Source organism: Dreissena polymorpha, chromosome 4, assembly GCF_020536995.1.
Source record: "Dreissena polymorpha isolate Duluth1 chromosome 4, UMN_Dpol_1.0, whole genome shotgun sequence".
NCBI lineage: Eukaryota > Metazoa > Mollusca > Bivalvia > Myida > Dreissenidae > Dreissena > Dreissena polymorpha.
Window position 1 is genome coordinate 39001515 of NC_068358.1, and position 72089 is coordinate 39073603.

General features: G+C 34.4%; 2 protein-coding genes across 2 annotated transcripts; one reads left to right on the forward strand and one right to left on the reverse strand.

The window, feature by feature from the left end:
- The first annotated feature begins 1668 nt into the window (after nt 1-1668).
- LOC127877521 (CCR4-NOT transcription complex subunit 7-like) lies at nt 1669-32499 on the forward strand. Its single transcript, XM_052423456.1, has 8 exons — nt 1669-1798; nt 13261-13421; nt 19404-19597; nt 20700-20861; nt 21796-21973; nt 23367-23444; nt 27813-28278; nt 28365-32499. The coding sequence occupies exons 2-7, from the start codon at nt 13308-13310 to the stop codon at nt 28014-28016; spliced, it is 930 nt and encodes a 309-aa protein (XP_052279416.1). The 5' UTR covers nt 1669-1798; nt 13261-13307; the 3' UTR covers nt 28017-28278; nt 28365-32499.
- A 12596-nt stretch (nt 32500-45095) lies between these two features.
- Nucleotides 45096-49742, reverse strand: LOC127879157 (transforming growth factor-beta-induced protein ig-h3-like). Its single transcript, XM_052425830.1, has 7 exons — nt 49461-49742; nt 48983-49191; nt 48580-48661; nt 48256-48372; nt 47939-48043; nt 47296-47409; nt 45096-45701 (listed from the first exon to the last, which is right to left on the reverse strand). The coding sequence occupies exons 1-7, from the start codon at nt 49618-49620 to the stop codon at nt 45577-45579; spliced, it is 912 nt and encodes a 303-aa protein (XP_052281790.1). The 5' UTR covers nt 49621-49742; the 3' UTR covers nt 45096-45576.
- Between the last annotated feature and the right edge of the window lie 22347 nt (nt 49743-72089).

The following is a 72089-nucleotide window of genomic DNA, read 5'->3' on the forward strand; positions in this document are numbered from 1 at the left end:
TTTAAATCAATTGTCATCGTCCTGTCTCCTCAGGTAACCTTCATAATAACAGTGCATGATTGTACGTTAAATTGTTCTCTATATACCATGTTTTAGTAAAATACCCTACGGAACGACCGATGGATATGAAAAGCAATATCTCCCACATTGTTTTAACTAAAAGTGGTGAAATGAGTCGATAGTGTCTCTTCATATGTTTAACGGTATATACAATGAACTCCGTACGGTTCGATCATTTGAATCAATGCCTTTATAATCATATACGTTCAGGACTGTGTTTGTGCCTTCAAACTTTCTCTGTTTACCCTGTCATTGTCGTTACTTTTAGAAGTATAGTATTAATGAAATCCTGTCTGACAGTGAATACATTTTATTTCAAATAAGTGTCGTGCTGTGTATAATTATGACTTTACCTATGATAATACCACGTGGTTAGCATGTGGCTATGATAATAATTAGTAAAAACATCATTTTGAAATACGCCACACGCTAACCACATGTGGAAATACTATGGCTGTAACGAAGAAAACCATACCGTAGAATATCCAGCAACCCCTGATATGAATATAAGATTTCAATATTCGCGAAATACAGATGAAAATGAATCACTTCGACTTGATAGCATGCTTGTGTTTTCTTATAATCAAAGGTTAAATTGATCAATATTGATTCAAAAAATCAGTGGTAAACAAAAGCAATTGCTGAACACTCATGTGGATTTATATTTACTTTACTTTTTAGACAACCAATCGGGTACACACGGATTGATGGTGAGATCAATTTATGATTGATTCTATTCATCGTCGCCATTTCAATAATAAGTGAAAAATCAAATATATTAAAAAATTTGGCAAGATATTCATATTCATAGATAGATAACTCTAAGAAATGCTATCTCCTCAATTCAAAATTGAAATCTCCCTTCTTCTACACCATTGACAACACAATTCTCAAAAACGTCCAAGAGAATCCATACTTAGGTTTTACTTTCTTCAATGACTTGAAATGGAAAACCCACATCTCAAACTCTCATCTCATGCCGGAAAACCGCATACCAAGCGCTCATGTGCTCTAAACTGGAGTATGGGAGTGTAATGTGGGACCCATACCAGCAAGGCGACATAGACAAGCTAGAACGAGTCCAGCGATGTGCGACACGCTTTATTACTAAGAATTACAAATCCAGACAAGATGGATACGTATTAGCCATGCTGGACAAACTAAGGCCTCCCCACCTAACAAGAGAGGCGACGCCACCAGAGATTGACGTTCCTGTACAAGGTAGTGGATTGGCACGTACCGGCTATCAATATTGATCACTATTTGCATCGATTAAGACCGAAACGCACTATAAGGGCTAAGAAGTTTCAATACTACATCCATCAAAATATTGTGTTAAATTCAGTGAACAATAACTCTCGTTCTTTCCGCGAACCATTCTGGACTGGAATTTACGCAGTGAAAGTACTGTGAACTCAGCATCTTATGAGTGTTTTAAGGCCGCAATGACGGCAAAAGTGGGACATTTGCCTAGCTTATATTGACTTCATGCGCACGCCCCGTTGAATAAAAGTCAATCTTGGTCACTTCAACGAATCCATTCAGATTCAGATTCAGATACATATACATTTATTTCAAAGTGTTGTGTAACCTTAATAAAGCGGCTTAGTTTTCACAATGCTCTGACGTCACTTCCTCTTAAATCCAGATGGCACATTCATTTTGAGAGCTGTCCAATATGAAATGGTCTGCTTGCGTATTGCAATGAAAGTTGCCGCAATTTATCTAAATAAAAAAGGTACCTCCCCCTTTTCAAAAAGTAGGGAAACATTAATAGGCCTTGCATTATGGTTTTAGGGACCGAATTTAACCTATTAAGGCACTTGCATTTTTTTGCAAGTTGATTTTTTTTCACTTGCAAGTTGCAAAATGAAAAACTTACTCGCAATTGGGGATGTTTTATTTAAAACAATACATTTATTGTACCATATTTCTTAAAATTGTGCATTATATGTTGGCTATTTAAAAAGCATAATTTTTGTCGCTGTCGGCAACATAATCTAGATGTTAAATTCAGTATACTCGACATCACTTGACTCGCGGTATCACTTGTCTAGCGGTATTTTGTTGTGCGCCACCTAGCTGATGTTTACGTTGTCTACAAGCTGACCTACTTTCATTTTTCATTGAACAGTGCTCCAGCTAGCAATAAATAGAGGGGCGCTGCGCACCTCTAAAATTGGCCCCCTTAAAAAGCGCCCCTCTATTTTTCTGTCAAATGCCCTATTGGTCTCTAAATTCCTGTTTTCAGGCCGTATAAACCGCCAAAAACATCGACCTGAATACACAGATAACACCCTTACCAGTACATGACTGCGGGGGGGTATTAAGTCAACACATCTTTAACAAACAAGCCCCAAGGGCGTGGTTTGTTATCAGATCACTAATTAGCCTTTTGTTGCAGACGATAGTAACATGCTGTTAAAGATTATCTCTGAGGTCACGCTTGGTTAGGCACAATCACACTCGAATGAAATCAAACTCGGCACTATTGATTTTTTTAAACTTCTTAATTCTTTGGCTATGATTTTTTCTTTGCAAAAATATTGATTTTTAATTGAAAATACCCATTAAAATTTGAAAATTAATCATCTTTTTTTTAATACGAATATGCGGTTCATTTTTAGTCCGAAATTACGGCATGGAAGAACATATTTGTGTTTTGATTTTATTTCTGAACTTTAAAACACTGTCTGTCCTCAATCATGATGAACTTTAACATGAATAGGGGCAGACAGTTGTTATTTCAACAAATAAAGAGCTTGTTTGGAAGGCGGATTTATCACTCTGAGTAAAATGTAATTTTGATATTGTCATATATTTTTGCGACCTAACAAAACTGTCAACGTTGTTGACATTAGTTGAAATAACATGTTGTAAAATAAATACATCCTATTATTAACAATAACAATGTTTCATTTCAACCTCCAGACTGGATGCTACTTCATGGTGACATTGATCATTGTTTAGACTTTAAGTTTGTCAATATAGATTTTGTTTAAATGAATATTATTGTGGACAAACATTGGCTCAAAGTTATTTAAAGCAACGAACTTAAGTGGTGACAGTCAGAACGTTTTTTTGACCCAGTGAAACCCCTGAATTTATTTCATGTTTTCTTTGTTCTTCTAAAAATTCTCTGATGCTGAAACTGGAACCTGAAAGATTAACATGCAGTTCAATGATGATAGGTGATTAAAAACATCAAAATCTTCCCCCCCCCCCCCCCACACACACACCGGAAAGAAATATGATATCTACATATCTCTAATGCGTGTTGTCAGATGCTAGCCCAAGTCGGTTATGAAATTGGCTACGAAGTTGTTTTCCTTAGCGCCAATGTAGATAGAAATATATTTATTATAATTTCATTACACAAAATGAGGAACAGCATACAATTGGTGAAAGCTTCCAATGCACTAATGTTTACAATTCATAAGTATTTAGTATAACCAAAGTATATACATGTACTTAAGTATATTTATAACCAAATGCCTTATTTTCCAAAATTACGCGTGAAATGTGCCCTTTTTGGGGAAGCTCCCCTCTATTTTGAAAAGCTGGCTGGAGCACTGTTGAAATACTATTTTCTGGGTGAAAATGAGTGGAATACTGGTAAGTTTGTTCATTTTCTTTGTTGTGTATATGTTTTTTCATTAAAATGTATTAAAACAAACTAAGAAAATAAGAAAAAATCGGTACTTGTCAAACTTTCCATCAATGTTTACAAGTTCGTCTGCCGTATCAATGTCAGACAACCAGTGTTTTTTTCACTTATAGGGGAATGGTGGCGGGGCCCGTCCAAAGGGGAAAAAATGCGTCGTTTTTTAGGAAAAGGGGAAAATTAAAAATTCACTTGTTTATATGTAATGATATTTATTATATTAATACACATGTTTGTTTGAATATAATATTCACAGCTGAATGTCTTTGTCCTTTTTCTTAAAATTAAAATATATATATCATTGATATTTTCAACATTAGTTTCAGACATTTCAGCCTTCATGCACAGTCTCAGTTTTCTAAGCCATTTTGAGTCTAATTGGGATCTTTTAAATCGATAAAATGGCAAATTTGAGCATGTTTTATCAATAAAAAGGACCAAATTGGAATGATTTTATCAACAAATATTGACACAATATAGATACATCAGGCCTTTTCTTGGCCATTTTTTGAGAAAAATGCAATTAATATGAAAAGTCCACTGATTTGGGAAAAACTATTTAATACAACTCTTTAAAATAATTCAAAATAATATAAATTATAGTTATATACTTTGTTAGTTGTTTATGAAATAAATTTGAGATATATTTATCATGATTATGAGACAGTTCTTTCATTTTTTAGCTCATCTATTTTTTGAAAAAAAATTATGAGCTATTGTCATCACCTTGGCGTCGGCGTTGGCGTTGGCGTCCGGTTAAGTTTTGCGTTTAGGTCCACTTTTCTCAGAAAGTATCAATGCTATTGCATTCAAACTTGGTGCACTTACTTACTATCATGAGGGGACTGGGCAGGCAAAGTTAGATAACTCTGGCGTGCATTTTGACAGAATTATGTGCCCTTTTTATACTTAGAAAATTGAAAATTTTGGTTAAGTTTTGCGTTTAGGTCCACTTTTCTCAGTGAGTATCAATGCTATTGCATTCAAACTTGTTACACTTACTTACTATCATGAGGGGACTGGGCAGGCAAAGTTAGATAACTCTGGCATGCATTTTGACAGAATTATGTGCCCTTTTAATACTTAGAAAATTGAAAATTTTGGTTAAGTTTTGTGTTTAGGTCCATTTTATTCCTTAAGCATCAAAGCTATTGCTTTCATACTTGCAACACTTACTAACTTTCATAAGGGGACTGTGCAGGCAAAGTAATGTAACTCTGACTGGCATTTTGACAGAATTATGTGCCCTTTTTATACTTAGAAAATTGAAAATTTGATTAAGTTTTGTGTTTAGGTCCACTTTATTCCTACAGTATCAAAGCTATTGCTTTCATACTTGCAACACTTATTAACTATCATAAGGGGACCGTGCAGGCAAAGTTATGTAACTCTGACTGGCATTTGGACGGAATTATGGGCCCTTTATACTTAGACAATTGAAAATTTGGTTAAGATTTATGTTTTGGTCCACTTTACCCCTAAAGTATCATAGATATTGCTTTCATACTTGGAACACTCAAAAACTATCATAAGGGTACAGTAAAAGGACAAGTTGCATAACTCTGGTTGTCATTGTTACGGAATTATGGCCCTTTTTTGACTTAGTAACTTTTAACATATGGTTAAATTTTGTGTTTCAATCCACTTTACTTCTTAAGTATCAAGGCTATTGCTTTCAAACTTCAAATACTTTCATGCTATCATGAGGTTACTGTACCTGGCAAGTTGAATTTTACCTTGACCTTTGAATGACCTTGACTCTCAAGGTCAAATTATTAAATTTTGCTAAAATTGCCATAATTTCTTTATTTATGATTAGATTTGATTGATACTTTGACGAAACTACTCTTACCTGACATACCACAATAGACTCCACCCAAACCGTCCCCCGTGCCCTCCCACCTCCCCCCCCCTATTTGTTTTTTTTTTTTTTTTTAAGATCATCTCACAAATGACCACCACACCCTCACACTATACCCCCCACCCCACCCCCCCCCCCCCCCCCCCCCAAGTTTTTTTTTTTAATTTTTTTTTTTTTTTTTTTTTTTTTTAAGATCATCTCACAAATTACCACCACACCCTCACACTATACCCACCCCCCCCCCCCCCCAATTTTTTTTTTTTTAACGGTTATGTTTGAAATACCGTCCAGCCATCGCACCCATAAAATCCCCCCCCCCCCCCCCCCCCCCCCCCATCGCCCTTCCCCCCCCCCACCCCCGCCCCCGATTTTTTTTTTTTTTTTTTTTTCGCTTTTTTGGAAGATAATGTAATAAATGTCCACAACCCCACACTATACACCCCTCTTCACTCCACCCCTCCCTCCTTTGTGATTGAAAATGAGAGTCCCTTCACCTTTAAAAAGAAAATAGATGAGCGGTCTGCACCCGCAAGGCGGTGCTCTTGTTTTTATTTTTTTTAACTTGGAGGGGAATTTTTTACAAAATTTGGGGAAAATATATACTCTTTTTTGAGGGAAATGGGGCCGAATATTGGCCCCGAAATTGCCATAAAAAACACTGCAGACAACACACATTATAAAACGGTTAACATGAACTAATTCCTATCAGTTTTGTTAATAGGTCAGGCACAACACTTTTTTAAATTATGAATATAAAAGTATTGCCAAATTTCATTTAAATTAATTTCAACAATGAAAGATAATTAACCAGATCTGTTTGATTATTTTCAGACATGGAAACCATTGAGAGACAAGAAGCCATATGACAGAAATAATCTGCAAAGGGCATATGCTGCTACATTGTCCGGGATGTCCGTGTATCATGCAGCCAGGGTGTATCAGGCTCCTGAATCAACACTGAGGGACAGAACCAGACAACATGTGTCAATTGACTGTCATCATGGGGCAAACACACTATTTACAGAAGATGAAGAAAGGAAGTTGGCTGACCATATTGTGTACATGGCAGACATTGATTATGGCTACTCTCTAATGGACATCCAGTACATGGCATGGGACTGTGCAATGTCTCTCCACAAGCCTGTAAAGGCAAAAGAACATCTTAGTCAGGGTTGGATGTATTCTTTTCTCTCCAGGTGGGAAGAGCTAAAAGTTGTTAAGCCCCAATGTCTCTCTTTATCAAGGCTCAGTCTGCATCCAAGGAAAACATTGACAAGTACTTCCAAGAGTTAAATTCTATTCTAACTGAACCTGATCTGAAGCAATCTCCTCAAAGCATTTTTAACATTGATGAGTCTGGATTCTCAACTGAACATAAACCACCCAAAATAGTATGCGGCAACAAGACCAAACCTCGAGCAGTAACATCAGCCAGAACGAAAACAGTCACTGTCATTGGGGCTGCAAATGCTCTTGGCAGCACATACCACCTTTTTACATTTTTCCAGGGAAAAGGTGGTGTGATGAATTGCTGGAAGGTGCTGCCCCTGGATCACATGGAGGCATGACTGAAAGTGGGTTCGTGAATAGGGACCTGTTTGAAAGCTACCTGAAAGGTCATTTCACTAGCCATGCGGGACTGGTAAAGGGCACAGACAAGCCAACAACATTGATTCTGTATGACGGTCACAAATCACATGTGTCACTGACCCTGACTGATTGGGCTAAGGAACATTCAGCGGTATTGTTTGTCTTACCACCACATTCCAGCCATCTCACTCAGCCCCTTGATATTGGTGTGTTTGGACCAATGAAACACCATTACAATTATGAGTGCAAAGCATACATGCATGCAAACCCAGGGGTGTCCATCACACGGTATGAAGTGGCTCGGTTGACGGCAAGACCATACGGTAGAGCTTTTTCCCCAGAGAACATCACAAGTGCTTTTAGAAAGGCTGGTATTTACCCCTTCAATCCCGACGTGATCACATCAACAGCTACAGCACCATCGTCCATCTACAAACATCCACCAGGAATGCTAAGAGATGATGCAGAAAATACCAGTGCTGAAAAATCAGAAAACAAGGCCAATACATCAACTTGTAAAACTAGTCAAAATTTCTTTGAAGAGAGAACAATAACAAAAAATGTGACTGTAAAACCAAGAAAAAAATTCACACCACCATATAAATTACAAGGAAGTCTTATGTCTGATGAAAACATGGAACAAATAAATCTCCAACATCAAAAGAAAATTCAGCTGGAAGAAAACGCTAAGAAAAAGGAGAAAATACCTAAATCAAAGCAACCAAATAATCAAACAACATGTAAATCCCCAAAGGCAACAACATCTGGACTGCAAATAAACCGGGTCAACCAGCATGCTGAATCTGAAACTGATGATGATGAGGATCAATCAGATCCATGCTGTGTATGTTCCAGGTTGTCCCCTCCACAGCTGAAGGACATACACACACTTGTAATCATTAAATGGGGCAAGTGTGACAAATGCCAACACTGGGTCCACTTAACATACTGCTGTGATGTGAGGGTCCTGAGAAGAGACAGCACATTTTGTGCATTCACTGTTGTTCTGCTGAAGAATGAATGACAAACACTGTTTAATCAAATAAAACAATAAAATGTGACTAAACTATAACATTTAAACATTGATATCCCTTTGCAATTAATTTTGTAATGATTTTGAAAATTCAGTGTAAAATAACCTCAATTATGTTATGGTAAACATGTTTGACCTAATTACCGTGACTCAAGTGATGTCATAAACAAGGACAAAATGGCTGATAGCCATTCGTATATTTCAGCGTTGTTTCGTTTTCATTGTTTAATTTATACTATTTTTATCATTTCTGTTAAACATTATGATGGAATTAAATGAAAAATATGTCATTTGATTGGTAAGTTGTGTTTGGATGTTTTATTTCCGATTATAAGATTAAGTACCGCAACTCAACAGATGAACAGTATAATCCATTTTTTAACTTGAGAGCTGCTGTCGGCGTTACTTTCTCTGTAGTTTTTGGAGCTTTAAGTTTCTTTGCTATCGCAGCTTCCTCGGACGCCGACCTCTTCAGAAATGTGTCCATGATTGATGAACGTTTTTTTGATCGCGCTTACGGAAAGATTTTTAGAAAGTGGCGATCATCAAGACGCTTATATGCCGCAAGCGCCTATCGAACCATAGTTCGTACCAGAGTAGCTTCCCTTGAATCTTACAACAACAACAATGGCAACCAAATGTGTAAATGCAATTCTTTACAACTTAATTCGTTTTAGCAAGATTTTGATCTTGAAAATGGGAGTCGTGATTATAGAAAGTAATAATCTCCCAATGGCCTAAAGCATAATAAGCTGTTTTTCAGTGAAGCCAGGCTTTGAAGGCATGTTTAAGAAAAGTTTCTTTCTACAATCATATTTCTAATTATGTTTTCTTTTCAATAGGTTTTACTCTTTCTGTGTTGAAAATTTCAGATATATTGGTTTGGAAATTATGAAACTTTAATAAACATGCCTAAACTTGCAAAAAACTGCCATTTTAGAGTGACATTTATTTTTTGGTACATTGTAAATAAGAAATGCATGTAACAGATACATGTATTTGAGTATCATATTAAATTATTTTTGTATTTATACTGTAGCAAGACTATCTACCTTTCTCAGAAAATCATTTTCAAGAGAAAAAACAACCATTTTCTAATTTTACGTGTTTTTTTAAAAATATACTCAATTGAGTATTTTCATACCTTTATTTTATATTGCATGAAATAAACAATACTGGCAGCTTTAATTGTATGTAACCAATCTATTTCCCTAGACATTAGGCACCATCTCTGAGTTTGTTACTAAATAATAACACATGTCCAAATACAATGCTCATCCATTGATGTCCATTGTTTACACATATTAAATATGTATATCCCCATCGGGATTGGACGTTTATTAATGACATATCCCACAGATCACTTAATGATGTCATGTTCACAGTGTACCAGACCTTTGACTACTAAATAACCCTAGTGTTTATTAAATTCCTCTTGACATTTATCATTTAAATTGCACTGATTACAGGCCTTTTCCGCCCTATGCCACGGGTCCGAATTTTGGCCCCATTCCCAATGCAAATCTGGTTGTTTTTTTCCCATTTGAAAAAAAAACTTCCCAATTCCCAAATTTTTTTTTTGTTTTTTAAACCTTTAAATATATAAGTTAACTTGATCCAGTGTACAAAAGAAAAAAATATTGCATAATTAAATTATCTGTTGCCTTGAATTTGTTTAAAAAACAGTAAAATATGTTAATTTGATTATTTAAGACTTTCCTAATTTTCCCCCAAATCCGGCGTTTCGCGCGGTTTTTATCCCCTCAAAAAAGGCCAGGCCCTTTCCCCAAAATCAGAAACCTGCACTTATCACACATGTTAATAATATTTCTGTAAAATTTTAATAATATGTTATCAAAATAGTCGTTATTTACCAGTTAACGGCTTCTTTGAAATATAAGAAACACTATTTACATGCGATTATTTTTCCCAATTGAGCCAGTTTTGCGATTAATTTTTTTCCCAAAATGGGGTTTTTCACGACGCGAAATTCCCAAAATTCCAGTGTGGCGTTTTCCTAAAATGGAGCAGAAAAGGCCTGCATTGATACAATTGATATTATTATCATTTTTTTTTTTCCCACTTTTTGGGAAGATAGCCCATGGCTTTGGAATTGGGAATTTTATCGGCCTTTTTGATGAAATTGGGAAAATAAATTCATTAGCCTTTTTATTCCAAACGAAAAGTCCACTGATTAGCGAAAAACTAAATTTGATGTAACTCTTTATAATCATTCAAATTAAAAGAACAAAATCATATAATACTTTGTTATATGTATTTGAATTAAAATTTAGATAAAATACGCATTTTGTTTTGTTTTTGGAAATTGGGAATTTTTTGCCACATTTTTGGAAGAAAGTATACTTTTTGGGATTGGGAACATAGCCAAATTTCGGCTATAAAATCAGGCCAATAAAACCCCTGATTATGCTCCCCGAAATAAATTTCGGCGGAGCATATACGTGTAGTTGCCAGTTTGTCCTTCCTTACTTCCTTCCATCACACTTTTGTTACCGTTTCTCATAGCGCCTTCATTACTTTACCAATCTCTTTTTATATTCGGCATTTAGGTACCTTGCATGGACCTCTACCTTTTGATGAGGTTTGAGATCACTGGGTTCACGGTCAAGGTCAATAGTAGATTTTCTAATATCTAATAGATATCTAATAATAGATTTTCCTTCACGCTCTTGTTACAGTTTCTAATAGCACCTTCAATACTTTACCGATCTCTTACATATTTGCCATGTAGGTACTATGCATGGACCTCTACCTTTTGATGAGGTTTCATTCGAGGTCACTGGGGTTAAAGTCACCGAGGCTTATAATATATTTTCCGTCACGCTTTTGTTACAGTTTCTCATAGGGCCTTCAATACTTTACCGATCTCGTACATATTTGCAATGTAGGTACCTTGCATGGACCTCTACCTTTTGATGAGGTTTGAGGTCACTGGGGTCAAGGTCACCGAGGCTAATAATAGATTTTACTTTACACTTTTGTTACAGTTTGAGTTTCTAATAGTGCCTTTAATACTTTACCAATCTCTTACATATTTGCAATGTACATGTAGGTACCTTGCATGGACCTCTTCCTTTTGCTGAGGTTTGAGGTCACTGGGTTCAAGGTCACTGAGGCTAATAATATATTTTCCGTCACGCTTTTGTTACAGTTTCTCATAGGGCCTTAAATACTTTACCAATCTCTTTCATATTTGGCATGTAGGTACCTTGCATGGACCTCTACCTTTTGATGAGGTTTGAGGTCACTGGGGTCAAGGTCACCGAGGCTAATACAGTGCTCCAGCTAGCAATAAATAGAGGGGCGCTGCGCCCCTCTAAAATTTGCCCTCTTAAAAAGCGCCCCTCTATTTTTCTGTCAAATGCCCTTTTGGTCTCTTAAGTTTCTGTTTTCAGGCTGTATAAATCGCCAGAAACATCAATACATAGATAACACCTTACCGGTACATGACTGCCTAGGGTATATTAAGTCAACACATTGTGAACAAACAAGCCCCAAGGGCATGGTTTGTTATCAGGTCACTAATTAGCCTTTTGTTGCAGACGATAGTTATATGCTGTGAGAGATTATCTCTGGGGTCACGCTTGGTTAGGCACAATCACACTCTAATGAAATCAAACTCAGCACTATTGATTTTTTTAACTTCTGAATTCTTTGGCTATGATTTTTTTCCCCAAAATAGCGATTTTTAATTCAAAATACCTATTAAAATTTGAAAATTAATCATCTTTTTTTAATGCGAATATTCAGTTAATTTTTAGTCCGAAATTATGGCATGGAAAAACATATTAGTGTTTGGATTTTATTTCTGAGCTTTAAAACACTGTCTGTCCTCAATCATGATGAATTTTAACATGAATAGGGGCAGACAGTTGTTATTTCAACAAATAAAGAGCTTGTTTGGAAGGAGGATTTATCACTCTGCAAGTTAAATGTAATTTTGATATTATATATTTTCGCGACCTAACAAAACTGTCAACGTTGTTGACATTAGTTGAAATAATGTGTTGTAAAATCAATATATAGTATTTTTAACAATAACAATGTTTCATTTTAATCTCCAGACTGGATGCTACTTAATAGTGACATTGATCATTGTTTAGACTTTTAATGTGTCAATATAGATTTTTGTTTTAATTAATATTATTATTGTGGACAAACATTGGCTCAAATTTATTTAAAGCAATGAATTTAAGAGTTGACAGTCACAACGTTTTTTTGACCCAGTGAAACCCCTGAATTTATTTCATGTTTTTTTTGTTTCTCTAATATGTATAGTCGGATGCTAGCCCAAGGCCAATTAAGTTGCTTATGAAATTGGCTACTAAGTTGTTTTCCTTTGCGCCAATGTAAAAAGTAATATATTTATTATAATTTCATTACACAAAATGAGGAACAGCATACAATTGGTGAAATCATTCAATGCACAAATGTTTACAATTCATGAGTATAAAGTATAACCAAAGTATATACTTAAGTATATTTATAACCAAATGCCCTATTTTCCAAAATTACGCGTTTAATGTGCCCTTTTTGGGGAAGCTCCCCTCTATTTTGAAAAGCTGGCTGGAGCACTGCTAATAATATATTTTTCCGTCACACTTTTGTTACAGTTTCTCATAGCGCCTTCAACATTTTACCGATCTCTTAGATATTTGGCATGTAGGTACCTTGCATAGACCTCTACCTTTTGATAACGCTTTATGTCATTTGGAGTCAAGGTCACAGAGGCTAATAATAGATTTTTTTAAGGTGGTTATTAACACATAGATTGACAAAGCGCATCATCGGGGAGCATCCATCGTTTTCAACAATACTTCTTGTTTTTTCCCCAAAAAGGCCAGGAAAGGACCTGTTGTGTCAATATTTGCAACTTTAATTAATTAAAATATCTCAATTTTACCAGACTCCTTTACCAAAAATGGCTGGAAAAACTCCTACCTTTGAAATTTGCACAATATAGCTGTCTTGTCAAGGAAGGTACTAAGCGTGGACAGTTTTTTTGTTATAAATTACTCTTCTGTTTTTCAGTCAATTAGCATCATAGCCATCGCAAAGCCTTGTGTCAACCATTAAAGATGCCGTCTGTTTCTCAAGCTGAGTATGGAATCAAGGATGTTTGGAGCTCAAACTTGGAGGTGGAGTTCAAAAAGATCAGACAGGTTATTCAGCACTACAAATATGTTGCCATGGTATGTATTCTTTTCAAATATGACAAGGTTTGTTTTATTGAAATGCATATTAAAGCTATTCAATGAACAGCCTTTGCAACGAACTTTTACCATTTGATGGGTAACCATCTTTACTTTTTATGCCTCCGGATCAAATGATCGGGGGTATATTGTTTTGGCCCGTCTGTGTCTGTCTGTTATTGTATGTATCTGTCTGTCATCGTATGTGTGTGTCTGTCTCAAAACTTTAACATTGGTGATAACTTTTGCAATATTGCCGATAGCAGCTTGATATTTGGAATGCATGTGTATCTCTTGGAGCTGCACATTTTGAGTGGTGAAAGGTGAAGGTCATTCTTCAAGGTCACAGGTAAAATATATGGCTTCAAAGCGGCACAGTAGGGGGCATTGTGTTCCACAAACTCAGCTCTTGTTTTCTTTTGCGGGGAGAAATGTAAGAGCCAAGAACCAAAACCATGTATTTGTATGCCCACCATCGAAGAAATGGGGGTATATTGTTTTGCTAGATGTCAGTCGGTCTGACCATTGGTCGGTCTGTCTGTTGGTAGACCAGTTTGTTAATGATCAATAACTTGTCAACGAATTGACTGATTGACTTGATTCTTCACATGTGAATTGGCCTTGGATTTGGGAATTGGGGTCACTAGGTCAAAGATCGAGTTCACTGTCCTAATAAGTGTGAAAATCATTTCTGAAAAATAATTCAACAAACTTACCAATTGGCTTGATACTTCACATGTGAATTGTCCAATCTGAAAAATAATTCAACAAATTGACCAATTAGCCTGATACATGTACTTCAAATGTGGACAGTAGATTACCGGTACTCGAATTGAAATTGGTGTCACTAGATAAAAGGTTCAGGTAACTAAAATAACAAAAAGTATGAAAATGGTTTCCAATCATTATCTGTCCAGAAAATGACTGATTGGCTTGATACTTTCAGTGTACATTGGCCTTGGACAGCAGATGACCCCTATTGAAATTGGGGTCACTTGGTCAAAGGTTAAGGTCACTGTAACAATAAGAGTGAATATCATTTCGGATCAATAACTTGTCAATGAAATGACCAATTGCCTTATAACTTCACATGTTCATTGGCCTTTGACAGTAGATGACCACATTTGAAATTTTGGTCACATGGTAAAACATCAAAGTTAATGTGACATGGAGTGTTATATTCGTTTCCGTTAGATATTTCATCAAAGGATCAAGTGATTGGTGTCAAGGCCCTGTTTGGGAGGGGGGGGGAGGGACATCGGTCTCTCATTGTAGAGGTCGTGTTAAAGTTTATACCGGTACATAGTTTTCTCCACCATGAATCTTTGTCCACCCCTTTGTCCATCCCACTATGCTGCCATTCTGGGTTATGACCAATCACATTCATCATTTTCGTTTATTTTTAGCGAGGCTATTTTCCAAGAAAACCCGAGATATTGTCATAGTCAGCTTGTCGTTCGCCGTCCGCCGAAGGCGTCGTGCTAAAACCTTAACATTGGCCATAACTTTTTAAATATTGAAGATAGCACCTTGATATTTGGCATGCGTGTGTATCTCATAGAGCTGCACATTTTGAGTGGTAAAATTTCAAGGTGAACATCATCCTTCAAGGTCTAGGGTCGAAAAAACAAAGTAAAGGGAAGTAATAAGCTTAAAATGGACATAGTTATCTGACCTGCCCACGTATATATTTTTGTTAAATAAATCAAAGGGGCGCATTAGGCGGCATTGTGTTTCTGACAAACACATTGTGGTAAAAGGTCAAGGTCATCCTTTACGGTCTATGGTAAAAAATACAAATTTAAAGGAAGTAATAAGCTTTAAAAAGGGAGATAAGTATTCCATATTGAACATAGCCACTTTATATTTGGCATGCATGTGTATCTCATGGAGCTGCACATTTCGAGTGGTCAATCACAGTCACGGTAGTGGCTTTTAATTATTTGCTACTAAAAATAGAGATTTGTTAGAGACAATTATTTTCAAGGGAAGTAATTTATGTAATTATAAATCTCATATTATACATTTCCTTACCAAGAATTGAAGTTCTTTTCACAGTTACTGTACAGATTTATTATTTTGATTATTTATAACTCAAATGATTGATTTGTCAAAGTTTGTTTTTAAATGATAAAATTATTATTTCTTTGATGTTCATTACATACCTGTGGACTTATGTTCATAGATACATGATCGCCTCTGGCTATGATCTCTTTTAAACCACAGGCCTTGGTTGTCAGTGATGTCTGACATAGTCATAATTGACTGTGAGACCCCCCCCCCCCATCCGGTTCCCCCGATTGAATTGGACAAAATTCAAGGGAAGTAATAAGCTTTAAAGGGAGATGATTTCTATACCTGCCAAATGATAAATAGCAATTTTATTTCAAAGCGGCGCAATAGGGGGCAATGTGTTTCTGACTAACACATCTCTTGATATAATTATCATTTCTTACCTGTTCTAACTCTGGCTATGATCTCTTTGATTAACCACAGGCCTTGGTTGTCAGTGATGTCTGACTTGGTCATTTTTAACCGTCTACAGACCTCCCCCCCCCCCCCCCCCCCGGTTGGATTGGACAAAATCCAAGGGAAGTATTAAAGCTTTAAAGGGAGATGATGTCTTTACCTGCCAAATGATAAATAGAAATTTTATTTCAAAGTGGCTCAGTAGGAGGCATTGTGTTTTTGACAAACACATCTCTTGTTGGGTCACTAGGTCAAAGGTAAAGGTCACTGTGACCTCTAAAAAAAACACATTCTTACAAGCTTTCACAGCCGAGCATGGCACTGGTTATGCGGTGCTCTTGTTAGCTCACCTGAGAACAACGTGCTCATGGTGAGCTTTTGTAATCGCTCTTTGTCCGTAGTGCGTCGTGCGTCATCAACATTTTGCCTTGTGAACACTCTAGAGGCCACATTAATTGTCTGATTTTCATGAAACTTGGTCAGAACATTTGTCCCATTGATACCTCGACTGAGTTCCAAACTGGGTCATGCTGGGTCAAAAACTAGGTCACTAGGTAAAAAAAAGAAAAACCTTGTGAACACTGGAGAAGTCACATTTGATGCCCAATCTTCATGTAACTTTGTCAAAATGTTTGTCTTAATGATATGTTGGTTGAGTTCAAAAATGGTTCTGGTCCGTTGAAAAACATGGCCGCCAAGAGGCGGGGCAGTATTCCTATAGAGAAACCTTGTGAACACTCTAGAAGTCACAATTTTTGCCCAATTATGAAACTTGGTCAAAACACTGGTTGCATTGATATCTCGGACGAGTTCGAAAATGGTCCAGATCGGTGAAAAAACATGGCCGCAAGGGGGCGGGGCAGTTTTCTCTCTCTATATATAGTGAAAACATGTGAACCCTCTAGAAGTCACATTTTTGGTCCAATGTTCATGAAATTTGGTCAGAACATGTGTTTTCTGGATATGACGGTTTAGTTCGAAAATGGTTTGGATCGGTAAAAAAGCATGGCCGCTGGGGGGGGGGGGCATTTTCCTTATATGTATATAGTAAAGCAGCTTGTGAACACTCTAGTTTAGCATGTCAAGGGAAGTAACTGCAAAATGGCTTTTGAAAAATTATGTTGAATTGACAGAGTTGTCTCCCTTTTTATAATATTTTTTTTTAAGCACAAGAAGATTAAGTGGAATTAATTATAAATGATAGTTTTACATTCTGGAAGATAGCAAACTTTTGAATATGTTTTTTATTGCTTGATGATTCTGTACAATATGGCATTCTTTTGTCAAACGATTAAAGCGAGACCATATGATTTTTATATGTGTTAAATTGTAATATATTGATAAATACATGTTACAATAACACAAAATAGGCAAGACATTGAAGACGAATTTCATAAAATGCAGCAAAGACAAATTAGCGCCCCGAGCCGATGGTGACGAAGATATTTCGTACATATTTTCCTACAATAACCGAAGAATTCGTCTTTTTATTAGGATCGGAGTTAGTGTTTGTGTGTCGTATGAATAGACATCGCTGCAGAAATTTAAAAACAACCATTAAACTAAATTAAGATTGACATCATACATGCATGATATACATTCTGGCATATTCAACTTTACAGACATTTTCGATTTCAGAATTAAATATCTGGCTAATTTCGCATTTTTCAACACATGTTCTTCTCAACTTTTATTTTAAATTATATTGAAATGTATGACCTTGTTAACACTCTAGAGGTCACATTTATTTTCCGATCATCATGAAACTTGGTCTGAAGACTTGTCCCAATGATATCTTGGATGAGTTCGAAAATGTTTTTTGTTGCTTTAAAAACATGGCCACCAGGGGTGGGGCATTTTTCCTTAAATGGCTATATATGGCTTTAATAAAACCTTGTTAACACTCTAGAGGCCACATTTATTGTCCAATCTTCATGAAATTTGGTCAGAAGATTGGTCTCAATGATATCTTGGATGGGTTAGAAAATAATTATGTTTGCTTGAAAAAAATGGCTTCAAAGGCGCGGGCATTTTTCCTTATATAGTAAAATCTTGTTAACACTCTAGAGGCCACATTAAATGTCTGATCGTCATGAAACTTGGTCAGAAGATTCATCCTAATAATATCTTGGATGAGTTAAAAAATGATGCCAGTTGGTTGAAAAAACATGGCTGCCAGGGTCGGGGCATTTTTCCTGATATGGCTATAGTAAAACCTTGTTAACACTCTAGAGGCCACATTTATTTTCCGATCTTCGTGAAACTTGGTCAGAAGATTTGTCCCAATAATATCTTGTTATCTCAGGTGAGCAACTTTTGGCCTTTCAAGCCAGGCCCTCTTGTTACAATTGTGAGCGAATTGGTTGTGGCTCAAATGAAGTGTAATTTATCACAAGGGGAAACTTATCTTGCATAGCTTAGATATTGATACAAATCATTCATGATAAAATCATCAAATTGGCTAGTCTTAATTAATCAAAATGTTAGAAAATAGAGCATCATTGATTTGTTCACACACATTAAATGATAATGGAATTAATTCAATGATGATAATTATTAATGATCTGACAAATGCTTAATTTGTCAACAATGCTTACATTACTAAATAAGTTGAAATAGAGTGCTATAAAGTAGATATCTCCTGTTATTAACAATCATAATATTATGTACTTTTTCAATCACATGAATTAAGTAAATGTTACTTCATAGGGACAGTAAATTTTATCTTAGAGCTTGAAACAAATTAAAACAATTAGCATCCTTTTCTTTGATTCTGTGGGTATATGTTTGAATAAATAAATCTGAAATATGTATGCATCCTAGTGTTGCAGTCATGTTAACATTATTGGATTATTTTGGTCACCTGTGTTGATTATCATACGACATTTTTTATGCCCCGGATCGAATTGTTTTTGGCTTGTCTGTTAATGCATGTGTGTGTCTGTCCCAAAACTTTAACCTTGGTCATAACTTTTTCAATATTGAAGATAGCAACTTGATATTTGGCATGCATATGTATCTCATGGAGCTGCACATTTTGAGTGGTGAAAGGTCAAGGTCTCCCTTTAAGGTAAAAGGTCACATATATGGCTTCAAAGCATTAATTTAGATGGCATTGTGTTTCTGATAAACACATCTCTTGTTCATCTATATAAAAATCAAGCATATTAAGACTTATAAAGTTACTTCTTGTAATTTGTGTAATGAAAGTAATAATATAGTCAATGATATTAATTTAGTTGTAAGGCAAAGTCAGATAAACCAACAGTTTTCACTTGGGGAAAGAAGTGGCAACAACTTTGTGTGGGCCAGTGAATCCCCTGGATAAAGATTCCATAGGGCCAACCTAGACCCCATTCTGAATGTTTTTCTCATGTAAGCTGTCTTGCTTTTTAATGGACTACGAGTTCCCAGGAGTGGTAGGCCAGCAAAACCCCTGGATAAAGATTCCATAGGGCCAACCTAGACCCCATTATGAATGTTAGCCTCATGTAAAATGTCTTGCTCTTACAGGACACCGAGTTTCCAGGAGTGGTAGCCAAACCAATTGGTGAGTTTCGGAGTACAGCAGACTACCAATACCAGTTCCTGCGCTGCAATGTGGACTTATTGAAGATCATTCAGATAGGCTTCACATTCATGGATGAGAACGGAAACACTCCTTCACCCATCTCCACGTGGCAGTTCAATTTCAAGTTTGACTTAGGGTAAATATCTACTGAAAATGACAGTTGTTACACTGGATATTTGATCTGATGATTTAAATCATGTTAAGAAAGTAAAAACCAAGAGTTGAGCATTGGGAAAAAATGTGAGCTATAGATCCCATGGTAAATGATACATACCGTAAACAAATTTTGTAAAATTGGCATCGTAGTATTTTAAGTAAAAGAATTTTGAAAAATATATCTTGTTAAGTTCTAAAAGGTGTTAATTTGTATTTAGTTTTAAGAGGTTTGTCATTTCCTTATCCACATCTCTTGTTGATTGTGCAAAAGAGTAGACAGAATTTTTCATCCTTCTGACTTTTGTGTTAATCGCTTCACTTACCGTAGTGAAATCTTCAGATTGGGAAAGGTGTGTATTTCTTTTTTTTTGCTCCCAAATACTATAAAATTGATGACTAAATGTTGTCAAGATATTTTGGACAGCAATTAGGAAATTTGTATTTTTTCTAATTGGGAAAGTGCAATTTACCGGTACTTTATAAAGAAGGAAAAAAATCACCGTCTTCATATGCGACATGTTTCTCCAGGAACAGACATTGTTTTAAGTTGGCTTCTTTCGCAAACAAGTAATTGTTAGCTGTATGGGGAATTCCCATCATTTTACACATGCGCATCCGTTGATTTCTGGTAAACAGTATCATTTTGATTGTTGAGCTCGTAACACATTGACAAATGAAGTTATTTTTTATTGTTTATAACAAAGGCAGTTTTAGAAAAACACGGATCACTTTGGGAAAAGTATGGGACAGAAAAGATTAAATACATCCAGGGGAAGTGGCAGATATATTTGGTGGGGCTTAAGATGGGAAACCCCACGTGCATTTTCTTATTAGTAGATTCTAGTAACTTGAAACTGTATGTTGTATGCAGACATTTCCCCATAGACAAATACAAGTGAAAATCTTGAAATATTGTGTAATGTTTGAAAAAAACTGTTGTGTTAAACATTTCTAGATTTGGTTTACTTTTGAAATGGACAAAATAACATGAAATATTTCATCCTTATCATACAAGACAAATAGCTCAATGGCAATATGTTGCATCAAAACGATCTTAAAATTAGTTTTTTCAAATATTTCAGGGCAGATATGTACGCACAAGAATCCATAGACCTGCTAACAAAATCTGGCATTCAGTTTGACAAGCATGTAGAGCAGGGCATTGATATCTTCACATTTGCAGAGATGCTAATGACATCTGGTATCGTGCTGTCAGACCAAGTGTACTGGCTATCTTTTCACAGGTAAGCCTTGTAAACAGTATTTTTAGGGCTCACAGCTTGTGTGTCAGTGTAACTATGGAAAGATTGAGGCTCACACAAAGGATACTCACTGCTCAGTTGGAGCAGGTTAGATGTTCTTGTGACATTTCTCATAATTTTCTTAATTCAATTAATTTTTAGTGGATAACTTGTATTTAAGGTTACTAGTCATGCAACAAATCCCTAATTACTGTTAATACTCTGTCATAAGTTGAGATTATTTCCTTTAAAATCTCACAAAATTACAATATCCACTGATCACGCCTGATCATTAAAATTTAATAAGAATTTTAAGGAATATTGATTGTAACTGTATTGGTTGGTTGTTATAGTTGAAGTTAAAAACTTGTTTAAAAGATGCCTGAACAAAAATTGATCTATTATACATTCAGGATTACTAATTCTAATGTTAGATTTACAAAGTAAACGATTTCTTTCCAAATGCAGTCATTTCCCTTTGACTGTAGTGAGAATATTTTATATTATTTTATTTTCAATTGTCAAAATTGAAAAGAATGTTTCTTTTGTTTTAGGGATACAGTCAATTGACAACAATATTTACCTGATTTTAGCTTGATGTCACATACAACTGTTGCAGCGTTCAAAACATGCTCTAGAAAAAGATGACAATTGTGCTTGATCACAGACACTATTTAATCAATTGTGGCTTCTAGTAAATACAGTTTGCACTTGAAAACATTAAGATTTTAATACATACCATTAGTAAAATGACCATAAGCTTAACATTTTCAGAGGTTGAAAACTCACAAGCCAGAGTTATTTTATTCTGCATATATTTGTAAAATACATGCAATGAGAACATTAAAATTGTTTTCATTAACAGGTTAGGTAATGCATGAATTTTAATGAATGAAATGTCAGATATAAATGGAGATTGTTTCTTTAATATTGACAGTGGCTACGACTTTGGCTACCTGCTGAAGGTCTTGACTGACTGTCCGCTGCCAGAGGAAGAGGAAGAGTTCTTCACCATGATCAAGCTCTACTTCTACAATATCTATGATGTGAAATACCTCATGAAGAGCTGCAAGAACCTCAAGGGGGGTCTGCAGGAGGTTGCAGAGCAGTTGGAGGTGTGTTTAGGGGCTAAAGCAGCAACAAGAAAGGGTTGAGCTTGCATTGTTATTTGAGAAGTGTACATATATTTTAAACTCTTAACTTAGCATATGTTGTTGCAGATTGTGATAATAACAATTGGACATTTGGAAATTGAAGGATTTGTAAAGTTATTTACTTTATTGAGTTTTGCATTTTTAGCGAGACTGTTTTCGGAGAAAACCCGAGCTATTGTCATAGCCAGCTCGCCGTATGCCGTAGGCGTCAGGCTAAAACAGTAACATTGGCCATAACTTTTTAAATATTGAAGATAGCACCTTGATATTTGGCATGCATGTGTATCTCATGGAGCTGCACATTTTGAGTGGTGAACATCATCCTTCAAGGTCTAGGGTGCAAAAAACAAAGTCGAGGGAAGTAATAAGCTTTAAATGGACATAGTTATCTGACCCGCCCACGTATATATTTTTGTTAAATAAATCAAAGCGGCGCAGTAGGTGGCATCGTGTTTCTGACAAACACATTGTGGTAAAAGGTCAAGGTCAGATTTAAAGGAAGTAATAAGCTTTAAAAATTATTCAATATTGAACATAGCCACTTTATATATTTGGCATGCATGTGTATCTCATGAAGCTGCACATTTTGAGTGGTGAATCTACAGTCACTGTAGTGGCTTTTAATTATTTGCTACTAAAAATAGAGATTTGTTACAGACAATTATTTTCAAGGGAAGTAATTTATATAATTATAAATCTCATATTATACATTACCTTACCAAGAATTGAAGTTCTTTTAACAGTTACTGTACAGATTTATTATTTTGATTATTTATAACCCAAATGATTGATTTGTCAAAGTTTTTTTTAAAATGATATAATTTCTTTGATGTTCATTACATACCTGGGGACTTATGTCCATAGATACATGAGTAACTATGGCTATGATCTCTTTTAAACCACAGGCCTTGGTTGTCAGTGATGTCTGACATGGTCATAATTGACTGTGAGACACCCCCCCCCCCCCCCCCCCCCCCCCCCTGGTTGGTGGATTGGACAAAATTCAAGGGAAGTAATAATAATAATAATAAAGGGAGATGATTTCTATACCTGCCAAATGATAAATATAAATTTCATTTCAATGCGGCCCAGTATGGGGCATTGTGTTTCTGACAAACACATCTCTTGTTAGGTCAAAGGTCAAGGTCACTGTGACCTCTTAAAAAAAATAAAAATCTGACAAGCTTTCGCAGCCGAGCGTGGCACCCGTTATGTCGTGCTCTTGTTATGAAGGTTGTCTTTTTTTAATAAAATCAAGATCTGACAGATTCACTGCATTCACAACTATTACAAGTATGTAATTTGGTAACTTATTGTATTATGTTAAATCAATGTTTAAATGTTTTGTGTTAAGATTGAAAGAATAGGACCTCAGCACCAGGCTGGAAGTGACAGTCTGTTGACTGGGGCAGCATTCTTCAAGATGAGAGAGGTATGGGATACAGTCAGTAAGTTAGCCTCGTTCTGGCCTGAATGCTTGTGATTCGAGGGTCGTTCCAGATAAGCTTGTGCAGGCGGCACAGGCTAATCAGAGACAGCTCTTTCTGCTTTTAATTTGTTGTGTATAGGAAATCACTAGGACTCGAAAATCCAGTTTTGCGGAAAGTGTCTACCGAATGAGCCTGCGCTGACAGGCTAATGTGGGACAACACTTAAGGCACATGCATTAAGCCCAGTTCACTCCTGATGAGGCTCAATTGAAAGTGTGCAAATTAAATAAATAGCAAAACTTCTTATAAGAAAAAAATTCAACATTATTTAGCTCGACTATTATATATGAAATATACATGTATATAGTGGAGCTATCCTACTCACCCCGGAATCGGCGTTAGCGTTCCCGTTAGTGTTAGCGTGCAAATGTTAAAGTTTGCGTACCATCCCAAATATTTTCAATGTCCTTTAACATATTGCTTTAATATTTTGCATACTTCTTTACCAACATGACCTTAACCTATAAACAAGAGCAGACAACTGTATCAAGCATTTTGTAAAAATTATGGCCCATTTTTCACTTAGACTATGCATATTATTGATAAATCTATGTTTAAGTTTGCGTACCACCTAAAATATTTTCATTGTCCCTTGACATATTGCTTTCATATTTTGCAAACTTCTTGACCCCGATCTATAAACAAGAGCAAACAACTGTATCAAGCATTTTGTAAGAATTATGGCCCTTTTTCACTTAGAATATGCATATTACTTTAGTTAACTTGCCATAACTTCTTACTTCTTTATTTATAATCAGATTTTATTAATACTTTGACAAAACAACACCTACCTGACATACCACAATGGACTCCACCCAAACCATCCCCACGCCCCACCCAAGAATCTCCCCCCCCCCCCCCCCCCCCCCCCCCCAATTTTTTTTCTTTTTCTTTTTAGTCCCCTACTGGTATCTGTCACACTTTTCTGGATCCTGCAATAACGTTTATAATATTTTTTCATGAAACTTGAAACATGGATAGATGGCAATATGGACATTATGCACGTCATTTCATTTTGTTCTTACGTCAAAAATTCTGGTTGCTATAGCAACAAATAGACTAGAAATACTGCTGAAAATTGTGGTTTTCTGGATCCTGCGATAACTTTAAAAGTTCTTAATATTTTTTCATGAAACTTAAAACATGGATATATGGCAATATGGACATTATGCACGTCATTTTATTTTGTTCCTATGTCAAAACTTCTGGTTGCTATGGCAACAAATTTTTTTTTTTTTTAATTCTGACAATAGTGGAATTTCTGACAATGGTGGAGCCGGTATGGGACTATATTGCTTGGCAATAGTCTTGTTTTAAATATCATTATTAAATGACCACACACCCACATTATAAAAACCCCGTCTCCATGATGGCTTACGTTATACTGTCAAGCACTCGAATAGTCGAGCGCGCTGTCCTCTGACAGCTCTTGTTTGTTTTCTTTTCTCAATTTGTAGTAGGCCAGCGAGGCTTATGTCATGGTCCTGTGTCCGTCGTGCGTGCGTCCGTGTGTGCGTGCGTGCGTTAACTTTTCCTTAAAACATCTTCTTCTCCTAAACTACTGGTCCAATTCTGATGAAATTTCATAGGAATGTTCCTGGGGTGAACCTCTTTCAAATTTGTTCAAATTATGCCCTTGGGGTCAAATTTGTCCCTGCCCCGGGGGTCACAAAATTGAACATATGCTTATATAAGGCCTATTTTGTGAAAACTTTAAAAATCTTCTCGTCCGTAACCATTGGGCCTAGGGCAATCAAATTTGGTATGTAGAGACATCAAAAAGTCTTCTACCAAATTTCTTCAAAATATGCTCCTGGGGTCAAATTTGACCCTGCCCCGGGGTCACAAAATTGAACATATGCTTATATAAGGCCTATTTTGTGAAAACTTTCAAAATCTTCTCCTCCCTTACCATTGGGCCTAGGTCTATCAAATTTGGTATGTAGAGACATCTAATAGTCCTATACCAAATTTCTTCAAATAATGCCCCTTGGGTCAAACTTGACCCTGCCCCAGGGGTCACAAAATTGAACATATGCTTATATAAGGCCTATTTTGTGAAAACTTTCAAAATCTTCTCGTCCATAACCATTGGGCCTAGGGCTATCAAATTTGGTATGTAGAGACATTTAATAGTCCTCTACCAAATTTCTTCAAATTATGCCCCTGGGTTCAAATTTGACCCTGCCCCGGGGGTCACAAAATTGAACATATGCTTATATAAGGCCTATTTTGTGAAAACTTTAAAAATCTTCTCGTCCGTAACCATTGGGCCTAGGGCTATCAAATTTGGTATGTAGAGACATCAAATAGTCCTCTACCAAATTTCTTCAAATTATGCCCCTGCGGTCAAACTTTACCCTGCCCCGGGGGTCACAAAAATGAACATATGCTTATATAAGGCCTATTTTGTGAAAACTTTCAAAATCTACTTTTCCATAACCATTGGGCCTAGGGCAAATCAATTAAGTATGTAGAAACATCTTATAGTCCTCTACCAAATTTCTTCAAATTATGCCCCTGGGGTCAAATTTGACCGTGCCCCAAGGTCACAGAATTGAACATATGCTTATATAGGGTCTATTTTGTGAAAACTTTTCAAATCTTTCTGTCCATAACCATTGGGCCTAGGGCTACCAAATTTGGTATGTAGTGACATCTTATAGTCCTCTACCAAGTTTTTTCAAATTATGCCCCTGGGGTCAAGTTTGACCCTGCCCCGAGGGTCACAAAATTGAACATATGCTTTTATAAGGCCTATTGTGGGAAAACTTTCAAAATATTCTTGTCCATAACTGTATGGCATAGAGCTACCAAATTTGGTATGTAGTGACATGTAATAGTTCTCTTCTTAGTTTGTTAACATTATGCCCCTGGGGTCAAATTTGAAACTGCCCGGGGGGTCACAAAATTGAATATATATTATAAAGGGCTTATTTTGTGAAAACTTTAAAAACTTCTTTTCCATAACCCTTGGGTCTAGGGCTACCAAATTTGGTATGTAGTGACATCTTATAGTTCTCTTACAAGTTTGTTCAAATTATGCCCCTGGGGTCAAATTTGACCCTGCCCCTGGGGATCACAAAATTGAACATACGCTTATATAAGGCTTTTTTGTGAAAACTTTAAAAATCTTCTTGTCCATAAACATTGGGCCTAGGGCTACCAAATTTGGTATGTAGTGAAATCTTATAGTTCTCTTCCAAGTTTGTTCAAATTTATCCCTAGGGTCAAATTTGAACCTGCCCTGGAGGACATAAAATTGAACATATGCCTATTTTGTGAAAACTTAAAAAAATTCTTTTCCATAACCATTAGGCCAAGGGCTACACAATTTGGTATGTAGTGACATTGTATAGTCCTCTACTTAATTTGTTCAAATTATGCCCCAGGAGTCAAATTTGACCCTGCCCTGGGGGCCACAAAATCGATTATATGCTAATATAGTGCCTATTTTGTGAAAACTTAAAAAATTCTCTTGTCCTCAACCATAAGGCATAGGGCTACCAAATTTGGTATGTAGTGACATCTAACAGTTCTCTACCAAGTTTGTTCAAATTATGCCCCTGGGGTCAAATTTGAACCTGCCCGGGGGTCACAAAACTGAACATACGCTTATATGGGGCCTATTTTGTGAAAACTTTAAAAATCTTCTTGTCAATAACCATTGGGCCTAGGGCTACCAAATCTGGTATGTAGTGACATCTAATAAATCTCTACCAAATTTGTTCAAATAATGCCTCTGGGGTCAACTTTGACCCTGCCCTGGGGGATCACAAAATTGAATAAACGCTTATAAAGCGCCTATTTTGTGAAATCTTTAAAAATCTTCTTGTTGAAAACCATTCAGACTATTGCTACCAAATTTGGTATGCAGTAACATCTTATAGTCCTCTACCAAGTTTGTTCAAATTATGCCCTTTGGGTCAAATTTGACCCTTTCCCGCAGGTCACAAAATTGAACATTATATACGCTTATATCTTGCTTATTTTGTGAAAACTTTAAAAATATTCTTGTCCTTAACTCTAGGAACTAGGGCTACCATATTTTGTATGTACATGTAGTGAGATATAGTAGTCCTCTACAAAGTTTGCTCAAATTATGCCCCTGGGGTTAAATTTGACCAAGCCCAGGGGGTCACAAAAGTGTACATGTGCTTAAATAGGGCCTATATTTAAGTATTTGAACATGCAGAGGATATTTGAATAGCCTTTTTTCAGCAGTGGAGCGATACATGGCCATCATTGCCCTCTTGTTAATGATATGTACATTTCTGTTTGTTCATATATTACTGTTTTTGTTATTACAGATGTTCTTTGAAGATAACATTGATGATGCAAAATACAGCGGCCATCTGTATGGACTGGGAACATCATATGTGCAAAATGGAACTGGCTATGAAACCAATAATTTCTACATAACAAACTCCCATTCCTCCTCCACCCCTACATTCTCCACTGGAAACAATAATTCAAATGACTCTAGTACCCCAGTGCAGGTGTCATCTTCATGATTATATTCTTCATTTGTGTTTTGTTAGAAAAAAATCATTTGTGCTAGGGATCTATGCCTTTTGTAACATTTTTATACATGTATGTCAACAATGGCCGGATCTGAAGGATGTCTCTTGTCTCAGATATGTTAGTTAATGTAGAGAAAATTCTAGCTTAATCAAGCTCATTAAGGAACAAGAGAAGATAAATAAATATGCATAAGTGTTCAGCATGAAATGACAGCCATTGCTGCTAGGATGGTACAAGCACTGAAGCCCTGAGGTAACTTGCCAGCATTGATTGGTACAAGCACTGAAGCCCTGAGGTAACTTGCCAGCATTGATTGGTACAAGCACTGAAGCCCTGAGGTAACTTGCCAGCATTGATTTATGGTAATGGTTAAAATGGGGTAAAATGTTAGAATAATTGAGTGGGTGATGAAAGGTGTGGAGATGTGGGGTAAGAAGGTAACTATATTTGGACATGCCTCGATGACTGTAAGCTGCTCAAAGAAGAGAGGTGGATGTGCTATAAGAAATAAGAGATTTATCTGTGATAAAATTGTCTTTGAATATGTTGAAGTTGTTTTAAATTGACATGGAATTTGAATGATGTTTGATACGAGTCAAGCTTGTGCTGACATGATATCATTTCTTGCAGGGAAATATATATTTTTAGAGACTTTGTGTCAGGGATATTTTTTCACTTCGATGTTTTGTGCCATACTTTTTCATTGATAAGTGTATTTTATCTCTGTGTAAACTAATTTATTTTGTATTCATATAATATAAAATATCATGAACTTTGCAGGTAAACATTCATTTTAATGCCCATTCAAAAGTTAAAAATGAACTATTATATTATATGGATTATTTTCTTTTTTTATTTTTGTATTTAAGATTTAAGAAAGCAATATTAATACAAAAGGTTTACTGCTGTGCTTAATCATTTTAAGCACTGTAATGTAAAAGATTTTTATGTTGTATTACAATCAAATGCCGCCCATTGATTGAAAGAATGCCTTTCAAAATCACTTGCGTTTGCTGAATACAGTTTAGTATTTATTTTTTTTTAATTTCAAGTGCTTTAAGTATGTGTTGCCCTGTTTGAAATGTAAATCTTGTGATATGTTTTCTAAGCGTGCTTGTGATAAACAGTGTCGTTTAAGCAACAATATTTCCATTTTGTTACCAATACTTTGATTATACAATAGCAATGACATTAGTTTCAGACATTGGGTCATTTTAAGAAAGAAATTTTGTTGCTACAACATCACATGTTTGATTTTAACATGTCTTATTTTGAAATTTTAAAACATCTTCACCATTTTCATTGCTGTTGTAAGCATTTTTAAGACAAAATGGTGAAGATATTTTTTTGCAACACATATTATTGATTTTATTTTAAATAAGTTAATACTTTTGCATGACAATTAAAGTTTTTTAAAATAGCGTAGACAAAAAGACTGGAATGTGCTTAAGATATTTGACATAAAGCATGATTTAATTGTGGTCTGATATCTTGATGCGTAAAGTTTCCTACCTATCCGCAAGGCAGTTATATTTGTAATTTAAGAAGATTGAAATGTTTAGAGGTATTGTGCAGAGATCTTTTAATCATACTTATGTGAATGCAATATCAGCTTGGTTATTATTTTTATATATTTTAATTGTAAATAGAAATTGATATTTGAATCTTCATTGTGATTTTGTCTGTGAAATGCTTACAATGTTTTATCACAGTTTCAAAGGGAACTGATGTTTTAAACATTTTTTGTGAAAACCATTCTTTTATTGAACTCCTATTTATTTTATCATTTACCTTTGCACACTCAAGGTTTTGTCAATAATTTGTAATCATATCACACAGGGGGTAATCATGCGACGATCAAGATTTCAACATCTGTGCAGAATCAGGTATTTATTCCAGTTTTATACCCTATGTTCCTTTTGTTTCATGTTAAAATGCCGCTCACTTTCCATCCATATCAGTAAGAAAGTGATAAGTGTTAATTTTGTATTTATATTTGCTTTATATCTCGACTTTGCTGGCTAGGAATTTTTCTAAGCAGGAACTGTAATGTTGTGATCCCACTAAGAAATTTAGTGGCGAGTGAGTCAAGATATAGAGAGAATATTTATATGAAATAAACGCTTATCACTTTCTTGCTGATATGGATGAAAAGTAAGTGGCATTTAAACAATTAAACAAGTAATTAAGGATATGAAAAGGCCAAAAATACAGGGCCATTACCATCTTGATTGTCCCGTGATTACCCTCTCTGATATAAGTCACCTTAGAACATTTCATTTAAAGCTTCTCATTAAGTTGTCCCATTTGTCTAATGGGATTTGCTTTTAACAAGTGCATCTTTTTCTTACTGCCAATAAATCTTGGCCAAATGTTTAACCAGTTATCTAAGGCTCTATATGAGTTTAAATGTTAATATTCTCTTTTTATTCTTCATAATAATAAATGGTTATTATTATGAAAGTACATGTATGTATATTAAAAATGTGTGCAAGTTTCGTACTTTAAACACAACTTTTGTCACTTGAAAATAAAAACACAAAATAAAATTAATGATTATACAGTGCTCAATTCCTATTTGTCTACACACAAACGAAGTTTGTATTCAAGATTTTTATTAAACATATTTAAAAAAACATAAAAAAAAAACAGAAATAGTCCTTATGTGCAATATTTTGATTTTTAAGATTTTTTTTCAATGTGTGCTGATGGCAAACTTTGCACTTGTGCATATTTTTCTATCTTTTAATATCTTTTTATTTTCCTTTCCTGTATGATTGTGATATCAAATACTTGTGCGTGTTTTTCGTAGTTTATTTTCTGCATTAAGCTGATAGTGAAAATAGTGTAATGTTTTACTTAATAACAGTTGAATGTGCCAAGTCATTTGAGTGTTTATTTTTCTTTTGAAATGTTTCTAGATATGGTATAACATTGGACCTTAAGTAATATACCACCATGTTCAAAAATAGTGTGTATAATGTGTGTTGTATTCTCAACAAATAAAGGGAGCATAATGTTGCTGCCCTTTCTGTCAGTCAGAATTCTATTATTCATAGTACTTAGTTTACAAGACTATGAAATGAATTTTGTGATAATTTTTGTTTTCTACTTTATGTCCTTACTTCATTCCTGCCGTCTCTTGGCCCATAGTTTGACAACATTCTCGTCAAAATGTTTTAGGGAGTTATTGCCTTTTGAATGATGATTCATGTCCTTAAAAGATCTCAGAAACTGTTGGTTGCATCTGATGAAACTTTTTTTGCAGTGTTAGATTGGCCTACTAATGTTCAAGTCCAAAGATATGTCCGGAAGTTGAAAAGGTATAATATTTCTTTTAAAATAAGGTAATTTTTGTTTTTATTAAACTTATTAGTCGACTGTATGTCATTTTTGGCAGCTTCTTAACCAAGTAGGTCATGAGCATATTGTTAGGTTTGTCTGGTTTGAGGATCTTTTGTAGAATAATTGACTTACTATCTTGTTTTCATGTCCATAATGCACCCGTATACTGCCAAAGCGCATTATCAAGGATTGGTCAGTTTCATGAATTTACTTATATTATTTAAACAATTTGTATGCCCCCAGTAGGGTGGCATATAGCAGTATATTATATTATTTAAAACGATTATTATGCCCCCAGTAGGGTGGCATATAGCAGTTAAACTGTCCGTTAGTCGGTCTGTCTGTCCATCTGTCTGAAAACTTTTACATTGTTAATAACTTTTGCAACATTAAAGATAGCATCTTGATATTTTGCATGCATGTGTATCTCGTGGGGCCGCACATTTTTAGTGGTGAAAGGTCAAGGTCATCCTTCAAGGTCTAAGGTAAAAAAAAAAATTCCAAAGGAATTAAGTTCAAGTAACACGCTTTAAAGAGAGATAATTTCTATTTATCAGGCAGGTACAGATCATTTTCACAAGGGAAGTAATATTTTTTAAAGGGATATAATCGACAACAAAAAAAATAAATCAAAGCGGCGCAGTAGGAGGCATTGTGTTTCCGACAAACACATCTCTTGTTAGATACTATATGACAAACAGTTTTATAACTAAGCATATTTGAAACTTGTATTTAAGAGTTTGACTAAAAGTATTGCTTGTGGTTATGAAAACAATAGGTAATATCGTGTTTCATTTGTGAGTTAATTACTTGTTTTAAATAATTATATTCATTTTCCCCCCCATTTTCAGAACATACATATAATTGGAAGAACACGTCTCTTTAATTTCACTTCAACATGCTTCAAAAGATTTTTTGTTCTCTTGACTTTGTTAAGTTTCTTAATGTACTCTCTAATTATTTTAATTTTCTCCCATACAATCTGTAGTGTATTATAAGTATAACTGTGTATATGTGAGGCATGAAACCGATGGAAACGGCCATCTTTTAATGCTAACCTTGAATGACTAGTAATGCGTAGTAGTGTTTTATGTCTGTAAATAAAAATTAACACAATTCACAAAACAATTAATGTTGTTTTTGTTTTATCAGGGACCTTCAAAAAGTATATGGATATCAAATAAATGTCCTTAATGTTTTGAGTCGCGTTGTGGGTAAGTGTCCCAGGTTAGCCTATGCAGTCTGCACAGGCTAATCAGGGATTACACTTGTATGAAATTTTTCGTTTACTGATAATCTTTTAAACGAAAATCCAGTTTAGGCGGAAAGTGTTATAGCCTGAGCGATACACGATTTTCCCTATGCTCTCAAATTAACAAAGCTATCCCCAATGTTCTCTATTGAATAAGGCATTTCAGAGTTCTTTCTGATAACAAAATGAACCAGTATTTACTGGTGTCGACAAAAGATTCATCTTACATACACTAACGCCATTGAAAACTATTGTGATTCTTTACAATTGTCATTCATTAAATATATTTAATATACTTATATTTAAGGCATTTATAATTTCATTACCACATTAATCTACTTTAAAAGGAGGCTAACGTTTAAAACGTAAACGGTAATGTGTCATTATTGTCAAGCCCGCATGCGGAAAGCTCGATGTAGAAGTCACAATGGACCATTGTATTTGCGTTACTATGTTTGAGCTTCTGGACCGTATTTTGTACTTAATCAGTTGTAAAGTACTACTAATGTAAGATGACGTGCTGCGTGTGAATACCGTCTCCGTACAACAAAGGTCAAAATAAAAGATTATTTTTTTTAATTGTGCTTATAGCATGTCTGGACTTTAACTTAATTTGTCAATCGTGCTTGTTTAATATTGACAAGCATTATGAACAATGAGCTCGACATACTGTCGACAGGCATCTAGCTAGTATAATAGATCTACAGTTTTGTACTTATTCTCCTGCGCACGATTGATCAAGCAATTACAGCGTTGTTTAAGTTCAACGTTGCTCTGCACTGAAAGCATGTACACTTGTAATATCCATGACACTTGTGTCAATTATTCAAAAAATTAGAAACTTCTAATAATGTTCAAGGATACCGAGAACCATTCCAAACGAACCTTTAAATGTAATATTGTTCTTGATGCAATTTTCGTCTGAGTAATTTGGGGCCAGTTGGGTCCTGTAAATTAGACTCAAAATTAAATAATGGAAAACACTGTCTCCACTGTATAATTCAAATAAGAATGGAGGTATTCAGATCATATTATGAACGTTGGTTGACGGAACCACTCATCACAGTTCGAGAGTCGAGTTAAGGTTACTGTTTCTAAAAAAAATTAAAATGGTTTCCACTAAAGAAATTAAGATTTGAAAGAGATATTGCTCTTACGTTTTGCTCAAGTTGCTTTCGGCCAGGCCTATAAGTTTTGCATTTTGGCAAGATGCATATATTTCATTAAATGTATACTTACAATATACTTAAACATATAGTTAACATTATACTCACTGTAGGCTCGATAGGTTATTATTTGGATTTAACTCTGGTAACATCGTCAAGGGAATTCGCGTTAAAAGTGTCGTTTGTCATATGCCATTCAATACGTGTTAATTTGCACATTCAGGATGCGATTGATTCTAGTATTAGCAATTGACTTAAAACCTTCTGCTTTTCTCTTCAACTTTAGTGGAAATACTTGTACTGTATGTATGAAGCTGAATGCTTTCCTTAATCGAGAGCTTATCGTCGCTTTTGTTGCGCCTGTCGCCAACATACAAATAAATTCATAGATCGGCCGAAATGGCCGAAACGGCATTCCCGATTTCGGTGATATGCGTATCTTGAAGGGAAGAGACTGAGTATACAAAAACGGCGTGATGCAGTTTGAACATCTTACTTCTGCCAGAGACCCTTAGTTCCGGAGTAGGTATTGAGCTCCGTCATCTAGTAACCGATAATGATTTATAAGTTCAAAATCACAGCTGGTGTTTTATACCTGTTGCTGCCATATTTATATTTTGATTATGAAGAAGTGTGACTTACTCTCAATAAGTCATCGTCGTGTCTTCCGAAACCTTTCGCATGTTTGTGTTTGAAGTGCAGTGAGAATCTCTCAGACATGATCATTGTCATTAGAGTACTTTTTAATCTTAGATTTTTTGTACTGAGCACTTGATATATCGCAAGATACAATAGACACACAGTTACAGAAACGACCCTGTGTTTCAACCTATACTAGTATGTGTTATATTTTGTGTATTAAGACGATGCACATTAATCAGCCCGTCCGTTCGTTATTCAAAAATAATATTTTTTGCAATTCCTGCATATTAATTGCACCTATAAATATTAAACTAGAGGTCTGTACTCGTATATTGCAGCCAAAAAAAAAACTGTTTCGGGTATATTTTACGTATCTGGTATTTTATGCTATTTTATTTACAGAATTTCAGTGTCTGAAGATTGTCAAAGTCAGGTATTGCAACTCAGGGCAAAGAAAAGAACTTAATTACGATGTTCATTACTTTTTACAATGGCTTTTGACAAAGATATAAAGAGTCGGGTATAAATTGAAAGCTGAGATTACGAAACACGATTTTGTATAATTCTGCAGCTTTAAGATACAATATATTAATTACATATTTACTTCAACGTTATATTTAACCGTTTCAGCACTCCTGATTTGGTGTTTGATGTTATTCATTCTAGTAACTAACAAACATCTTTTACATCAAATGTTGCCCGGTTGCACAAATATCCAGTTCTTGTAATAAGTTCATTCCTTTCAGTGCATTTCATGTGCAATTACCGAATTTTTGGCATACGTGTCTAGGGGCATTATACCAAATTAGCACATGCTTTTACCTTAAATAACGACGTTACATCCATATAAATATTTTATATGTTGATTCTATTTGAAATCGGTAATTGAATAATTTAGGAAGCACCGATTTATTAACTAATAGAAATAAGAGGGCCACGATGGCCCTAGTTCGCTCAACTGAGAGGAGTCGGTTCATTTAATCTTTACCAAATGTCAAACTTGACCTAGATATTGTCCAGACAAACATCCTGGTCAAGTTTCATCATTATTTCATCTGCGAGTCATGATCAATGTACCTATATAGTTTTATGATCCTAGGCGTAAGCATTCTTGAGTTATCATCCGGAAACCATTTTTCTAAGTTGAGTCACCGTGACCTTGACAGCAATTGTGTAAATACGTTTTTTGGCACTGTGACCATGACCTTTGACCTGATTATCAATAGGGGTCATCTGCGAGTCATGATCAATATACCTATAAAGTTTCATGATCCTAGGCATAAGCGTTCTTGAGTTATCATCCAGAAACCATTGTACTATTTCAGGTCACCGTGACCTTGACCTTTGACTTAGTGACCTGAAAATCAATAGGGGTCATCTTCGAGTCATGATCAATGTACCTAGTAAATTGCATGATCCTAGGCATTAGCGTTCTTGAGTTATCATCTGGAAACCATTTTACTATTTCGGGTCACCGTGACCTTGACCTTTGACCTAGTGACCTGAAAATCAATAGGGGTCATCTACGAGTCATGATCAATGAACCTATGAAGTTTCATGATCCTATGCCTAAGCGTTCTTGAGTTATCATCCGGAAACCATTGTACTATTTCGGGTCATCGTGACCTTGACCTAGTGACCTGAAAATCAATAGGGGTTAGCTGCGAGTCATGATCAATGTATCTATGAAGTTTCATGATCCTAGGCATAAGCGTTCTTGAGTTATCATCCGGAAACCATTTTACTGCTTTGGGTCACCGTGACCTTGACCTTTGACCTAGTGACCTGAAAATCAATAGGGGTCATCTGCGAGTCATGATTAATGTATCTATGAAGTTTCATGATCCTAGGCATAAGTGTTCTTGAGTTATCATCCGGAAACCATTATACTATTTCGGGTCATCGTGACCTTGACCTTTGACCTAGTGACCTGAAAATCAATAGGAGTCATCTGCGAGTCATGATCAATGTACCTATGAAGTTTCATGATCCTTGGCATAAGCGCTCTTGAGTTATCATCCGAAAACCATCTGGTAGACGGACGGACCGACATGAGCAAAACAATATACCCCCTCTTCTTCGAAAGGGGGAGGGGCATAATGAGAAAACTGCACCCTCCCAGCAGCCATATTATTCAACTGACCGGAACCATTTTTGAACTCAACCCTCGTATCAAGGAAAAACATGTTCTGAGCAAGTTTCATGAACATTGGGCCAAAAATGTGACTTCTACTGTGTTCACATGTTTTCACTATATACATATAGATGAAAAATGCCCCGCCCACTGGCGGCCATGTTTGTCACCGATCCCGACCATTTTCAAACTCCTCCGAGATATCAATAAGACCCATGTTTTGACCAACTTTCATGATGATTGGGCAAAAATTGTGCCTTCTAGAGTGTTTACAAGGTTTCTCTATAGCCATATAGGGAAAATTGCCACTATATACATATAGAGAAAAATGCCCCGCCCACTGGCGGCCATGATTTTTCACCGATCTCGACCATTTTCGAACTCGTCCGAGACATCAATTGAACCAATGTTTTGACCAACTTTCATGATGATTTGGCAAAAATTGTGACTTCTAGAGTGTTGACAAGGTTTCTCTATAGCCAAATAAGGAAAACTGCCCCGCCCACTGGCGGCCATGTTTTTTAACGGATCGGAACCACTTTTGAACGCAACCAATATATCATTAAGACAAACATTTTGACAAAGTTACATGAAGATTGGGCATGAAATGTGACTTTTACAGTGTTTACAAGGTTTTTCTTCTTTTTTTGACCTAGTGACCTAGTTTTTGACCCGGCACAACCCAGTTTCGAACTCAGCCGAGATTTCATTGGGACAAAGCTTCTGATCAAGTTTCATGAAGATGGGACAAGAAATGTGGCCTCTAGAGTGTTTACGAGCAAATGTTAACAGACGGACGGACGGACACACGACGGACAAAGACCGGTCACAAAAGCTCACCTGAGCAATCAGGTGAGCTGAAAAAGCAGCGACAACTACAACACAATTATCAGCATCTCTGTATGTGCCGTAAACTTGTATTGAAAAAATGATGAACAATTATTATACGAATGAACATGATATAATAAACATTATATTTATTTTGCGTCGTATACTTATACTATATACCAATTATGTTGAAGACAGCGATCTATCAATGGTCCCATACTCTCATCATTTAAACCTTACATCATGAACTCTAATATAATTATGCACATGCATGAATAATTATATTTTCAAAGGACTTAATACTAATGGTATTGTTATCCTTATGCAAACCTGTTCACCTGTATTAAATATTTATACATATATACACACTTTTGTCGGCTATTTTGCATTAAATCACACAAAATATGAATATGTAATAGAATTATATTAAACCTTTCTTTGACGTAGCTTTCTAACAAATGACCGTTCTTAAATCAATAGCAATGTTAGAGGAACAACCGCCGGTAGACTCGAATTCATAAGTCATTATATTTCGTTGGTCTGATTTGAAACTCATCCGAACAGTTGTTAAATTTCTGCTCACTTCTCTGTGCGAATATGCATGCATAACATAAGTCACTGTAAATCTTATACATGCTGTCACTTAAAGTAAGAATATAAATACAAATAAGATGTTGGTTTGGTAATGTGAATTTTTTGTCGGACTTTGAGCCGTCGGAAGACGACAGTATTAAAGTCAAGAAGTAGCTTTTAACTATATCAAAACTGATTTAACTTTGTAAATTATGCAATTCAAATAAAAATATACGTTGTATTTTATTTGGAGTAGCGTGTTAGTTATGTATGGCGTTACGTCGCGATAATATGTGTGTGGCGTAACAAAGCGGTTAAATGTGCAATGCCTAAGGTTACGGTTTCTTGTGTATGAAGTATTGAAACGATTGGTTGTGTGACGTCACGTTATAGTTAGTTGTGTATAGTGTTACGTCAGGGTAAGTTGTGTATGTGTTCTTATTGTCTAAGCATAAGCATATTAAAGATTGAACAAGTTTCGTAGTTTCAAGGCTTTGTTCTCATATAATGCATGATTGTTTTTTTTTGTTTTACCATTTTCGGATTTCTTGAATTCAACAAATTAAAACATATTTTACACTTTTCAATAGTATTTATTAATATTCATATTATTATATCTGTAGATTCTATATATTTTACATTAAATGACAAAATCTCGCCTTCTAGCACATTAGAACTGGTACAATGTCTCTCTTCATTTGGATGTGAAGCAAGTTCTCCCGGTCTCAACTTTCAGTCTATGTTAAGATACACGGAGTCTACATAAGTCTATCTTAACTTGTTTGTTAAGATACTCGTTAGATTAAGTTCTATTTTAAAATCACAAACAGTTTAAGCTCTAGAAGAATTGTTCAGCGAAATTTGCCAGTTTTGTAGAAATCGGTCATGTTATCGTAACTTTAGAGGTAAAATGCCGTCCTTTTTAAAACCCGTAAAAGCCCTGTATTGATCGAATTTAGTGGGATATAAAACGTGTTCGCATCTCTCTTCTATTCAATAACGGGGCCAGATTGTACCGGTAATGTTCAATCGTCCCAATAACGGTGTTATTAGCAAGAACGATTGCAACAAACTCGCGAAGTTTCACACATTTCGATCCCCTCGCCATTTTCATCAAACCGGAAATGACGTACATTCGTCACATGTTAATTCTGTCAATAACGAAAAGGCATTATAGGGCATCGAATGACATTATGCGATATTTCTCGCAACTTAAGTGAAAAAACATTGATGAAAATGAAAGATGATAGTATGAAGAAGGAGTTTTCCGCTGAACTGTTCATGTAAAAGCCAAATTAAGTGACTGTCAGCAAGATTTTTCTGAATCTGACTCGGAGAGCTAGGAATGACCATCGTGTTGGAAAATCAGATTGATAAATTCATAATCGTCATATTTTGTTGCATGCACATGTCGGAACACAATTTAATGTTGAGTTTTTTATTGTAATTCTTCGGTACGATCACGTTGAATATGACTACGTTATACGCTTCATAATTATCAACACAGAACGGATACGTGTGTCAGTTCTGAATGGATTTATTGAAATTTTAAATACAACTTCAACTATAATTACTAGTAACCGATGAATTTAAAACGAGGATATGGTGTAGGTATGCGGTGACAGGGTTGGGAGACCTTGGTCTACAGGGTGCTGCTGATAGTGATCAATGTTATGATGCAAAGTTGATTTAATTGGGGGAGGGCTAATCTCTTATATGATACCATACTGTGTCTCGCAAAATCAACTTGAGATATACCCACTGATTAGACACAATTCAAAAGTCAAAATAGCCATAAACTACATTACACAATTGACATATCTGTGCTGAATAATACACAGTAGTGATGTCAATTTGAGATCTCAATTGACAGGTTGCAATGGATATTTGTGTGAAAAGTATGCGAGCGCCAAAGTAATCAATCTCTGTGTGACCTTTAATTGAATCAGATAATAATCATAATGGGAAGTACCGCGCTGTTGTTTTTGAAATCAATATTAATGAATATGACCCTGCACAAAACCATTAGCATATTGTATTTTATTGTGATTATTTCATTATAACACACTGAATGATGTTAGCAAACAATATCAATATTATTCTTATTGCCTATAATAAAGTGGTCTATTACTATTCTGTGTAGTAAGCAGTAAATAATTTGTGTTTGTTATCATTGTTAGTAAATTAAAACACACTTATTTTTTTACTAACCCATTGATTCTCTCATAATGTAATAGAAAAAGAGGGAATATAATTTATACTGCCAAGCACACATACTTTTTTTTAAATGGTGAATGGTGGCATATCGCGCATTACGCCTTCCTTTGCCGCTTGTGGGGGTAGTCACTTCGATAGTTGCTGGAACCACTGTTCTTCATGTGCCGTAACATCGGCGTTTCTGGAACCACGGAGCGTTTTGTGCCAATCTGGGAAACAGATATTAACTGTTTCTCCATTGATCACCTGTGTAGCAGGGAAAACCTGTTTGACTTTCTAAGCACCGTATTTATCGCGCGCCGCCTTGAACTCTGGCCACAGTTGTTTACGGGCATCGCTTATTTCGCGGAGATAGTCACGAGAGATACCAAAATATGTGCCACGTAACAGCTTTGCGTTGTCCATTATGGCATTCACGTCACGCAGGTCTGTGAAGGTAACAAGGATGGCCATACAACGTGAGAGTCCTTGGGACCGGGCTACAAGGCGCCGGCCTATCCGACGAGCCTCGACAATTCCAACTCGTGCAGAGTCCATACTTAGTTTCTTGTTAATGAACTATTTGAAGAGATCATATCAAACAGACATGTCAATTTGTGCTCAATGTTAATTTCAGAGAACTGTTTCGTGTACGCTTAAGTCACCTAGGGGTGGGTGGGGTGAGTCCTTCGTAGACGAACAGCTAGTTGCACGACGTTAACGTTTAGTTTCTCTAGCTTGTCAGTTGTTTTTGTCAGTTAATGGGACATATTTACCTCTGTACTGGCTTGACATGGCGTTCTGTGTACCTCTTCAGTTTGAATAAAGTTTGCAGATGTTTTAATTTATAATTTTAAATTTTTAACAGAGCCGATGTAAACGCGTCCACTATCGATCACCTCCCCCTATCATCTCAATAATTTTATGACTGAATAATACTATAATACACAGCTTAATACATCGATGGTTTGATGTTGTATGGTGACCAATGTTGAAATAGAAGTAAGTAAATAGGAGTAAATGTTGTGCAATATTGGTTTACAACGCTCTTCAAAAAAGTAAAGCGCGCGTGTAACGGGTCACACAATGCCAATGTGCCATTTTAGTGCGAATCATGCAGAACGCTTACGTTACAATGTAAATTATCAGTGTTATTGATATGCTGGGGATTGTCTTTGGTGTTATATACTATTAAATTTCACGAACTTAAACAAACTATGTTGTTTTCGCTAGATCAATTGACCGTGAAATAAGAATTTTCATGTAAACAGGAGAAGCATTAAATGAGAAAAGCGCATAAACATGTACGCCTTTGTAGTTTGTATCAGCATAATAAAAATGTAATGATTTCACCTTAGGATTGCAAATGCCATTTCAAGCTATTGAAACGCTATATAAGCACAATCGGAAAGACCGAATAAACGAATCTGTAAATGAACATACGAGTAAAATAATTTACATGACTAATATAACAAAATGTTGAAAGAAAGATGTTCTTAATGTTAAATCTTGCCGTTGATGAGTGTAAAACGAATATATTTCTACCGTTTGATATTTCTAACAGCTGCATTTCGATTAATGATACCAGCTGTTCAAAAGTTTTCGTAGTTTATAAAGCAAAATAAAAATTAGTTAGTGTGCATATAATGCTTACTTTATGATGGTCCCTAGTAAATGAAAACCGGTAAGATGACTATGTTACAATGCTAAAGAATCTCCGCCTTCGCCGAAAATTTAATTGACGGACCATGCACCTTACCGGTCTGGGTCAGAAAGAAGCAATATAGTATCAGTTCGGAAACAAAGTTCTAATACTACAGCTTTTGCTTTGCAACAAAATGATTTGATGAAAGATAATAAATAAAATACCTCACATGGCTTTCAACATTTTAAATATCTTTGTATCAATCATTGCATCACTTTTATAAACATTAAGGCCAACATTACTTAATCGTTTTATTACGGGAGCGCCAACCCTAAATTTGAACAAATACAGACGTACAAATAACTTTTAGAAATGTTATCATTTTCGTTTCCGACATGTTCTTGTTACATACCCCAAAACAGATTGATGCGTTGTACACATTTTATTTAAGTCGTGTCCATGTGCCAATTACTAATTAGCATATTTTCCAAGATGGGCGAGAGTTAATTAATTAATTTACACTTTCTAGTGAGAATTGCAAATAACACTACAAATGAGGTAGTAGATCGCTTTATTCTGATGATTTATATAGTTTTAAATATCTTTTTGAAAAACATTGAGAAGTTCTTTAAAGGTACAACGAACTAATTTTCAGTATAAATAACGCAAGTGAAAGTGTATTTCGAAACAAATTGTCTTCAATGTTTCAATCAAATAAAATTTTAAAAATTATTCACAAAATAATGGTCCAAACTGGCAAGTAACAAACGTTGCTTGATTTATGTGTTAGCGGGTCTGTTTATAATCAGATACATAGTGTTCTTATAATGTTTGTTACAAGATAATGGACTGTTGCTTAAACGAAATTATTTTAAACTGAACGTTTTGGGTAGGTTCAATAAAACTGACTTGAAATTATTAGTTATTGCTGATTGAGTTTTAACTGCATTAACGTTTGTATAAGTTTGTAATTAAATATACAAAATATTTCATCAAAGCAGTTGTTTTTTTGGAGGTTGGTAAAATGTTACCCAAGTCAACAATTACACACATAACATACTAACATGGTATATCATTCAGAGTGTTTTTATTCACCCATCTAACTCTAAACCATGCATTGTTTTGAGAAGCGATGTGACCTAATGCAATTTAAACTTACATAGGGATTGGCGATAAGACCCTGTCTTTGTCCCAGTTTTCGATCTCTGAATTGAATTGGTTTTCTTAAACCATTTTAATATAGCGCTTAAATATGTTAAATATGATTATTTGTTTTTACGTTTAAACTTATATTTTAAAAGAACATCACATGACACAAGTTTTCTCGAAATGCATCTTTTTTTTAATTAAACCATTACTTAAACATGTTTGTTTTCTGAAACAATTATCAAAAACTTCCTTTTCAATATGAAAAATATCATTTTTCAAATTTTATTTGTATTTCATTAGTTGACTGGCAAAAATGGCATTTTAATTATCCAGCCCGTTGATGTTTTTTTCTTAAGTTTTCTTAAAATTAATAATTACATAAATGTTGGCCAAACGTAAAATCCAATGGCGATGATCGTCCGAAAAAACGCATTATTGTTTGCAAGTACCATATAACAATTTAAACTCATTTGTTCGTATTGACTAAGCTATCAAATATATACTAATATATGTTAACCTTAATGTAAACTTCACGTGATTCTAATTGAAAGAAGACTGTAACATTTGTAAAACGCGAAAGACGGAACACCTGTTTATTCCATGAAATACTTCGATTTTTATTTATGTAAGTTCAGAGATCTGTCTTTAGTCGATATGCACTTGTTAAAAGAAACAATTTCCTGTACGCACCGGATTTTCTGAATTAAAGTGCGTGTGAACCCATGAGAGTGAGAGAGAATAGAAGAAGCTTTACAGGTGATTCCTGTTTACTGAGAAAATCAAATCCTGAATATGCATGTTTGCACTAAAAATAGGTCATATTCTTATTGAAAAACTTGTATTACAAAACGATTGGTCTCTGCGCTAGTCTGCGCTTCAAAAGAATACATAAGCGTTGTCGTCATATTCAAACTAAATGACAGGTGTAATGTACAAAATAAATTAGTCGCAGACTAATATTAAACTAACGTTTGCATATTTTTAGCACAATAAATCTTGAATAAATATGATCTTTGAAACAGTTTGATATTACCTAAAAAAAGAAAGCGGCATAAGTGTTGCTTTGCTAGTTTCCGCAAGATAATAAATAATTTTACTTAATTGTGTATGTTTATAAACAAACTTCGCCCTTTATGAACTATTGCGTTTAAATTAAAACCACTCTCGCTTGTCGACAAAAACATCTGATTGAAAAATATTGATTGACTTGCAGAGATGCACATTATTGCATTATATTTTAAATAACGAATATGAACATGATAGTTTTTAATCAAACATGTGAAGTGTGCAAATAATTGTTGAACATTAGGAAGACTTTCCGGTAACATTTGTAAATTGACATTTTTATTGAATTATAGACACGGGTTCAATGAACAACTTGTAAAGCAGAGTTCCCCGAAACAAGTTTAAAACCTGCACGGTGTCTTTGTTTAAATAGCACGACAGTCTGTTTAAACGTTTGCAAGAGTTTGAACGGATGTTAGTGGATGTATTGTTGATTTACGTGTTAAAAAAGTTTGACCCTATATTCAACATAAATATAACATATAGGTAATAGGAAAAGATTGTAAGGTTAAACAATTGTGCAAGAGGAAATAGGAACGATTATATGTTTTAATGATACATATTGACCGATTTATTGTTATACACGTACATTAAGTTCTCTATTTTTATTATGAAATGATTTACATATATTATCGTCTTTCATCAAAAGAATGATCAGTGTGTGTACATATATATATAATAATCTCTATATGTCTACGAAATGAGGAATTTAAAAGAAGAACTTCACTTTTGTATTCGAGTATAACAACGCGAACATAACATGCGTTAATCACGACTCTCCCCGCTAGCTTCTTCATATTTCGAGAACATTTGTGACTTAACGTGCAGTCGGAAGCAGCCATACGAGCCGGATATTGTTTATTCCTCTGATTGTCAATCGAAAACTGTATCACTGGAAGGGTTTATATAGTTATAAACAAAATCTTTCCAAGAGGAAACAGATCACAGTTTTGAAATGAATGTTTTGTCGCATGACGATACTGAGTTCGCTGTATTAACTGAAGAACTAAGGTATTTCTAAGAGAATCCTTGTTTTTACATGCGGAAGCAAACAAGCAAAAACACGTAATAATACACGCTTCTCTTTATCAGAGAGGGTTATAACGTGATGACCTTTATGAAGTCAAGATAGTGACATCCATGCCGAGAAAGGTATTTTTGCCGTTCTATCCCCTTTATTACTTGTATTGATGGTTAAAGTGCGCTAACATTCCAGTCATATCAGCAAGAAAGGGATGCGCGTTTAGATCGTATTAATATTCTCTACATATCTCAACATTACTAGCTACGAAATTGTTAGCTATTATAGTGAGTTGCATACAAAATTAAACAACAGTTATAAATGGTATAAAACGGCAAAAAATAATTTTATGGCACGCACGTCGCAATATTGATCATCACGTGATTATCCCCCTCTGTTTATATATTTATTTTACGAAGCATTTTACCATTATTCGACATAATTGATACAACAAAAAGACACCACAAACAATGCATAGATATTCCGATATTCATAAATAGAACTTCCGTTGAGCCTCAACCATGACCTTGACTTCTATCCGACGATTGGTGTCAGTATCTGCGGCATGAGCACGTGGGAGATCACGTGAACTATGCCATTTTCCGCCTCGATGTCGTCTAGGAGGATACTAGCAATACCATTCAGCACTATGTCACCGGCTATAATAAATGATTACCAAATATATTATATTGTTTGGTTAACACTGGTTAATATAACATTGATCATTAATGATGATACACATTACATTTCAGTATAATTCCTTAACTTCCACTGAACAATGTCTGGGATTGTTTCAGGACATAATCTGTTATCTGATTGTGTGTTTTTTCATGACCATTTTTGACAATTTACATCCACTTCGTGCAGCATATCATGCAATCGTTGGTAAAAAAAATGATGTCATTGAACATCATTTGCATGTAACGCAAAATTATTCGTTTTTGTTTGTGAAAACCCCCTAAAATAGAGACAATCTCGCTAATGGGGTTATTCGTAGGCCATCGTAGAAATCAATTGTATAATCAAACCTTACTTAAAATATTGAACACAATTATAATTTGTCTTTAGGCTCAGATGCATTGAACGTAAATAGGTGCATTAACATGGTGTATTAATAAAAGCATATCATATCCTAAGAAATATGAAGGTAATCTTCATGGACAAATACAAATAGAAGTTTCCAGACAAAATGCCAGATATCAGAAGTATCATTGGATGTTTGCATAATCAATCATCACTTATGAGCTGTGTTACATCAGACAGGCGGCACATTTGGTCATTACAATCTCCCTCTTTAAGCCAGACTCTCAAAAGCAACTGATAACATCTGTTTTCTGCACCATTGGCATATACACGAATACAAAGAGGCGGAATCAATTTCACGTTTTTGATTCATTATACGGTTTGTATTTTGCGTTTTTTTTGTCAGAGAAATTTGAGGGAATGACGACAATCCAGATAGGTTTTAAGCGTTCAGAAACTAAAAGCCATTCCTTCGATTGACACTCCTTGTCCAAGCAAATCGAATTTAATAGATTACACTGTTTAACCCGCAATTTGTTCGAAATGTGATATGCACAATTTAATCACAAATGGAAACCTCAAGCTGACAACCGAACAATAATAACAAGTTCACCATGATTATTCTACAAACTAATTTGTTAATTGAAAGAATAGAACTTTTTTTTTTAAACTACAAAACGTCTACGAAACTACTGAACGATAATTTGAATTACGTTTATATATATTTGTTTTGTAATAACTTTTGTGAACGCGATAAATACAGAACTCTTAACTGAAATTTCTGATTAAGCAATTAACAAACGGATAACTAATCCAGGATGCAGAAAGAGACCTGTCGCCTTTAACGCAATCATTATTTCAATGGAAATTTAAGGAAATACAAAATCGAATTAATTATTAATAACAGTTTAAAGGATTATGTGCATAACGGTGCACATATACTTGGGTATCAATGTGTTACCAATTAATATGTTTTATTGTTATTATACATATAATTAACATAACTAGACAGGAGAGGCATCTCTTTTGACGTATTTTGTTTAACTCTGTGACGGCTAGTAGTATTTATAAGATCCTCAAAAGTCATTTGAATGTATAATTTGTAACGTGACTGCATCATACTACTTTTCGGTAAATGGATAGTTGCTGAGCAATGAAAACGAATTTGCAGCGGATCTGATTGTTCCTAAATTAAGCTATAATTGAGAGAACATTTCCATATGTACCTACCCTGTGTGGTGGAGATGGCGATGCTGTGTGCTGGCAGCGTCGTTGTAACGGAAGTCCTGCGGGCGATGGCATCTGAGTGCAACGTACCTGAGTGTACGTGGTACTCCACAAGCACTTCAGCCGTGTATTAAGACAAAATTATTATACACGCAGGGCTATACATTTTTGTAATCATTATTGATCAAACTCGTGGCAGTTATACAAGGTTATTTTATTTTTAGTGTACCGTATTAGGTTCGAATCTTAATGTCAACATTAAGGCGAGAATATTTTGCCTACATGCTAGTCAGACATTTCATGCTAACACAATACAATACAGGAGTATAATTGTCTGTAAATTCTAGTGAAAACAAGTCTTTAAATAGTGACCACGATGTGACAAAAAATGGAAGCGATGATTTAGCGATAACAGAAATAGAGGGGTTCGAATTCGCACGCTAGAATTATATGGCTGTCGGTGGTTGTATGATATTAAATTTTAAGCACACATAAACACAAGGAATTATTTTCGCCTCGACAACTTGACTTGCAGTCCGTATTGAAACTCATGTCATTTACCCAAAGGGAATTATTTTATGAGGAAAAGTCATTACAAAGAGCGCCATAACAGCTATTGCCAGCGAATTAATATAGAAATACTTACGCCTTAGGTTCGTTGTGTCGTTTCCAAGCGCATTAAGCGTTGCTTGAGGAAAAGCCGCCATTGCAGCATTAGACGGAGCGAAAACCGTGTATTGATTTAAACCCGCTGAAATTAACAGAAAGGCACTGCTTATTATGATAAACCGTAGTTTTTATAAGATCGGGTTCACAAATGCAATTTGTTGCTGCTAAATATTTATTTTACTATCGCGTAACAATGTTTGAAATAATACTAACAAGTGCTATTACTCAAATGACATTATTTGAATAGACAGGCAGAGAGACAGAAGACAGACACATATAGACAGATAGACTCACTTGGGTTTGCATAGTTCCTGTCAAGGCCAGCTCTCTTCACCAATGCTAAGAATGTGGATGCGTTGTAGTTCGGGTTGCCAAGGATATCTATGACTGTACCTTCTGGTACATCCAAGACTGCAAATGGTCCACAAAAATGTAAAACAAAAACATATATACGAACTATGATTTTTCGCTTTAATACAAGGCAAACATTTGACTTGGAATTTATAAAAAGTGTGGTTTCTTTACATGTTTCCTTAGTGCTTACTAATTCCTTTCACTTAACAAATTAAATAATGTGGTGTCAATTACCTATTGAAGAGACATACATAGTAATTATACCTGTGTTGATTACATGGATAATGCCATTGGTCGCAGTGACGTCCACTTTTGTGGCGTTTGCCTGATTAAAATGGGTACCCGTCTGGAAGGAAATAATAAACACACGAACATTGCTATCCTGAAAATACTCGTGCTTACAAATGTGTTGTTTAACTGCGTTTAACTTACTCTAAGGCGCTAAATTTTAATAAAATTAAAAAAAAATCGTTCCAAGAGCGCAAAGTATATACCCAGTCATAAATTGCGCGATATTTTTTTTATTCATTTCTGTCTGTAGTTCGATGTGTTTTTAAAAAAAAGAAATACAAATATTCTTAAATAATATTTTCTCGGTTAGTTTTCGAAACACTATGCCCTTTCATAGACACCGATGATGATTGAAGGTATAAAACAAAATACGTACTGAGCTCCTGTACACACGAATGACATGGCCGTTTGTGCTGTTCAGAAACAGATGACGCCCGAAAGCAAACGAATGGCTCTCATGTCTACCGCTGATTACGTGATACTTTATTACGCTAATCAGCTGGGTCGGGTTTGCTTTAATGGCGTTAAAGTCACTTGCGGGTATTTTGGCAAATGACGCATCGGACGGTACAAGTACCGTGAACGCTGTAATGCATTGATAAGGAATAGAGTATACGTATATGTAGTCTAAATATAACGAGTTTGTAAGCATCTTGAGATTATAAACTAAAAATATGCTTCGGAATTTCATGCATGGGTTTTCAATGACCAATCGGAGCGCACATATAAATTAATAAATTGGTATAAATTGGTATAACTATCAATAATACTGAATGTTTATATAATATCTATTTCGAAAATTATATTATAAAATGATTCAGCGTGTTCGATTGGTGTCACGTTTAAAGTCTTACTTGTATTTCCATGTAGCAAACCGGCTAGTCCTGCTTGATCTACGAGGCTTTTAAAAATTGTCGCATTCACGGTGTCCAGTGTGGAGTACAGATCCACTGCAGCGTGTGCGTTTCTCGCGAAAAAGATGGTAAGCACCACGAAAATAAATATCCTTGTCATCGTAGCAAATAGATACGTATCGGATCAATTCCAAAAGCTATTGTCTTTTTAAAAGGTGTTTATTTTATATTCACATGCCAGCTACGTATGCCATTTGTGAGAACAAACATGTGCGGGTGATAGATAAGTGATAGGCCTCAATACGCAAATGGTTAAAGACATCATTTCGACGACACAACTGTCCCTTCGGACATTCACCATCTCAGCTTGTTTACAGATGTTCGCATTGTTTATTCGTAAATAAATGCTTTAATACGGAACTAAAGACCTTCGATATAAAACACGAATATAATCTCACAAGAAAAAAACAACCTCTCGTCCTAAACCATTGACTTTTGGATTAAAATAATTCGCCTATACCGCTCAGCCGTCCGGGCTTCGATATTTTTTAATTCATTTAATTCTTTATATCAGCAATTCCCTTCTTGTGTCGCAAAGTATAACAAAAAAACATAAACACTATATATTTAATCGTTTGGCATTTGAAATGCTTATCAATATCATAGAATTCGTATGATGATTACTCATACGCAAATATGCATTTTTCCGCATGAGTGTTCGTCAAAAGTGTTCCTTCGTTCCCAGATATACAGTTTTCTTATATTTATTAAATCAGTGACTAAACGTTAAAAATTCGTCTCTTTGAAATAATAGTCATAAATTGTCAGTTATTCGTTTTCGTGTAAACGATTGTTTCCGAAATAAATAAACATTAACTACTCGTAAAGAGAAGCGATACACTGCATTAACTTCAATCTTTTTGTTTAATGACTTAATGACTGCATGTATTTGTTAATTAACGAAACACATGAATATAACTGCCTCTTTAAGTCCAACCTTGTTTGTAATTGCATGACGCATTCATGACCTCGAACTAGGTTCGGCGAACGACACAGACCACGATAGCCTATGATTGAACCCTGGCGTCAATAATATATATCAAAGCGCTGAAGGCACTGAAGTTGTTCGCTATTGCATAATTGAAGACGCAATTCATTTTTCAAAATAAATCGCAAGTTTGAAATGGACACACGCCATCAACATTTATGAAGAGTGTGTCATAACGCACGGGTCGAGCTTTGTGTGCACTTGTTATCATCCTATTTATTTCATAGAGATAACTTAGACAAAATAAAAACAGCATGGCCTTTTTTGGACGTTCTGAAAGCATAGAACGTATGATGAAAATGGCAATGAGAACTGAATATAAAGACAATATGCATTCACCATCATATTAGATGAATATTGTTGGAATATCGAATACCTATCTCACTAAGAATATAATTTCATGATGAAAATTCACTTTACAAAACTTTTTATGTTTGACACCATATACAAATTCAAAATATACAAGAAAATCATTGATGAAAATAAATAAATAACAAATCTGTGAGCAATACCTTTTATTCACGAATTAGGTAGTCATCAAGACAGCCCTGTTGACCCGTACATTGTTGTTTATGCATTACTTGTAACCCTAGCAGTTCACACGGTGTCAACAACTCTTACCTAAACATAGCTAGGTATAGAGCACTCATGCGCTTTTTCGGCATAGCTGTTTTACTAAGCTTTTCATCTTAATGACTTTTGCATAACACCAGCAGACACGCATGAATATTTTCGAATATTTCATAGGCTGATTCGAGATAAAACCTCTGAACTTTGGCTACATCACTGTGTCTGTGCTCAGCGCTAAGGATGTAGCACTGTTCAGTGTAAGGAATTCCGGACTACTCTCTGAATGTTCAAACTACACAAATTGTGGCCCAGTTACAATTACGCGTTAAAATCTATTTCGCAGAATTTCAGTTTTGCTTTCAAGATGAGAAAACAATAATAACCAAAATAGTATAGTGTCACGATAAGAAGAAAATCGTTTAATTATCCAACCACAATGTTTGCCGTACTCCCTGAACGCCTGGATAGGCTGCCCTTATTTACAAGTTTGCTATTTTGAATTCAATTTTGTATCGAAAAGCATTGTGCTTAAATGTGCCGTTTACAATTCGCAATGAGATTTTTAATGACCCTCGTCATGCGAAAGTGGGTCTTTTTCCATATACGCCAATATATATATAAAGCCCACTCAGCCTGCTCATCTCTCAGTCTGGTCAGACATAATGAGACCATAACATATTGAGTGATTTTATAGCGAACAGCATAGCCTCTGACCAGACTGCGCAAATGCACATGTTGAGTTTAAGAAACGCTGGTCGAAATGCATAAGACCCATTTTCGCATGACGTGGCTATGAAAGTGTGATTTAAATATTAAAAGAAAACTGCGTTTAAATCAAACATTAACATACGATATATGTCGATAGTGAAGAAATATACTCATAATAAGGCATGTGAAGACACATATGATGTGCACTCCCGTAGTTTATTTTTTATATTCTTACACTAATGTGTGGTTTGACACTGACAACACACATTTAATGCGGTGAATATGCAACTTATAAGTGAAAAAACCCACATTAGTTAAACTTTTGATTTCATTTTATTTATTTATTTAGAAAAGTAAATTTCAAACTTTATGTTAAAGACAACGCTTACGCCGACTACATTTTAAAACGATATTTCTTGTTCTATTTAGTCGTTTTCGGTTTTAGCGATTATAAAGAATTTTTAGGTTTACTATAGTAAACATGTACCTGTAGTAATTGGTGAACTCATGTCCAACGTTTTATAAATTGAGAACTGTGAATATAAACAAGCTTAACATTCTACTATTGCGTGGTTAGCACCCGTAAATACAAAAGATCGCCGCTATCTGTTGAGAACAAAAGAACGTTTTGAAGAAATCCCCGCTGTAGAAGCATGAGCGAGGTTACGAAACAGATCATTCGTGTTATATTTCATTGTTTGTTATATTCGGTTTTAGCGATAATGAAGCATTTTTGTTGTTATCTATCGTATCCCTGATGTTATTGTTGAACTCATGTTCAACGTTTCATAAATTGAGAATATAAACAAGCGTAACCTTATACAATTTAACTGTTTTCCCGAATCTAATAATAGCTTCAGATTAAAAAGCGTATCTTGATACTATTGCGTTGTTATCACCCGTGCAATTGGACTCTCCCTTGTTTATCCGCAGCCGCATCTATTAATAGCCTCAGATTATGAATGGGCTGAGCACAAATACAACGTCATGAAGACGCAGCAGTAAGTGGACTATTTTAATCATTCATAAAAAATCATAATCATTCATAAACAATCTCTTCCGCGACATGTATAATACAATCATAGTTTGTTGATTCTTTTCTATATAAGCTCCGTTCGAAACTATTACATTTAACACGATATTCGTATAATGTTTCTATTTGTGAATGAATATAGTTGGTGAACTCAAACCTGTTGCATAAATTATACAACTCTTTCTCACGCGGATGTGGCAGGTAGTAGGCTCTCCGTAGATAAGCCGAACCGACTTGAAATTTTGAGTAACATCATTAGCTGGTCGCTACGCGACCAACTAAAAATCACAAAACTATGTGGTTGGATAATGTATTTGTTTCCATTCCGTTCAATGCATTAATTCAATACAATTATATAAAAAACAGACCAGACAAGCATTTTAAAAACATTACAATTGGTTTATGTTTAAAACAGAATCGTTCTATATGCATGCTATTTGTCACAACTAATGTCAATTAAAACATTTTTCTGTATGATATAAATGTACTAGTATTCGAATTCTTATCAACGTTATTGAAGTCGACAACGTTCCTTGATATCTTGCTAACTATTTTAAATTAGCAATTCCGTTAGCTCTCACTACACCGTTAAACACGACTGACTTCATAAACACGTCTTATTCATTCGATACTTTTCTGTTTTATATGGGACTGCATTGTTCTTTTTAAACAGTTGTGTGGAAAACAACACATTTAAAAATAAGTAATGCTCCACATTACTGTCTTGCTTTACACGTGAACGTAGCAAATCTGGCATTAAGTAGAATGATTCTATATATAATATTATATATATGCCGTTGGTGTTGCATGCATCTAACACGCTGTCGTTTATGAGCGCGTGGGATTTTCATCCTCACACTTTTTTTGAAAACACAGATGTAAAATGTAAACCTCGATGCGATCTTGAGTTGTATAGAAGTATCATAGGCGAAGGTGTACTCTTACTATCTCTTCTTTACATGTTAACTTGCTATAGTTTAGCTAACGTAACGTAAGTTATACAATTGTATACATTTAACTCCGTTATAAGTGTTCAACGCGTGTGCACATTATAAAGAAGTATTTCTCGGTTTTCAATTATTTGCGTTACTTGCTATAACTTGTATTTGTTATTTGAACCTTTCGTTTATCTTCCACAGACAGTTCAGGAGTTCAAGGTTTTAATAAACATACGATTGAGTAAAAAGATGTACCATTTCAAGGACATCCATTGCGAAGCTTATCGCGTTTTACCTAATAGACTTTTATATTTGTGTATTTAATTTATCTACATTTATCTGGCTTTGATTTAGGATTCAATCATTATAGTGTGTTTTCTGAGAAAAAGGGTTTGACATTAATTAACATAAGTTTCGTTTTATCACAATAAGACCTGTGTGCCAAAATTCATGATGTCACTTAACAGGTATATTTATTATTACTTCTTAGCAAGTTAACTGTTGAGATAAAGCATAAATAATCGCTGAAGTATTTGAAGCACATAGATATGCATTTTACACATAATCTACATGATTCTTTTATTTATTTTTCTTTTGCGGACAGATGACAGTTCAAGGTGTTAGCATGTTAATTAACATATCGCATAAGATGTTTTAGCAGAATTCACGGACACATATGGTTGATTGGGAAGGCTATATTCATATGCCCTACACATCCAGCAGCAGGGTGAACTTGATATTAAGTTAAAAAGTTTAATCAGAAATTGTGGTCGTTTCCTGCGTTGAGAGTCAGAGCTCTGTCTTGTTAAACAGCTTCCGAAAACTATGAATTAAAATATAAATCTTATCTCTAAACAAATATACATTTATGAACAAAATATACACCAAGTTTACAAAAGAACCAAAGATTAGAATTAAAATTGTTACTGAAATGTACTTTGCTCTTTGTCATACAATATTTCATACGACAATATCCGGCATTGAATGCATTCGATTTTTATGTCAGATTAGGTAATTTTACCAAAATAAGCGGCAAAAAAGATGTACGTTTTTTCTTAGTTTCCTGACTGAAGTCAGTATTGTCTAAAAGTATAGAGTTATTGATATTTTAAAACTCAATATTGGAAAAAAAATCAGGAAGGTATAGTTATCATAAAATACCCTTACATATATAAAACTCCTTATTGATTTTTTAAGTTTGAGTAAAAACTAAGCATTATATTTTTTGCAATTGCATGTTATATTCTGCGTAAATGTATACTGTTCAATATTGATTTATTTTCTAGTTTTAAATGTTGTTTTGATTTTTAACTGCCTAAGTATTGTTTAAAATACATTATTTTGATTGTTTCATCACATTGCACTAAACCACATATCGGTTATTTAATTAACCGCTTGTTGATATCTCTCATTTCTTAAATGCAATATGCCAAAATGGAAGTGCCTATGAAACTATCATGGGGTTATATTGCCAAGTAACAAATAGTGATTATACTGTATGGTCTTAATTCATTTGAATAGGATTTTGTCACTTAATTTTGTGTGTTTTATTTGAATCATGACTTCCAAGATATGGACTCATTCCTTAGACGAGATAGTTACGTTATACGCGCGACATAGAAAATCTAGGCCATACATCATTTAATGGAAAACATGTCGTTCGATTTGGGAAAAGAGCAATTATTATTTTATTTTATTTGTAAATTTATAACGGTACACACATGTTGGTAAAATAACATTGGAATAAACAGGTAACGAATCCCGGCATCTTTATGCCGAGGTATTCCATTTAAATAAAATTTTCAGTATACGCATTTATTGTTGGGCATATGGCGTTTTCCAGTTAAGAGTACAGCACGTGAAATACTTTGTAACTAGTAGAAAGGGTTACAAAGCGCAATTTACATTAACCGTATAATGTAAATAGTAACAAAAATACATTTTATTATCTATAATTATCTTTATAGCTAGTTAGAAATAGGTTCAATTGAAAGAACATTTTGACCCAAATAACGCTTAATGTTTTTAATCCTATCGTGTTTATTGGTGTTTCTTTTTTATCCGATGCTTACGTCTTTTCCGTACTAGATTCAATTAATGTACAACACTTGTCTATCTTGTGATTTACCCGTCTCATTATATGTTTACGTAAGTATTGTTTCAAATGTACTCAACTGTATTGATGTTAAAATAACCCACATGTAAACGTTAAGTATAATTTTGGAATGAAAACATGAAACGCGACTGCCTTTGTGAGACCGTATTGCTGTTTGAATAGTTTTGTAGAAACTATTTTATTACAAATGTTTATTAGACAACAATACATCTATTATCACAAACATGTTTTGTAATTGGAGAAACAAAGTTTGTAAATAAGAGTCGTTAGTTTTAAATTTGTTGAAAGTGGTCTAAACAGAAAAAACCTTATGGTCGTAAGGTAAGTCATTTAAAACATAGATCTTCATTGACATTTCGGTTGAAGTTATCTCTACCCATCTATGACATTCGCTGTTTAAATCATCCGTTTTACATTTAAATTAAATGCAATCTACAAGTACGCCAGTATTGATACAGGTCGGAATAAAAAATGCTAATAAAATATCAGATGATATGTTTACCTTGACAGTACGCGGGACATGTTTACTTTACGCAAATAGTTTATAAGCTCGAGCAATAGTATAAACTATCTTTATGTAATAAAAGTACCCACATAAACCCCTCTCCTTTTTATTGATAAATTGTTATTGCAGTCATCATATTGAACTAAGAACGTTTTGGGACTTTCGAAATTGATATTGGATAATTTTGTGATCACATAATGTTAGGATGAATTAGATTGGATAGATATTTATTGTTTTGGATAATCACAATAATTATTTCATTGATTTAATAGAAAAAGTATTTGGGGCTTTGTGTAATTGAATTGAACGTCACATAAGTTAAGTTAAAATATTTGTCTATCCACATTAAAGAACTCTCACTCCATGACTTTAAATATTGCAAACGCATACATTCTCATTCCTTGTGTTATCCGACAACTAAGCAACTAAGCAAGCTTTTAATTATATTGTTTATTAATGTCTGAGTATTGTTATACACAAACCTTTAGTATTAGTATTATAAATAACCCATATAACACCATCGTACGCAATATGTGCTAATACCATATCGAAGGCCTCTAACATTCTTAACAAAAAATGAATCATAAAAATGAAAAATTATTTACAAAATGTTAATTTGTATGTGCAAATGAAATATGCATTTATATATGTATATATATATATATATATATATATATATATATATATATATATATATATATATATATATATATATATATATATATATACTTCTACAATTTACTGGACATTTCATTTAACATAGTTAATATGATGAACACATATTGCCGAATTTCGACTCTCCGTGTATTTAAGACAAAATATAAAAACGTATTATCGTTATTATATGGAAATACACAGTTTATAGCACATTCATACATAAAGCACAAACGTATGCTTATTACCATTAAATAGGTTTTAATTACTCCACGCCAACCTCAGTAAACATAAATACATCTTACCAATTAAAACCAGATTTTACAATTATTTAGCCACTCAATGGGACGATTAGCGATCACTCTCTTTCATACATAGAGATTGATATCCTTACTTAAAAATATAAATGTCTTTAAAATATTTTTATTCTAGTATTACACGTCAACTACAAACTGGTGAACTAGACACTAAGACCTTTCCATCGACTTTCTCTTTCCTCAGTCCATGCAAATAGACATTCTGAGCAATGTTCTAGGCAAAAATTCTAAGACATTCGGCTATAATGTCAATGAATATCTTAAGAATGAACTTTCGTCGTGCGTTGATTTAACAAATGGTTTATACGACTATGTGGCATGCAGAAACAATAGTGTGTGTTTCTTTAGTTGGATTTTACGGCAACTCGATACATTAACTTAATTTTTCTCCGTTAGCAAATGTTGATGTTGAAATCGATACAGCAATCTAAACTATTTTATATACGCGTCTGATCTGTAAAAATACCTTGGGTGGCACTGTTAAGAAAGTCTTTTTAATGATTTAACTCAATAACTTAATTTTTGATAAAATATCTATCACGTCTTTATAGTCGTGTGTTGTAATCATTATACATATGCCTACCAGTTAAGTTTCCATCGGGTATGTCCTATTTTGCTGCGTGTAAAAACAATTTGCCAATGTCTGTCCAAAAGACCACCAGATATTACATAATCAATATGATTTTTTCATGTAATTTGTTTAGAGTTGTGCCGATTTAAATTACAGGGAAATATGCCTTTCCTTCTTCTTGGATTAATCTTTCTAGAGTGTCCTATGCTATAAATCAGTTGCTGACACTAATTGTGCACCAAAGATTGATGCACTGAATAATATTTTAATGATAACATTCGGAGCAAAATGATGTTATTTCCCTCTCCGTCCATGTCTCATTTATTGTCTTTATTATATTCGGTCAAAATATCGAAAACTACTATTTATATATTTATTATTATTCCAATTGTTTTGCACCGGAATGAATGAGCAATCGAACGAACAGAACGTCAAAAATATACGCTTACTGAGTAAACATTAATTGCCCATAAAATTGCTTGCAATAATTTACTAAGTTCTCATTCGCACGGAAGTTATAACAATATAACCAATAATGCCTACGGTTAAATCGGTATTATGCACGGTTTATGCATCAAATAAAGTGTCATTAAATAGATGACTTGATTACATTTTTTAAGACATTTTAGACCATGATGAAGTTATCTGTCTTCTGAACGATTTGAAGATAAATATTTGAATACGTGTGCGAAGGCTGCTCTATAATTATAATCGGAAATGCAAACGTTACAAACAACAAATTATGTGATGAACACAAACTTTACGGTTCTACATACAATTTTCGATAAACAGATCTTACAAAATCGACTATGAAGTTACAAACAAAATATTTAATTGTTACAATTACATGTATGATATTGGTTTTAAAACGATATTGATATAAAAGAGCGTTACATTTACATTCACTTGTACATGCAATTAATAAAAACAAACGCTCAAATAAGTAAACAATCATACAACAAAATGAACAAGACAACGGTTGTTTTTCAGATTTTTATAGCTTATACACGTAAATCGAATTATGACTTTTTTGTTGTATACATATTGAACGCAGTCTCTTTTCATGACTATCTAAAAATATCATTATCATAATTACCTTTACAAGTTTCACTACTATCAAGTAGTTTTACTACTATTAGTATTCAAGAAAAAAGACGTTTAATGATAACATAAAATTTAGGTAATATAAATTGGGACAAATGAAAGGTCAATCTTGCTTTAATTTTAGGGAAAATGTGCGTGTTAGAATTAACGACATGTGCATAGAAAGAATAAAACTATGCAATCATTCTCACCGAGCCTAGGCGTAAAGTAAGTTAGATCATTCTCACCGAGCCTAGGCGTAAGGTAAGTTAGATCATTCTCACCGAGCCTAGGCGTAAAGTAAGTTAGATCTTACAAGGGTCTGGTTTGAACAGGAAGAAATAATAATTCTTTACATGCACAAGCATGCTCCTTTTAATAAACAATTTTAACTTTGCATACTTTTATCACAAACTTTACCATTTAAATTCTAACTTTGTTCAAACCAGCGGACAATATTTTGTGATGTTACTGGTTTTTATACGTCTTGCCATCACCAATATTCAAATAGCGGCGGCAGTTATAAGCAAGTCTAAGATTAATAATTGTTAAATTTGTGAATTTTGATTTAATGAAGTAATATTATTATAATGATCCAATAAATAATTACATCAACTATAATAGTAATAATAATATAACTAATAATAAAATGATAATAATACATTTTTAATAATAATAATTAAAATCAAATCAACAATAAGATGTCATAATTTATTCGCTTTTGGAGAAGGTAACACAGTAAACATTACCTTGGTATTTGGGAACAGTCAAATAATTTCCATCAGTAAATCAATATAGAAGTACAATTTTGAGCAGTTGTCATCGGCCTAACGGCCTTTTTTGGGTGGAAAAACATGTGCCTGTCCGAAAATGACCATTAAATATCTCTATAATAGAAAACGAACGCACTGCCCGGATAAGTTGCAGCTGAATTTGATTGTTTGGTAGAGTTTTATGGTGGTTTTTATGTTGATACAGGCGATTGTTTGGGACTTCAAAAGCTATGTGTTATCAATTGTGTTTCATGCGAATTGCGGCAGTTCGAACTTCTACCTTCTACACTTATATACTGGCATTTCATCGTAACTGTTTCCTTTATGGGACTATGCAATCTCCCATATCGATTGATATCTTGAAAAAAACATGTAGACATGTTACACGCAACATTATTAGTGAATATCATCTGAATATTTACGTATTCAGGAAAAATGCAACGCTGTTAAAAGTAAGTTAATCAAATGTTGTTTTTTTTTCACGGAAGCACTAAGATTAAAAGGTTGAGTCGGTGGTTTGGGGTTATTCTCGGATTCTGTACTTCTAAATGTGTTATGTCGAGGCACGCGCACTAACATTTCATGGTTTATCAAATTGAAGCCAGATACCTAAAGTACAAGAGTTTGTTTAGTGTAGAAACATAAATGAAGATGATTTTTTAACAGGGCGAAACACGACTTGTAGCTGGTATGTATTATATGTAAACGTATGAGGGCGTTATTGTTGAGTTATCAATGGTATTCTTCGTATGGGTTATGAATATCATTATGCTATAACGGCTATCGTTTTGTAAAAAAATTCCTACCATTAAATAAACGTTTTATGAAATCTGACGTTTTTTGGTACATTTTATTAAACTGTATCTGTATTTGAGTCACTGGTCCGTATTTCGTTATCATTGTTATAAATATACTAACTGTTTGTTGTCATGCACAAAAACTTGATAACGCATATACATGTTCGTATTTTGCTATGCTCCGATCGATATATGCTTTAAAGGGACTGTCAACCACGAATGACGAAAAAAGAAAAGTTCTAAAATACCGTATTTTTTACAATTATAAGTTTATATTGATTAAAATATCACGACTTATATATTACCTTACTTGAAAAAAGTTGTTAAGTTTTCATATTTTCATATATTCGGTAATACAAATGTACTGGGTATGTGTACCAGGTAACTACCAGTTAACTATAAATAACGCAAGTAGATTGATCATCATCGTCACGTAGTAAACCCAGGAATGCAAATTGTGTATGCTTAGTGAATTGTATATTTTTTTATATAAAATGATCAATCTACTTGCGTTATTTATAGTATGTATATCGTTATATCACCTATTTTCGCGATGTACTTTCGATTTCACATCGCGAAATTTTATAACCGAAGATACTGAAAATATGAACTTTTTATGCAACATTAATTGTAATTTTGCGTTGACGATTATTTTAAGTGTTACAATGCAATACGCTGTTTTTTTGGTAAAATATTGTGATTAAAAATGAATTGGAAATTCATTCAGACCATTATTAAATTGGACGCATTGCTTACTGCGGAATGTGAGCCACTCGTGTGATGGCGCCATTTAATTAATTTTCTAAGTTTGGTGTTAAGATTTCATATCAGAAGTAATATAAAACAAGCGAGTCTTACGAATGAATACATGCAAAGTAAAAAGTTATTCGAGTTGTTTGAGAGTTTTAACTCCGAAAATAAGCTTTATAAACGTTCTTATTGCATCAAACATTCGTGTTCAGTAATTGAAAGTTCCTACGTTCTACCGCATCTAAAGCCAAATTCAGTTTGGAAATCAATAATTGCTTATCTGTGATAATGGCTAAGTTACATATGTTGATTTTTTTAACAAATAAATGACTTATATTTCCTACAAAATCTCGATTATTTGAGTAAATATAAAATGATAATAAAAAAGATTTGTTTAAAAAAATACAACTTAAATGAAAGCGCCGCCTTCGTAGAAAGATTGTATTTTATGTCACTTAAAAGCTAAACACAAAGGCGTTACCGCTCATACAAACCGATTTTATTGCATTATTAAAACTGTGTAAAAGACAATGGTATACATTTCGTTTGATAATTATCCATAACCCAAACGAATAGTATAGACTAGTTCATATTCATTGAGTAATTTATTTTGTTTGTATAGAATGTACATGTATATCTTTATTTAGAATATTCAAATGTTGCCGATTTGTTAATAGATATCTCTATATACAAACTGAAGTTCGTTTTGCATCAAACTTTGTATCGTTAACTTTCGCAGCTAGTGTCAATCAGAATTGTGTTTTTGTCCATCAGTACATGTTTACAAGTAACTTCTATCAAACCGTGCTGAGTAAAATGCATTTTAAAGAAGAAATCGAAAAGATTGCCAAACAAAACAGGAATCAGCTTTTGTTTTCTTTTATTTTGACGCTTCAGAATGGATTTTGTGTGCACATGAAATTAATTATCTCATCGAATGTCAAACGACATGTAGTGTATCAGATCTAAAAAAACATAAATACCAAATACAATATACTTAAAAGGTCGGTTGGATTGGATTGAAATAAGACTAGTTACACTGTTTGATTTATATGCAGCTCGGAGTTACTCCATATCATTATTAGGATGGCAATTCTCGTTCACAGCTGCTGGACTTATTTTAGACAATTTGTCTTAAACAGCCTGTATCAAAATCAAATCCAATAAAAACAAAACATGTGAAAGCTGAGGCCATCGCGTTGGAACGGACATTGCAAAGAATTACGAGTTATACCTAGTATTAACATCATAACATCGCAATTCAATCAATACAGAGGATATAAATTTATTAAGATTGATATTCATTCACACAATGGTAAACATTCATAAGAGCAAAAGATCTTAGTATAAAACAGTGTTAACATAGCGTTGGAGTGTCGCAGTTTACTGTTCCAACTTAAAATTACGCATTTGGAATTCATATTTGTTTATGACGCTACATATCATGAACATATTAGATATTTATTGTTGAAACAGTAATAAATATTATTTTATGTACCAAAATAATCCCTTAAAACCGTATGCCTCACACAAAACCGTAGTAATCGTTTGAGTAGTTCATGAAATAACATCATTGTTTCATTAATTTACTACTCTGTAAAAACCTGACTTTGTTTTAATCATAAAGCATGACTAAGCCCTTCAACGACATTGTACAAACTGCCGGAATCCACAATATTTTATTTTTGTCAGATTCATGTACACAGTTGTTGGTGTAGTGAGCACAAACGAATAATAATTTGATCATCGACATACATACGAGCAGTTTATTTATATATGTTTCGTTTCCGACTGTTGCAGCAGTAGACACAGTACAGGTAAAAGTAATACTTATAGTAGGTCATGAATTAAAGCTCTTATGCTATTTACCCAGCATGATTAGATACACTTTTGAAAAATGATAGAAACACAATACCAAACAACTATTATGCCAGTATTGCCTAAGTCATCTATATACACCATTTTCGGGATCCTTTTTAAACATCGCTTGAAAATGACGTATGGAAAATATTATATTTTGAAACCAAAATCTTGAATCTTAACAAAGAAACGTTAACCGTTTGCATTGGTTAAAAAATAGACATATTTATTTTGAAAAAAAACAACTATGAAAGCATGAGAACCCTCGCATAATAAACTTATTGACTTCTCGCCAACTTTAAATTAGATTCTTATCTAAATATTGATCCAAACATCATTGATCGACCAGGACACGCCGGTTGCTTACGACCTGTCCGCCATTTTAACAAGTCGACTGCCTTGTTCTCATTTATTCAACGAGTTTCGCTTATTTTGTTTGAAAATAGGGAATGAAATGTGGTTACACGGTGTAAATAAGGTTTATGTAACTCGGACAGTCTGTTTCAAGGTAGATAAGTTAGAGGAATTTAATTTATACCATTCCGAACGCTTGTGGTATTGACAAGTGAGTTGAAGCTTCGATGTGTAGAATAACCAAAACCATGCTTTTAGAGAATATTTTTTATTTTTAGAAATTGAAAATGTCATATTAGCAATATTAAGTATGAATAATATCACCAGAATATGTGAACGAATAGGGAATTTTGGTCTTTGCGTAACTTATCGAAATTAACGTTATACATCGCTTTTTGTGTAACACACAATATATAATATTTTATATTGCTATTCTAATAAAAGCGTATAAATGTCATCATATAAGAGTTATTTATTTCTGATATTACTAATACGGAACGTAACTTTAAGGAAGTCGGTACCTGCGCAAGCGTCTGATACAGTAGCTTTATAAAGCAGCCTGATCGGAATCCCCTTCATAGAACGCTAATTTATATCAGAAAATCAGCAAACTGATAGTGCTGTTTTGCCCTTTCACTTATAATGATTGACGAATGTCTAATAAGCAATGTCAAATATTATCAATATCACTTTTATACGTAATAACATAGGGGATTTCCATACCCAATCGGCATCAGAAAGCGTGTAAAATTTAACCGAAATCGCAGTTATAAAGCGCTAGTTGATGTCAGATACATGTGAAATCAAAGTTCTGACAGTACTGGTGTGACGATGCTTTTGAAAAGGATTGATATAAAGGCATCAATTTAAGTTTAGCTACGTCACCACAATTGTGTATGTAAGTACGAAAAAAATGTGGGTACACAAATTTTGGGTACGAAATATTATGCGAAACAAAAATTTGTGTACGAAAAAAAAGTTTGGGTGCGAAAACAAATTTGGGAACAAAAAAATTGGGTACGAAACAAAATTTGGGTACGAAAAAAATGTGGGTACGAAAAAAAATTGGGTATGTAAAAAAATTTGGGTACGAAAAAAAATTGGATACGAAAAATTTTGGGTACGGAAAAAAAATGGGGGTACGGGGAAGTAGTACCTGTGGGGAACTTGACCCACAATCGCACATTTTCGGCCCTTTACGTCAAACATCGGATAAGTACCTCGAATGCAATAATATGATTACACATTTCGGAAGCGGTAATGCGGTCCTACCTACGCGCGTCAAAATGTAAGCGAAATATGTAAACAAAGCGGTAGCCTATCAGGAATGTTTGAATTAACGAAGAAAATCGTGTATTGATGTAAGTTTTTTTTAAAGAAATGTGCAGAAAATATATTAAATAAGCAATGGCGATATTTTTCTCAGCCACATAATTGTTAATTGTTTGATATCACAAAATGAAAGTGAAAGTAGAACTGTCAAAAATGACAACGTGTCAATGTGTTGTTTTCGCTGGCACGAGAGGGCGATTACACTCAATGTGTTCATATTTTTACCATAGGCTTTGTCAATGACCTTTTATAGTATGGGTGGCTTTGTTATTATTTATTGCTATCATGTTACTGCATGATTGTGTATATGTTTACAATACACAAAGGGTTGATAATGATATAAATGTACAGATTGAGCTTATAATAATCAGAGAACTATAGCCAAGTTAATTAAGGACTTAAAATACAATTGTTTGTCCTGATTTCATGAAGACTTGACCATGCATGTCCTAGATTTCAAAATCAAGGCCCTGGTCTGACACATTGGTAACATAAACGTTAAACTGTTACCAGGCCTCTGAAATTAGTTTTTATTGAACTATGTTAGGAAATCTAAATCAGGCATTGATTTTCCTTGTTTTAAAACAGTCATAGGTATGTTGTGGCCTCTCAGTAATGGTCCATATTTGCTTAGGTGTCACACCCTTAAAACTTTCCACACTTCTTTAATAGCAAATCTGGATTTAGATGATCTTCAATGGTACATTTAAACTTTAGCTCTGTTACAAGAGTGCTGGTAAAGTCAAGTCGCATATTTAAATCTAGGCCATGTCAAAATCAAAGTGTCAAAGACAAATGAACGATGCGTTTATTAATTATTGTCCAATTGTTTACTACAGCTGTGAGTTTTTATATAATATAACTGATGACCATCATGTGAGAGAAAATTCACATTATCTTAGTATTTCAGGTTTAGCAGCCTTTTAGATAACAAAGTTGGCTAGTTTTCAATGTCTCTTCTGGGGATCAAACCCGCAGCACAACCTCCTGCAAGCAAAGTAGAAACTCTACCACTAGGCATTAGGAAGATTCTGAAATTGTTCTATCCCTCGAGAGCAACCAAACCAAAAATTAAGTCAAATATTGCCGACTCGGTTTTATTAAGTCGGTTTATGAGAGATAATAGTGCTCGATTGGTCATTGTCGGCTCGGGTACTACTTATATGTACCCCGAGTTCTCTTAAGTATACTTACATGTACCCCGGGTACGGTAAATATACGTAACCGTACTCGGTCGATATTAGACTGTACCCGAAATTTATTCCCGCCCAAAATTCGATGACGTAAAACGCGCAACCGATTATCTTAAACAAACTTCTCTTTAAAACAAAAAATGCATCATCATGCCTTTTGAGTATGTGTTCCGATAATATAGAGGCCATTTTACAGAAAATTGACATAAATGTGACTATATAATTAAAAAAATAATAGCCGACAACGACCGATTTAGCGTTAAATTTTCCGGGTACGTTTTATTATATTTACCGTACCCGGGGTACATGTAAGTATACTTAAGAGTACCCGGGATACATGTAAGTAGTACCCGAGCCGACAATGAACAATCGAGCGATAATGGAAGATGCAACATCTCGCACGCCCCTAGCATCGACTTAAGCAGTATTCAATTCTAAACAGGATAGTGCTGGAGTCATTGAATTGATTAATGTTCGAAATAAATCATTTGATTAATGACAATTCTATTATTTGAGCCAGGTCACAGGAAAAACGCAGTCCAATCAGTATCCAATTAAATTATTTGTTATTGTCGGAAAACCGCTTTAAGGTAAACAGCTTTCAAGCGACCGCAGGCTGATCTGGATCCAAACTGGCAACAATCGCCTTAATGTCTCTTTTACTGTGCCACAGTTCATTTAACTTTAAAATGATATAAAGTACTAAAATAGAAAGAAGAAAGTACAAACCAGTAAAGAGTTTGTAACCAATGTTGAATTTCAGGACAGCTTAGTGATCTGCAAATTCCCTATGATATGTTGATAACGGGTATCATAGTTGTCGACGTAGCTCTCGGCAAATATATGATATGGTTCGTGTGAAGGGACTGTAATGACAACGCAGAACAATATATTAAAGATATATGTGATGTGTATGTTCTGGCGGTCAAGTGGCAAATGCCTACATTAATCACCATTATTATACAACAATAACAGTAAAATCATTTATAAAAACATGGCAATATTGTAATACAATGAATACAATAAATACAAGAAATACAATAAATACAATATAAAGAAGTGAAACTCCAGCTGCTGGAGCAGTATTGAATTTTCATTAAAAACAATTAGTTGGTCCTTTATTTAAGGCAAGTGAAGAAATACAATAAATGCAATAAATACCTTACGTTGCATTTAATTAGAGCAGAGATTATAACAATACAAAGGTTAAAGTTTATAAATTGATTTATCACTAACCTGTAATGAGAACGCAGAACAATATATCAAAGATATATGTGATGTTTATGTTCTGGCCGTCAAGTGGAAAATGCGCGGTTACTTGCGCTTTCCACTTGACCAACGCCGCGAACCAATCATGCGTGTAATAGGTTTAGGTGATAAAACTGGTTAGGTTGTAAGCTGAACTGTAGTAACTGTTTGGAAAGAATTAAGGTTAATTGTAAAATAGATAAATATTGATTTCGTATGTTGAGATATTGTAGCGAAATAAGGATTTGTTAATTTACTCTATGACATAGTCATTCAATAAGTCGCAAAATGCTCGAATGCAATTTATAATGCAAAATGTGACTCAAATTGATAACTAAAAATACCAGTATGCCAGTTTTGCCGTGTCAAGCTGTCAAGATCCAGAAAGTTCTTCATTCACATCGAATATATCCTTCGAATTCCATCCATTGTTGTCAAAAGTGGAGATAAATAACTCAAATATTCTCAATGACACTTTCTAAATAGCCAAACAAGCCGATTATTGCTGTAAGAAAGTTTTGACACGAGTGTCAACATTCTCTCATGGGCGCGGGCATTTTTGTATGTTGAGGCACGAACGACAACTCTGCTAGGAGAATGTTATCAATGATAATCGAGCTATCTCAATCGGACTGGCTCGGTCTTATATACATAGGTCGCCATTGTGAAGAATGTTTTCATGGTATGATAACTTAGACGAGCTGCTGAAGCAGCATCGTCAAAAAATGTTTCGTTTAAATTTTCGCAAATAACCAGGGTAAATATCAGGTTAGAAGTTATAGAGAATACTAGGTCGGTGCCGAATAAAGCAAAGTTTATTTTGCGAGGCTTAGAAAATCTGAACCACGAGCCTTGGCGAGTGGTTCAGATTTTCGTGCCAAGCAAGATAAACTTTGCTTTATTCGGCACCGACCTAGTATTCGATTTATCCCATCAATTTTCTTTGTCGTAAATTATTTCTTTAAAAATAGAATATGAAAATCGAACTAGACGGAAAATCCCAAAGATATTTAAAGCAAACATTGTTTCATTATTTTAATCGTGTCGAGCCTAATACATTACAAAAAGATCAGTAACTAACCTGTTTATCTGTTTATCATACCACTACGTCGCCGATTTTTAAGAAATAATGAAAAAAATACACTAAACAACTGCATGTTTAGCGTGAAACAATATGCATTGTGTCGTATGGCGTGTTAATAATGACGTCACGAGTACGCGCACTTTATATTTGTAAATAATGTTTATTTGCTTTTTGACTTGAATTATGTGTTGAAAATATATTACATCTTGGTATCAAATTGTTTGTTTTGTTGAATCTGATTCGATTTTACTAAAAATGATAACTTTATAGTTGATTCCGAGTAATATGAACATTTTTCGCCGCGCGTGACATCTATATTTCAGCACTGCTGAAATAGAGGAAAATTTATTCCACAGTGGTTTATTTCGACAATGCACGTCTGATGATGGGATAAAATTTATACTAATACCACATTACACATAGTAACAGACAGGATATCGTTAAGCGCTTAAGCGTTTGAGAGCGCGTTTAACGAACCGAAATACCATTTATAGATAGCTAATGTTCTTGATAAACTTTTTTTGCATTTGCTTATTAAATAAATTACAAGAACCCATTTTACCAGTGTAATAGGGGGTGAAACCCAGTCCATGAAAATCATCCGGAATATTGCGTAATATAGAGAAGGCAATCTTAAGGCAAAGATGCCACTTTGGTGTTAGCTTGTCTAGGTTTTCTATTCGCCAAGCCACTTGATTAAGCGGGCGGAGCGATAATTGACCGGACTAAAAAATGTCACTCAACATTAATAAAATGTGTAGTTAACGAGTTTTGAACAATTCCACTTCAAGAGCTTGATACAGAGGAATTTTGGTATTGTACATCCATTTGCATGTTGTTTATGTTGTTTTATAACTTTATGTTTTAGGTAAATGGATAAGAACGGATGTTTCCGATTTACCGTGTAAATTTTAACTCCCTATGTTTAAAAAATGTTACAACCAATTTTATATTTTCTAAACAGAAAACATCTGCAATTTCCAAAACGCATCCGTATTTAAAGACCTATATTAATTCTCAGATAATATAAAAAAGACAGCCATCGTTCAAAATGATTTATTTCGTTTTTACGCGAATTAGTTTATGTAAGCACCACTCGAGAAGGCTTATATACATATTAAACAATTTATCTTTATTATTAACGCCCACTTAGAGATAAATCATAGTTGGCCTAATAAACCTAAATGTATGTGTCAGTGCTGATATACAGGGATATTGCAATGAAAATAACATTTAACCATCATAATACTTGTCTGGATGTTGCTTCTTGAGATTGGATGTGGATTTTAGTATTTGAGATAACAGACAAGGCAATTTATACCATTATTCTTTTCTTGTTGGAATGCTTATGAAAAAAACTCCAAAAATAGTGTAGGGACATTACAATTTCCCCACAACAAACCTTCCCATTTTCATATGCCCTTGCTAGTTGTTATAAATGTAAAAGATGGACACATTTCGAGCTAGAAGTACCGAATTACACTTTCATTATCATGTTTTAAATAAGTTATTGTAAACATTACAATGGATTTGATAAACGCATTTCGTAGAAATAAAACCGAGCGGAAGGAAAATAAAATATTTTAGTTCATACGTTTCATGTGTAGGAATGAAAATCTTTCATAGTCCTACAATATTACTAAAAAATACCTCTAATGTTAGTTTTTAGGCCAATGTTGGGCGCCAACGGTCATATTATAATACTATAAACGAACATTGACGTCATTTAATTATTGCCCGTTTGACCCGTGTCGAACATGGTTAATATCAAGAATAAAGTGCAACGTTACTGTAATCACCTACTGTCCGTTCTCTGTCGACGTTCGGTTTACATTGTTATCGCAATTATGCCACATTTTATCCAATCTTTATAAAACTTGGTCAGAATGTTTATCTGGACAATAGCTAGACCGAGTTCGAATCTGAGTAACGTGCGTCCTAAAACTAGGTAAACACGTCAAATCTTAGAATTTGGATTCTAATTTGAATCTGGATTTCATGCTTTTCAGACTGGGTCACTAGGTCAATTTTTTTAGAAAACTTGTTACCAATGAAGAGGCCACGTTAATGACTCAATATGTATGAAAACATTCAGATGCTTTATCTTATTAATAATATATCTCAAATATTTATTATATTTAACTGTCATGTTATTTAGCAAAAGCTAGAGAGATTATTGGGACACCATTCTTCGTTTACTCTGCTCAGGAAACATCAGTTTTTTTTTTTATCTATTTAGTTGTTCTTCATCAAGTAGATTTGCAGCCCACACCAGAGAATGGACAGATGAACAATGCACATTGACATATTTATTGAAAAAGAAGCTGGTTGAAATGATGAAATACTAATTTGGATCACACATATATTACCAAATAATAATAAGGAAACCGAGCTGTATGTAATCGGACATAATGCCATTCACCTTTGACAAGTTTGTGTTTAGGCCAACAACATAATTGAGCGTCGTAAGAAACAAATATTGTTTTTAGATAAATGAATGGACAGCTGTAAATAGTTTAAAATATACTATCGTTAGAAGCTGTCGTTCATTTTTACTTGTTACCAATGAAGAGGCCACGTTAATGACTCAATATGTATGAAAACATTCAGATGCTTTATCTTATTAATAATATATCTCAAATATTTATTATATTTAACTGTCATGTTATTTAGCAAAAGCTAGAGAGATTATTGGGACACCATTTTCGTTTACTCTGCTCAGGAAACATCAGTTTTTTTTTATCTATTTAGTTGTTCTTCATCAAGTAGATTTGCAGCCCACACCAGAGAATGGACAGATGAACAATGCACATTGACATATTTATTGAAAAAGAAGCTGGTTGAAATGATGAAATACTAATTTGGATCACACATATATTACCAAATAATAATAAGGAGCTGTATGTAATCGGACATAATGCCATTCACCTTTGACAAGTTTGTGTTTAGGCCAACAACATAATTGAGCGTCGTAAGAAACAAATATTGTTTTTAGATAAATGAATGGACAGCTGTAAATAGTTTAAAATATACTATCGTTAGAAGCTGTCGTTCATTATGCAACATTGAAGGCATGTAGGATGAACAATTGAAGTAAATTTAACATTCATGGAGTCGGGAATGACATGTACAGAGCGTGAACTGAGAGGGAAATAGATCATACAAAAATTAATATTTTATAAAACAAGCTCTTTAAGTTCCAGTGGCTGGGAAACACTGGTATGCATATTTAGCTCTTTAATTTGTTTCGGAACAATACTATAGTTGTGGATATTCTGCAAAACAACATGTTTGCCTGACTTTATAACAAAATAAATAAGGGATATCATCTCTTAAAATAAGACGTTTACAATATGTGAACTTGGAATGGCAACTGATCAAACAAGTAGTCTTCCAATGGGTCATTTTTTCAGATCAATACGGCGCTTCTGATATATCGTACACACAGTGTTTTCAGAAGTCACCGGTGTGCCTTACCTAGCTAACCACCCATATCAGCTTAGATTGGGTACCTCCCCTTATCTATCGCATACCCTCTATATAGGGATCCACGGTGCGGTTGCACTTTACTGAACAAATACTTATTTGTTTAAAAAGATCATGATACCTATAGAAAACTCTTACGAATGAGCGGGCTCTCCACTTTATCCCATTAAAAATGCTGAAATATTTGAAAAGAGATCCTTAAAAATGTT

Excerpts from the sequence above, each read along its gene's own strand:
- LOC127877521 (XM_052423456.1), top strand. The coding sequence starts at position 13,308 with ATGCCGTCTGTTTCTCAAGCTGAGTATGGAATCAAGGATGTTTGGAGC. Across the intron at positions 13,422-19,403 it reads ACTACAAATATGTTGCCATG|GACACCGAGTTTCCAGGAGT; the intron begins GTATGTATTCTT and ends TTGCTCTTACAG. Across the intron at positions 23,445-27,812 it reads CATTCTTCAAGATGAGAGAG|ATGTTCTTTGAAGATAACAT; the intron begins GTATGGGATACA and ends TTGTTATTACAG.
- LOC127879157 (XM_052425830.1), bottom strand. The coding sequence starts at position 49,620 with ATGACAAGGATATTTATTTTCGTGGTGCTTACCATCTTTTTCGCGAGA. Across the intron at positions 49,192-49,460 it reads TTTGCTACATGGAAATACAA|CGTTCACGGTACTTGTACCG; the intron begins GTAAGACTTTAA and ends AATGCATTACAG. Across the intron at positions 48,373-48,579 it reads TATCCATGTAATCAACACAG|TCTTGGATGTACCAGAAGGT; the intron begins GTATAATTACTA and ends GACCATTTGCAG.